We start from the raw sequence: 60,001 nt of genomic DNA, 5'->3' as shown, positions 1-60,001 counted from the left end.
TTACTGCTGGGCGAAACGAATTTCACGGTGTAACCATGATTGCTTCAAGAGCTTCGTCCAAGCTCTTCATCATTCACCCGTGGATATGCTGTGAATTTTTTTCCTTCGGCCTTTTCCAGTTGAAATTCTCAATTACTAGCTCTTCCTCGGTTGCTCTCTCGGCCACACTTTTACCCACTGGGGAAATCCCTGGACACTCTTTTTAAGACTACTGATCGCAGCGCCACAAGCGGATTCCCTGTTTGTTCTTCACTTTTCGAAGCTCCTTCCGAGCACTCCCATGTTCTAGTACACTCTAGTCGCAAGGAATGCGAATCGTGACAGGTCTCGGCTTGACTTCTGGCCGTTTGGCCGTACCTTGGAAACAGACGAATGAAGACAACGTCACCATCTCTGCGCGGCTACAGCAAACGAGCGTACATTGTAACATACCTTGTTTGAACAACGGAGCTGTTTTATCCGCAGTATACGCCGATAAGCGTCATTGCACAAATCTAAATGAAATACGAGCATTATTTGCGAATGAATGAGTTTGATAATACAGGCCGACGACTCTAAAGGTTCGAAGTGGACGGCTCTCGCTTCAACAGGCGTCGCCATCTTGTCCTACGTACGGACTCCCTGGCGCGCGTTAGCGTTATACGCTATATTCCGGAAGCAGCGTACGTACTTAGAGCTCGGGCTACGTTTACGTTATGCGTACGCGCAGTTTTGGAGCACGCAATGATAACGGTAACGCTAAATCCTTGCGTTTGCTGTTTCTGCTAAACTAAAACTCCCTAATATTAATATCGAATACGGGGCACAACTCTAGACTAAATTAAATTGTACTTAAAACATAAAACAGCTTTATTGCAACTTGACTCTGTATCACATGTCGGGGCAGTCAACATTGAAGAGGCAAACTTCACGGGATGTTTTTTAGGGTTGTCAATCAGTCACGTTCTTGAAAACTAAAGCATGAAGCAAGTAAGGCAATGCGACAACATCCGTGTAAATACGGTGTCCACACTGAAAGCGCACAGACCGCTTACGTTGACGTAGTCGATGCAGGAGTCGTTGAGCAATCCCTGCCTGAGATTCATTTCGACGATGGAGACGATCATGCTCTCGCTGGATGAGGCCCCGATCTCTGTGCTGCAGCCGTCGGTGGTTGCCGCCCTGCGGTCGCGGAACTGCGTCGCCGTCACGATGGCCGATGAGAGAGTTCGGTGGCGTTGTTGAGCGACCCGTTGCCGAACCTCGTCCCACAGTTCTGGTTCAGCGACACTGGTCAGGACAAAGGCTTTACTCAGCTGAATAACTGCCCGTAAGAGAAGTGTTTTAATGTGGTAGCGTTAAAGAGCTCCTTTCGCAGAAATAATGGTGTCGGCAACGTTGGTGCCGAGCAAAACAATCCGTTGTCCGTGAGCGAAAATTCGAGATGGATTCAAGTAAAGAAATAATGAAAAACCTTATCTTCGAGTGCGAATCGGACCCAGGACTTCTTTGTGGCAGGCAGGTGGTCTACCCCAAGGCCACGCCCGTGCTCGAAGGTAATTCGAAAAAACATGGCTGATTCCTCCGTCATAGGAATCGGTATAGCACGAAAGTGAAACGTGTCTTCACAGAAGTAGTGCTTATTGTGTATGATATGAGAGCTTGTACGATGTCTATTCGTGTTTGGCAGCTACAGACAGCACCGTTTTGACGTCGATTCACCCATGTTGACGGCATGTCTCTATCGCGACGACTAACGCCCATGATCGTGATTAAACCGTTGTGGTAACTGACGTTGTGAACATATATTTGGACACAGTGAATCGTGAATCCCGCGTAAGGATGATATCAACAATCTCATAATCAACACTGGTACCCGGTATGCACTTCTTCAAAGCGTCGTCAATTAAGGAGAGAAACGGCGCGATGTGCGCTTTCTAGCAATGGGTGACCGACGCCTGCGCTCATGCATACACTGCCACACACTACGCTTCAGCAACACGATAGGTAGGGGTTCGTAGCCTGAGCCGCAAACGCGTGCGTCCCGCTGGCCTCTGTCTCTCAGGTGCTAGTCTCGCTCCACCAAGGCACGATATTCGCGCGTCGAAATCGTGTCCTTTCTGCAACGCGTATTGCAGCAGTTTTGTTAGTCGGTGCTCTCGCAATCGAAGCAGTCGACGGCGGAGAAAACCCGTTGGTGCATGTGGAAGCTGCACTACTCCGATGAGCCGACGCACGCTAACACGAAGCGAAAGGCAAAGAACGTAACCAACATAACTGCGTCAAGGGTGCCTCGGCGACGCCAGCGCGGCCAGTATACCTCGCTGGTATCGAGACGCTTTAACCACGGCCGCCTGGATCGGGCGCGCTGCCCCGCCACGGTGGTCTAGTGGTTATGGCGCTCGACTGCTGACCCGAAAGTCGCGGGATCGAATCCCGGCCGCGGCGGCTGCATTTTCGGTGGAGGCGAAAATGTTTGAGGCCCGTGTACTTAGATTTAGGTGCACGTTAAAGAACCCCAGGTGGTCAAAATTTCCGGAGCCCTCCACTACGGCGTCTCTCATAATCATATCTTGGTTTTGGGACGTTAAACCCCAGATATTATTATTATTATCGGGGCGCGCAGCGGTGTTGCCGATGATCCAGTGCGGCCGTGGTTTAACCATGACCTCCGCTATCGCGCGCAATCTCAGAGTAAGCGCTAGTAAGTGTCGATCGTGAAGCATTACTTCTTTTCACCTCTCACAGACGGCGGCACCGCCCGCTCCGCCCCGCCTCCCGACACCGCCAACAGAGAGCATCGTGCGAAAGAGAATGATGAAAGATATAAGGCGTCGTTCGCGCTGTGCCAGCTCTGCCGAGTTAGCTTAGTCGGTAGGGCGTCGGGTGCTTGCCGTCGCGGCCGCAAGGTCGTGGGTTTGATTCCCAGCGGGGGACCTTTTTCTTGGTTTTTTTTCTTTCTCGCCCGTTGGCGTCTATTTTACCAACGTCATATCCGTGACGGATGTACTTGGTCGACCCCGGCATAAAACACTTTCACGTTAAAAAGAAAAACACTATTACAATTTCATGTGCTGCGAGGAGTGTCAACCTCATTAAAGAGACGCCCTATTTCAGCGAGGTTAAAGATGCTGCCACTGGGTAGTCGAGTTGCCTGAGAACATGCGAGCCAAACATTATAGCGCAGCAAAATAAATTATCAGTCAGCTGCAAATATTCTCTGTACAAGTCATGTCAAATTACTGCGCCGTATTGTCGCGAGGTAGTGACGTCGACGAAGGTAGCAGTCGGCGTGTTAGACTAAACTCTTTATTGGCGGAACTTGTGGCCGGGAAACGGAAAGTCAAACTACAGCAATACACACCGTACACTGATAGCGGCGAACAGAGCGTCGGCCGTCGATAAATTGATCATCACTGGAACGCGCCGGCTTTTAACATCATACATTGAACTTTCCAGCGTCATCGCTGGTGCTTGTACAAGATCTGTAATAAACTTGGCTATTCGCGTTCTGCGCGTGTTCTTAACGGAATCATCTCAAAGAGACACGAAGCTTTTCAAGAATTGTGGCGTGGTCTGTGAAAGCGCGGGTAACAGCCACATCCGAACGCATCAAAATAAGTTAATAAACGGGTGTGGCAATATACCCAAAGTCCGCGGCCGTTGGTTGATTTGGGCATCGTGAGCTGCATAGTTACCGTAGCCGCCGCGAAACGCCGCCACCTGCCCGCGCGCACGTTCGCGATCACACTGAAAGTAAGCCGCGCGCTCAAAGAAAAAAATGAAAAGAAGTGCTCAAGGCTGTGTTCAGATATGAACGTCGGTGCATGTCAGCGGGACCCCTTTAATTTTGAAAAAAATATATTAAGGGCGAGGACCTTAGGGTCGTTTTCGGCGTGTCATGTCGTCGTCACGGTCTATCATAAACGGGTATGCTCCTAAAAATTGGGCAAACCCTACTACTCGCCACCGATCCATAGTGTGCATATTACGAGTTAAAGGTTCGTCGTTACCGCCTAAAACCTCATGTTTGGCTTAGCACGGTGTCAGATCCCCGACGAAATTCACCAAGGCGTTCAAGTTTATATCTGAAACCAGAGACACAAACGTGGATCTCTACGGTAAAGTCGTCTATTTGAAACGCGACTTCTTGAAAGATATCAGCAAAGTGATGGTGCTTTACTCGCCACCGGTCCACTAAAAATGAAGAAGGCAACAGTTAGCCCAACAAATAGCCGACGACGTTAGCGGAGCTGAAACGCCCTTCCCTACATGCCATAGGGAACTGAAACCGGGCATGTAGGGAAGAAGAATAAGAAGCACATTAGGGTAAGCTGCATGCCGACGCAGTTTTCCGACGACGTTAATGGAGCCGAAACACCCTTCCCTACATGCCCGGTTTCAGGCTTGGCACCACTAGTGCTTCATCAAAGAAACCTCTCTCAAAACAATGTGGCGAAGTACCTCTGTCAGGGCCTTCTTCTGTCTCCCATTGCCCATTAACAGCCCATAACAATGGGAAACACCGGCGCACACTGCACGATTCTCCTCTCCCCAGGTTTTACTTTAGTGGAGCTGACACAGCCTTGCCTACATCCTTCGCCCTTCTCTAGTTTTTTTGCTGTCCAAGTCCCTAGGGCCACGAAACCAATCGCGAAAAAAAGATTTTGCCTTAGTAAAAAAAAAAATCGAAAATCTACACTGAGCCAGAACCGTTTTTTTCTCGAATTGCGCGAAAAGGGATGTCGACGAGATCCTGCAAAATAGCTATTGTAGCTGTGAGTCTCAAAGTTTTTCTTGACATACTGTGTTAACGTACGTTTACTAAATGTTGTTATTTTGCAGTTTCGTTCATATATTTTAGGGAAAAAATCGCAAGTACGGCACATTGCTCATAATGCTCTAATTACAGTTTTTTTCCGCGTCTTTATTAGTCGGAAATTCCAAAATTTTCGAGTTTTCCGCACATTGGGTTCGCAATTCTGCCAAATATGCTTGCCGAGAATGACGTCAAACGCAAAGCAAAATGTATAATGAAGGCATATATCTAAAAATGCAATATTTTGAAATTCAATTTAAAACGGCCACCTTTTATTTTCTTTAAACTCCCCAGAACTAAAGCCAAGCGCGTGTTCTCACTTAATCTATAAAAACACGTGGCATTACTTTTGTGCGATCGGAGTTATAAAATCACCAAAGTAGCCAAACTGACGTCCATGCGCAACCACTTAAATGAGCGAGTATGTTGCTATAGCTGCCATTGTCTTGATTTTAGGTCTTCAGTGTTCTCTTGTCTTCACGAAACAGCAAATTGATTTTAAACAGACGAAGAGTTCCTTTAAGTGCAAGTTTGTACATATGCGCGACCTATACTACTTGTCGTAATATAGGTCGCGGCGAAAGCAATCATCGGAAAAACTTCGTCTAGATGCACACTCTAGTCGGGTTTTCGCATGCAACAGTTTCGTCAGCCCTAATGCACCCAAGACGCGAGACAGGCTTTGAAGGAAGACCGAGTTTCACGCAGAAAGTATCCTGAAGACGGCCCCGCGATCTCCGCCTTCTTGCGCCTGGCCGAAGACGTCCGACAATGACGTTTCACCTTCACCGCCATCTTCAGAGGAGAAATTTCTGCTGAGTAATGAATAAGTTTAGCTCCTCAGGCAGCGTTTTGCTCGGAACAAAATTTTTTGACAGACACAACGCATCTTCACATTTTACGGCGATCTGTTTCAGAGGCTGAAGCAGTTTTCAAGATGGAGAGAGCTTCTTCTGGCATAAAGCTCATCAACAAGGCATTATCCCATCTTTCATACTCCGAAGTTCCGGTTAAACTAATCTTATAGCTCATAGCTATTTTGTCGTTTTTCGTTAACACGATAATAATAATAATATTGTCACGTGGTCGTGACGTCGACGAAGACAGCAGTCAGCACGTCCGAGATGAAACTGTTTATTTGGCCGCCGAGAAACGGAAAGGTAATTTACAGCAATACACACTGTATTCACTGATAGCGGCGAACAGAGCGTCGACCGTCGATCAACTGACAAGCAGTCAAGCGCGTCGGCTTTTATACAGGCGCCATCGAACTTTCCAGCGATATCGCTGTTGGCGGCGTTATCTCTCGACAAAGCTGGAACATTCTCGTGCGGCGCGCAATCTTAACAGATTGTTCCAAAACAATCGCGAAGCTTCCTACACATCACGGCGAGGCCTGCGCAGCGCGTTGCCCACAGTCTTTGTGGGTGAAGCTTCAACTCATGAAAACTAAGATGCGCGGCAATGCCCCCCTCTGAAAAGCATCGTCCCGATGCTTAAAACAGAATATGAACACATGCAATACTAAAGAAAACTAATAAAGAAGCAAACATTAGAGTCCTCAGGTGCGCTAACGAGCATAGTACGGTTTAAGGCGCACCACATGCACGACCTCGGGTCGAGCTCGGCGCCTCTGAGAGTTCGTGATGCCGTCGGGGACAACCTCGTAGTCGAGTGCGCCGAGACGTCGAAGTACCCTGTACGGTCCGAAGTATCGTCGAAGAAGCTTCTCGCTCAGTCCGCGTCGTCGTATTGGCGTCCAGACCCAGACACGGTCGCCGGGCTGGTACTCGACGAAGCGTCGTCGAAGATTGTAGCGACGGCTGTCGGTGTGCTGCTGGGTCTTGATGCGCAGGCGGGCCAGCTGTCGAGCTTCTTCGGCACGTTGTAAGTAAGCGGCGGCGTCGACATTTTCTTCGTCGGTGACGTTGGGTAGCATGGCGTCGAGCGTCGTCGCCGGGCTCCTTCCGTAGACCAACTTGTACGGCGTCATCTGCGTCGTTTCTTGGACGGCCGTGTTGTAAGCGAAGGTCACGTACGGAAGGACGGCGTCCCACGTCTTGTGCTCAACGTCGACGTACATGGCGAGCATGTCGGCGATGGTCTTATTTAGACGCTCGGTGAGGCCATTGGTCTGCGGGTGGTAGGCGGTGGTGCGGCGGTGGCTCGTCTCGCTGTACTTCAAGATCGCCTGAGTTAGGTCCGCAGTAAAGGCGGTACCTCTGTCTGTGATAAGGACCTCTGGGGCGCCATGACGCAAGACGATGTTCTCCACGAAGAACTTGGCTACCTCGGCGGCACTGCCTTTGGGCAAGGCCTTTGTCTCGGCGTAGCGGGTGAGGTAGTCAGTCGCTACGACGATCCACTTGTTGCCGGAAGTCGACGTCGGGAACGGCCCCAGTAGGTCCATCCCGATTTGCTGGAACGGCCGGTGCGGTGGTTCGATTGGCTGCAGAAGTCCCGCTGGCTTAGCGGCGGTGTCTTCCGTCGCTGGCAATCTCGGCAAGTCTTGACGTAGTGGGTGACGTCGGCAGCAAGGCGTGGCCAGTAGTATTTTTCCTGTATTCTGGCGAGCGTGCGGAAACACCGAGGTGTCCAGCCGTCGGGTCGTCGTGTAGGGCCTGGAGGACTTCTGGTCGCAATGATGAGGGCACGACAAGAAGGTAGTCCGTTCGCAGTGGCGAGAAGTTCTTTTTCAGGAGAACGCCGTTCCGTAAGAAAAACGACGGCAGTCCTCGCTTGAACACCTTCGGAACAACGGCGGTCTTGCACTCCAGGTACTCCATAAGGCCCCTCAGTTCCGCGTCGGCTCGTTGCCTTTCGGCGAAGTCGTCGGCACTTATAGTTCCGAGGAAGCAGTCATCGTCGTCGTCTTGCGGCGGCGCGTCGACGGGGGCACGAGAGAGGCAGTCGGCGTCAGAGTGTTTTCGTCCGGACTTGTACACGACGGTAATGTCGAATTCTTGAAGCCTCAGACTCCATCGTGCGAGACGACCTGAAGGGTCCTTCAAGTTAGCTAGCCAACATAAGGCGTGATGGTCACTGACAACTTTGAAGGGCCTGCCATAGAGGTAGGGGCGAAACTTACGTAGCCCAGATGATGGCAAGGCATTCTCTTTCTGTTGTGGAATAATTGGCTTCTGCCTTGGATAGTGACCGGCTAGCATAACTGATTACCCTTTCAAGCCCGTCAGTCTTTTGCACAAGGACGGCACCGAGTCCTACGCTGCTTGCGTCGGTGTGTATTTCCGTATCGGCGCAATCGTCGAAATGCGCAAGTATGGGTGGCGTCTGCAGGCGTCGTTTAAGTTCCTCAAATGCTTGCACTTGCTCCGTTTCCCACCTGAATTCCACGTTAGTCTTCGTAAGAAGCGTCAGTGGTTCGGCGATGCGTGAAAAGTTTTTGACGAAGCGTCTGTAATAGGCGCATAAGCCGAGAAATCGGCGCACGGCCTTCTTGTCGGTGGGAGGCGCGAAGTCGGCGATGGCAGCTGTTTTCCGCGGGTCTGGGCACACTCCAGACTTGCTGATCACATGACCCAGAAACAAGAGCTCGTTGTACGCGAATCGGCACTTTTCTGGCTTCAGGGTCAGTCCAGAGCCTTGATTGCTTGAAGTACTGCCTCAAGCGCCGGAGATGCTCGTCGAAGGTCGAGGAAAACACGACGACGTCGTCCAAATACACAAGGCACGTCTGCCACTTCAATCCGGCCAGCACGGTGTCCATGACGCGCTGGAACGTCGCAGGTGCCGAGCAAAGACCGAAAGGCATGACCTTGAACTCAAAGAGGCCGTCGGGTGTTATAAAAGCGGTCTTTTCTCGGTCTCTTTCGTCTACTTCGATCTGCCAATAGCCGGTCTTGAGGTCCATCGACGAAAAGTACGTCGCGTTGTGAAGTCGATCCAGGGTGTCGTCTATCCGTGGGAGGGGTACACGTCCTTCTTCGTGATTTTGTTCAGGCGCCGATAATCAACGCAGAAGCGCAGTGTCCCGTCCTTCTTCTTCACTAACACCACGGTGACGCCCACGGACTCTTGGACGGCTGGATGATGTTGTCGCGTAGCATCTCGTCGACTTGTTTCTTTATCGCGTCGCGCTCTCGAGTCGAAACTCTGTAGGGGCTCTGACGGAGGGGCCTTGCACTTTCCTCCGTTATAATTCGGTGTTTCGCCACCGGACTTTGTCGAATTCGTGATGACGACGAGAAGCAGTCCTTGTATTGCAGGAGCAGGGTTTTCAGCTGGTCTTGCTTGACCTTCGGAAGGCTCCGGTTGACGTCGAAATCTGGTTCGGGACCTCGATTCGTTGAAGCAGGTTCGGCAGCATCGAAGAGGGCGAAAGCATTGCTGGCGGCCACACATTCGTCGATGTAGGCGACCGTCGTACCAATGTTGAGGTGCCTATATTCGTGGCTGAAATTTGTCAGCACTACCTTTGCTTTACCGTCACGCAGTTCGGCTATACCTCTTGCGACGCAAATTTGACGGTTCAAGAGTAGTTGCTGATCGCCCTCGATGACGCCTTCAAGGTTCGCAGGTTTTTCGGTGCCGACGGAAATAATGACGCTGGAGCGCGGCGGAACGGTCACCTGCTCTTCTATCACGTTCAATGCATGGTTCCCTGGCGTCGCGTGGGGCGGGAGCGCTTTGTCTGAGGTTAGCGTTATCGACTCAGACCTCAGGTCGATGACGGCGCCGTGGCTTAGGAAGTCCATTCCAAGTATCACATCCCTAGAGCAATTTTGTAGGATTACAAAGCTCGCAGGATAAGTCCGGTTATTGATGGTGACTCTCGCCGTGCAGACACCAATCGGCGTTATCAGGTGGCCTCCAGCTGTCCGGATTTCGGTCCACTCCAAGCGGTCTTTACTTTCTTCAGCTTGGTGGCGAACGGTCCACTGAGGACAGAATAGTCGGCTCCGGTGTCGACGAGAGCTGTGACGCTGTGGCCGTCGATAAGAACGTCGAGGTCGCTAGTTCGTCGTCTCGCGTTGCAGTTAGGTCGTGGCGTGGGGTCACGGCTGCGTCGGTGTGTTCCGCTGCTTCCATTTTGCGTCGTCGGGTCTTCTTCAGTCCGCGAGATTTCGTCGTCAGGTCTGTCTGGTTCGCGTCGTGTTCTGAAGGTTTCGTCGCGGCGTCGTCGTCGGCGGCGGAGGATCTTCGGTAGTTCGTCGTACAGCAACCGCACCTCCATCGGTTGCTGCCCTTAGTTTTCCGGATACGGGCTAGGCGACCGGCCCCGGTTTGGGCCAGTGTACGGCCGGCGGTGCGGTGACATGTAGCGGCCGGGCGACGGCGAGCGGGAAGGTCGTCGTTCTTGCCACTGTGTTCCGGTGAGGTAGTCGTCGATGTCGCGCGGCCGTTCGCCTGGCTGCGGGCGCGGCGCGTTGATGGCGAATCCGCGTAGTCCCATCTGTCGGTACTGGCAGCGGCGGTACGTGTGGCCGGCCTCTCCGCAGTGGTAGCAGAGCGGGCGGTTGTCGGGGGCACGCCAGACATCGGTCTTCCTCGGGGTTTGCGCTGGCCGACAGGTGGTCGGTAGGGCGTCGGTGGCGGCGGCGTCTGGCGACGGTACTGCGGCGGTGTGGCGTCTTGGCGGGGGCGTGGAGGAGGAGCATGACGGCGGGCTGCAGCAGCATAGCTAATAGCTTGCGGCTGCGGCTCTGCTAGCTGAGGCGCGCCGAGTGAATGCTGGATCTCCTGGCGCACGACGTCGGCGATGGACTCTACTTGAGGTTGCGACGAAGGTAGAATTTTTCGCAACTCCTCTTGCACGATTGCTCGAATCGTCTCACGCAGGTTGGCGGGTCCTAGGGCTTGAACGTCGGCGTAGCTTGTAGCCAGAAGCTGCGGTTGTATTGCCGCGTTCGCATCTCAAGCGTTTTCTCGATCGTGGAAGCCTCCGATGCAAATTCAGGACCGTCTTCGGCGGGTTCCTTATCAATCCAGCGAAGAGTTCCTGTTTGACACCCCGCATGAGGAACCTCACTTTCTTCTCTTCGGGCATACTTGGGTCGGCGTGTCGAAACAGGCGATTCATCTTCCGTGTAGATGGCAATATTTTCGTTGGGCAGCTGCACACGGGTCTCCAGCATAGCCGCGGCCCGTTCCTTGCGGACCACGCTCGTGAACGTGCTTAGGAACGTTGTCCGAAAGAGATCCCATGTTTGTAGGGCGGATTCTCGGTTCTCGAACCACGTCCTCGCGGCGTCTTCTAGGTAGAAGTATACGTGGCGCAGCTTGTCCTCGCAGTTCCAGTTATTAAATGTTGAGACCCTTTCGAAGGTCTCGAGCCAGGTCTCGGGGTCTTCACATGGCGAACCACGGAACGTCGGCGGCTCCCTGGGTGGCTGCATCACGACCGTTGTAGGTGGCAGGGGGTCTGTCATCGTCTCGGCGGTCGATGTGACGGTCTTCGGCTGCCTGGCGTTTTCGGGAAGGAGTCCGTATTCTGGTTGTAGTCCCTTCTGCCGGCGGCTGGTTCGAGGATCCGGCTTGTCCTTAGAGTCGTCTTCTTCGCGGCTTGGGCTTGGGTCAGCGCTCCGCGGTGGCGTCCGGATCATGAAGCAGCACCTCCCCAGATGTCACGTGGTCGTGACGTCGACGAAGACAGCAGTCAGCACGTCCGAGATGAAACTGTTTATTTGGCCGAACTTGTGGCCGAGAAACGGAAAGGTAATTTATAGCAATACACACTGTATTCACTGATAGCGGCGAACAGAGCGTCGACCGTCGATCAACTGACAAGCAGTCAAGCGCGTCGGCTTTTATACAGGCGCCATCGAACTTTCCAGCGATATCGCTGTTGGCGGCGTTATCTCTCGACAAAGCTGGAACATTCTCGTGCGGCGCGCAATCTTAACAGATTGTTCCAAAACAATCGCGAAGCTTCCTACACATCACGGCGAGGCCTGCGCAGCGCGTTGCCCACAGTCTTTGTGGGTGAAGCTTCAACTCATGAAATATAAGACTCGCGGCAATATCTGGGGTATGAGGGATGCCGTAGTGGGGGCTCCGGAAATTTCGACCACCTGAGGTTATTTAGCATGCACCTAAATCTAAGTACACGGGCCTCATGCATTTTCGCCTCCATCGAAATGCAGCCGCCGCGGTTCGTCAACCCGGGAAAACATGTGTGGGGCCTAGAAATTGCAGTAGTACAGGCGGTGCTTTTGCAGCCTCAGCGCACTGGAGAGCACGAAAAAAGAATAATAATAAATAAATAAAATAAACAACTCAGTACGCTTCAGAAAGGTTGAAGTCGCAACACCGCCTCAGCTTACACGTCCGTGAGTCGTGCCGTCGAGTGCACGGCAGTCCTCTACTGAGCAGCCTATATATGTAGTATGCATGCGCTTCTTGTACTCCCCTGAGATTTATGGCTGAGTTGCAAAGCTCAAAGCGAGCGTTTAGCGCTATCGGAACAAGCGCAAGGAAAGATAAAAATGCAGTAAGCTCTTTTAATGAAGCCATTAGACGATTACTTGGAAAAGTGTTGTAGGGCAGAAGCGTAGAATCACGTCAGGCGCCAAAACATGTGAATTGTGCAACGAGTGGTTGGTTTAAAGGCCCACCAATTACAAAGCACACCGGCATAATTAGTTATCATTATCAACGTATGCAGCAGCGCAGCTACGGACGTGTAGCGGGTACTTAACCAACTCGAGAAAGCAAATTTTATGTCGTAGTGGGTACTTCGCAACTGTAGTTACGTAGGCACTCTAGGATAGTCTGAAATGGCCAGTTTACAGGCGCACACACACTCCTTTGCCTGCGGCAAAGTTTGGGTGTTCACCGAGAAGCAACGCCAGGCGAGCGATTGAGAAGGCACAGGGTCCGATTACGCTATTGCGTTCTACCCTTGAAGGCGAAGCTCAAGCGTCCTCCTAGTTTTAATTCCCACCGGGAGGGTGGGCGTACAGGAAGCTATACATTTGTTATATTTGCTATATTTGTAATCACTTTCTCATTGGCCAAAAGTCACTACTGAGAACACGCTTAAAATTGTTCTTAAGGCTTCTCACGCTTAATATTTACCAATCACCACTTCACAAGCCCAACTGCTCCGGAAGTATTCACTTCTACTCAGTTACTGGGTCGGCAGAGGCCAGTGATATGTAGGTCACACGCTCAATTCACACGCGGACCAAAGAAAGTGCCCTAAATGCTCATCGCAAAGGATCTAACAGCTGCCGTCATTTTCTACGTCGTTGACCTCATACCCTCCAAGCGATCGCCTTCCGCACCTTCGCCTATCACGACGACAAATGAAAGCTTCGCAAAGGGGGTCGTGTTGCGCCCTTTACGCTGCGTTAAGTCATGTGGGGCCTCGTAACGCCCTGAAAAGACAGCGTTCAAAAGGCAAAGGTTGGTCGCAGTGCCAAGCAACGGCGTTATGAAAGACGACACACGGGAAGATGTTACTTGACGCAACCAAACTTTGGCATTAAAGACCAACAAGCCCGCCTTGACACTCTTGTTCAGTTGAAAGGCAAGGACGCATCGTTTTACACAAACTCCTGCACACTCCACGACAATATCACGATATCATCCTTCTAATCGTTGGAGAAATTCGCACGGAAACTCCTAGGAGCCATAGTTCAACAGTGCGATTTAATGAGTATCTGTGGCTTCAGTGTCCTCAATTTTCGTGCCTTTGGCATGATTTACAGTTCTCATGTATTATTCTTTTGCTACATTATGCGGGAAAGCAACCAGCTAAACCCTTGCGCAGTCAAGGAATCTTTGGATGGTCTTTCGTGGATGGTGAAACGTTGTTCACGGGCCCCGCCACGGTGGTCTAGTGGTTATGGCGCTCGACTGCTGACCTGAAAGTCGCAGGATCGAATCCCGGCCGCGGCGGCTGCATTTCGATGGAGGCGAAAAAGTTTGAGGCCCGTGTCCTTAGATTTAGGTGCACGTTAAAGAACCCCAGGTGTTCGAAATTTCCGGCCCTCCACTACGGCGTCTCTCATAATCATATCGTGGTTTGGGACGTTAAACCCCAGATATATTATTATTAACAGTTGTTCATGGTGTCTTCGCTTCCTTCGTTTGTGTGCATCCTTTTGCAGCATTCTGGGCTTCATTTCGTCACGCTGCGCTTATTTATTTATTTATTTATTTATTTTTTTTTTATTTATTATTATGTGGTACCCACAGCGCCAGAGACATTGTGGATACCGAATAGAGTGTTGCTGATTTCACGTGATCTGTCCTTCTCTTTTGTTTTTTCGTGGCTTTATGTATATTTGTTTCTGCTTGTATTCCTTGCCCAAATGCTGGGTCATCAAACCGAAAACATTAGCTTACTGTGACTAAATCAAAATAAACTCTAGCGTTTTCTTGAACTCTATCTGCTACAGCTCTGAGGAAAAAACTGATTCTGCAGTGTTTGCATGAGACTTCCTTGATGTAACCAACGCGTGACACGATCAGAGTAAAGAGATTGTTCAGTGGAGCAAAGAATTTAAAAATATTCGTGAGCATCTCACTGAAATTCTGTCCGGACGGAGTAAAGATATTTGTAAATACTCCGGAGGTGCCACGCAAGAACTCCGGATAGCCGGAGTGAAGAACAGCGAAAAATACTCCAGAGGCGCCACGCAATAACTCCAGCCAGCCGGAGTAAAAGCTTTACTCCGGAAGTCTGGAGTATAATAACTGTCATTAGGTGAGTCGCTATAGGACAAGCGTTTTATTCCCACCTGGGAGTTTTTCTAATTTACAGTGTAAGCATGGCGATAAAAACATTAGCACGCACTGGTAGAATCTGGGAGCTTGCACATTAATTTCCTACCTAAAACAGCCGGGAAATGCTTCGTACTGCGGGCATCTGTCACGACAGCCATCCATGTACATGGCGGTAGCAGACGATAGCAGATCCGGCTCGCGTTCGTGCGGGCTCTCTCGGCCGGCCGTTACTTGCGGGTAACGTTAGTTTGGAAAAAAAGGTCTATTTGGTAGTGAAATGCAGCCGGAGATACAACAATGCAGTAATTATAAGGCCGCCGCCAGTATATAGACGTACTTTTGTAGAATGTGCTAAGGGCATTTCAATACGAAAAGGAAAAGTCGCCTAAGACCCAAATCCTGTCGTACACCGGATGGTATTCTGTAGATGTCCCCTACGTAGAATATTCATTTCAGGTCGCGCCGATTGGATGAAGCTCGAGAGCCAGCGCACTAGCGCATTTGTCAGCGCCGGCTGTCGGCCTTGTCCTATCAGCATGAATCGAAAAGGACGCCTTACATTCTCGTGTTCTTTAGGGACAGCATCCTTAGTCTGAGGCAAACGCATACCACGCTGCGATGGTATTTTGTTACCGGAGGTGTGCGCACGAAAGGAAACTGTCCAGTTTAGTGCATGCTGATTCGATGCGGACACCAGACTTCAAGTAGCGATTCATAGTAGCATAAGATCCGCACATAACGGGACCCAGGGGATCTTACCCATCTTGTAGATCGTCGGATTCTTCGGATATAGTTGTCCGTGCTCGGGGTGGGCACTAAAATAACTGCGACGAACTGCAGCAGAAGATGCCCTGGAGGAATCATGGCGTCCTTACCTTCTTCTTCGCCCAAATGTCACCATGATAATGATGATCTTGGTGAGCTTCCACGCAACCACATGAGGTTCCGAAGACGGCCGTTTGGGGGTGAACAGAGAGATAAAATATGCACAGATTGATAGTCTGCTGAACGGCAGAGTGCATAGGAGTAACAAATCTCGTATAAATATATTCTGGATTCTGTATCACCAAACGAAGATGAGTCGATTACACCAAATACCAGCCCCTAAAAAAAAAGATATCGTTACAACTGTCCTGCATGCTTCAGGTCGTTTAGTGTCGTAATTAAATATCTTTCTGTAGTGCGATTATTTTTTAATATTAAACTTCTGTCATTATTCCTCCTGTTGTGCCTCCTATTTTTTACCAATAATGGGTACGCATGTCTCATGTTCGGATGCTAAAAATAGCTGTTGCACTAGAGGCATGTGTGATTCTGTGCAGTTGTACCTTTTTAGTCAATTTATTCCGTAGTGAATAGTGGCGCCAATACGAAAAAAAATTTCCCCTGCTCACACCAGGGATCACTAGCAAGGCGATAGATTTTGCTGCTTATGAGTGAAGCTAAACAGATGAAAAACATCGTTTTTGTGCTTCACGCGATATTCCTCTAAGTGGTTTAAAAGATTTTTTAAATTTGTTTCGAAAGAACACGCGCACAGTATACAGAATTCTGGCACAATTATATTCGAATTACCCGTCGTGATAGCTTAGCGAGTAAGGTGTCGCGCGGCTAAGGTCGAGAAGGCTAGTTCCACTGCTGGCCACGGCGGCCGCATTGCAGCCGAACTCCAAGAGCAGCCGTGCGCTTACATTTTTGTGCATATTAAAAAAAAAAAACCCTATGTTCCAAAATTAATCCGGGGTCCCCCATTACGGTGTGCCTCATAATTATATGACGATTTGGCCCGGAAAGCCCAAAAAGGTAACAGCCTTGAAATTGTTGAGAGCGTTGAACGACCACTAAGTGGGCGCTCACCGCGAAAAACAATGTCATTACCGCTGTAAATGAGTGCCGCATGCCGTATTCTTCGAGGTTCTTCGAAGCAGTCCGCACGCAGGCGAAGGTCGCTCGAGCAGCACGTGTCAGTGTCTCCAGACGCAATGGATAGCTTTGAGAGCTTAGGGATTACAGTATTCCTGGAGTAACCGGCTGCAAACAGGAACACGCTATCCTTCAAGACCATATTACTTGGCTTTTTCCCAAGGCACTTCTCCCACCTGTTTACATTCATGATATCATAACCGAACTGCTGCCTTAATGCATTGAACTGATGTCATCCTTAGGCAAAGACTTCATTAGGAATGTTTCTTCATCGTGGTAACGTCTCCGCAACATCAACACTTATATATCTCTTTGCAACTTGAATGAAGAACTGACGATGCCCAGTGAGGACCGCTAACACACCAAACATGAAGTGCACAAACGCGGTTGCGTTGGCTCCGCAAAAAATTTACTTCACGATAACTTCTCGCAACAGGTATTTGCAACACTTATCCTTTCCTTGGCCTATTAAATGCAAACCTGAAAGGTCATAAGATGGCCCTGGCAGATCCAATTTCACAACGACACAAAAATTGCGGGCAGTTTGCACTAAGTCGCGCAAAGCTGGCAAAACGAAGCACGGGCCGTCGCCCCTCATACTCCCCGTCCACCGACACGTCTAGCTTCGAGATGTGCGGCTTCCTTCTCGGCAGTACGCAGCCATGCTATGCACTATAGAGCGGAAGTTGCGCGCGATGTCTCCGTCGGTGGCAGTGGCTTAGCTACAGCGCATGCGCGGCTTGGCCAGGTGGTGCGGTATCCGATCGCTAGGACAACGCGATGCTTACTTCCTCTTTCTTTGTGTCTTTTAACCGAAAGTGTTTTATTCCGGGGTCCACCGAGACTTTCAGTGACGTATTTCCGTCACGGAAATGACGTGAAAAAATGTGCACAATCAGATGGCAAAGAAAAAAAGGTACCGTCAGCGGGCATCGAACCCACGACCGCTCGGTCCACAACAACAGATGCCGGGCACGCTACCCACTGCGCCACGGTCTTTTTTTTTCTTTATTGCCTCCCCACTGCGCCACGGTCACAGACTCTGGAGGCTTTACGAACGCGCCTTTTATATCTACACTCTCCCGGTCGGCTGGGTGGTGTTGACCTCTGGGAGTGGTAAGGTAAAGTAATTCGTCATTGCTGTGGCCTCCGCGACTAGCATCTGCAAGCGTTACGCGTCCGTCCCATTCGGCGCGTTTTCAATAGAAGTTGAATTTTGTCAATGCCTTAACACACCGCGAGGTGGCGACCTTTCCTCAAGCGTCGTAAAAGCGTCGGCCTCGCTCAGCATCACGCTAATACAAACCAAAAATAGTCTGCGACGCGCGCCTGCCTCACCTGGCTGTAACACCGCGTTCCATGCTCACGCGCTCACCCCGAGAAAAATCGCAGCCGGGCTACCGGGCGGCACGACGCGCTTTGCGTTTCCCTGTAGTCCGGCCGTGGTGTTCAATCACATTTTAACATGCCGCGGGATGGCGACCAAGTTCTACGTCCAATATGCGACGTTCTTCTGGCTATCACACCTCGTTCTCTGATTACGCTTTCAGCGTTAACTACTACAGCTACCACAAGGGCTTGTTTAATCATTTAACATGGACGTCAGTCGTCGGGATGGAGATGAACCACCAATCATCAAAGTGGGCACATCCACGTTAAACGGTGCTATAGCTGCCAGACGTCAATATACATGGTGCAAACTCTCATATCACTTTACAGTAAACATTCAGTTACTTCTGTAAGGGCACGCTTTACTTTCGTGTTATTCCGATTCCTATGACGGAGGGATCAACCGCGTTTTTTTTTTCTCTCTCTCTCTGCTTCTTTCTCTCTCTTTCGTTGATGTTATCTCTGTATTTTTCTTTCTGCATTTCTTTCTCTCTATTTCTCTTTCTTTTTCTTTCTGTGCTACGCTTACTATTTCCCCCTCTTCCTTTCCCTCCTCCTTTCCCTCCTCCTCTCCATTACATGTCTCGTCCTCACGCTCACTTCCCTTTCCCACCTCCTTGCTGCCTTCTACTATACAAGACTATGCTATGCTCTGCTAGCGTGCCTCGATAGCCGAGTGGTTAGGACGCTCGCCTTCGGCTCGAGAGTACGCGGATTCAAATCCCGCCTCGTGAACTTTTCGGGAGCAGAGTCACGTGGTGGCGCTCGCGTCGTCTCGACAAACGCGTGAACGTCTACGGCCCAAGACGACATCGTTTTCCACGGTTTGTTTTTCTTTCTTGGCTCTTAGCAACTATCCTGTGCCGCGTACTCCAATGCGTGCGGTGTCCTTTTGCACAAATTCTGATGCCGTTGTAGTGTTGTTATCGAATTTTCTTAGAATAACAGAGAGCTGAGCTAGTTGGTAAGTATTCATTCTAAAAAGACAGGGCGTGCAAACACGGACCAAGAAAGAAGTCAGGACACCACAAACGCCGACGGCGTTTGTGGTGTCCCTGACTTCTTTCTTGTGTCCGTGTTTGCACGCCCTGTCTTTTTAGAACGAATTTTCTCTCGCGTTATGCGTCGTTATGAAGTCTGAAGAATGCAAGAAAAGGGGTTGGTTTGCGTCTCGTGGCTTTCACACAGCGGCGATTTGAAGGACTTCGTCGATGCAATATTGAATTACATGCAATCAGGATTTAACAGAACAAGCATTCACTTAACAGAAGCTGTCTTGGCGTACGTCTCCTTTTCTTTTATTCAATGGGTTTTCAAAATCATAATTGGACTATTAGCACAAGTTCTTTCTAAGCTGTCCTTTTCCATCCCATACATTACCTATGTCTCTGTATTGCATTTTTCGGGTCTGCTTATGGCAATATGTCTTTAGCGTGCTGGCAACGTAAGCTCTCTGCTTAATCCTTACTTTTAGCGGTATGCATTATTTCTGCTACTGTTTAGACTTATATTCTACTTGAGTTTACTGAAGGAAAGAAGTGGAAATTTTAAGGACTCGTTTTTCTTTGTTATACACAATATTAATAAGAACTAACAGACAATAATGCCAAAGAAAGTATATGGGACGTTAATAGTAGTAAATGTAATGTAAATGTGAAGAAAGAAAAGTGGACGAAACGATAGCTCGCCGCGGTCAGGGACCGAACTTGCGACCTTCGAATAACGCGTCCGATGCTCTGCCAACTGAGCTACCGCGGCGGCCATCCCCCCGTCCACTTTATGGGGTATATATGTGTACTTAAACGTGGGAGCGTCAGTCAGCGCCGCCAGTAGCCATGACGGGGAGTGTGGAACACTCTTTTAAAGACGATAGTCTTTCTTGGGGAACTTAAACGCAGAAATTTTGGTCTGTCATTCTGTCTGTCTGTCTTTCTGTTTGTCGGCACGTCACTCGATTCAGCCACCCGGTCAAAGTTGAACCACTTGCCCAAGGGCCAGTTATCTTGAACGGCTGACTAGGTTCATACTTTTGTACATTGTTGATCAAAAAAATCGCAGCATATCCACGGAGTGAATGATGATGAGTGGGCGAAGCTGCGGAGGTTCATCGGTAAACCGTGAATCTTCCGTGAATTCTGCCCAGTACATCATCACCGACGTGAGATCGGGCGCGTTTATACGAAAGGTTCGATGATAGTTATGACGACTTGCAGCTCACTTTAATTTTACATGTACGCTCTGAATTTTCATTGTTTAATCACGCACAGGAGAAATCGCACACACGCACTACCTTGGAGGTCAAAATCCAGTGCCTATATATACGGGGTGGTCAGTGAACGGTTGTGCAGCGCGAGCGGTCGGTTTTTTCAATCAAGCCACTGCCGCGACGCTGCCTGCGTCGGCGCCGCTGCGCCGCGAGGCAAGATAGGGGTGGGGGGACCGTAGGAGAGGAGAAAGAGGGGGAAGCGTAGGAGAGGAGAGGGCGATACATATCACGTACTGTACGGGAGATCCGTTTACGCCGGACAACGGAGACGTGACAAGGTTAGAGTAAGAGGAGCTACGCACCTAAAAGCAAACATTACGCATATCTGAGGCGCAACATCACTAGATAAGTATTAGGTGGTGTGTTCATTTAATAGAAAATACATAGATACGTAATTCTAGAGACCCTAGTTTCTGAAGCTGCGCTGAAAATGCGACTGCGCTGAAACTTGCCTTCCTCCGTGCCCTCTGCACGAGCTCATTGTTGTGTTTCGGCAAGTTTGCGGCGCGACGACAGCGCCGCGCCAGCCGCGCTGCGGCTCTGTCGGAAAGCTCTGAACCTTAGGCGCGGCCGACTCAGCCCCTTTCACGGTAGCGGTAGCGCACGTGCGCACGCGTTCTTCTCTCGGTGCGGGTAACTGGGAGGCCGTCAGCTGGGTACGTTGAACCGAGAGGCTTGCTGTGCGAAGCTGCGCATTTCCGCGATGGCAGAAGCGACCCCGCGGAAGCGCGAGCGAGGTCCGAAGTATTGCAGTTTACTGGCCTGCCACAACAGTGCACACAACACCAAGGCACACGATTCACGTGCTAAACTGTATCGATTCCCGGGCGTGGCGCACGAGAAATAAAGGCGGCAAGCGTGGATAGCTGACAGCGCTGTCCCGCCTCCTATTTTGGCTGTCTGAGTTCATCGCTTTCATTCGTTCCGACTACCTGAATCGGTATGTAACGCGGCGCATGCACGCAGCGACTACAGTAATGATTACTCGCTGTCTTCTCGCATTGTTAAAGTCCAGTTACGGTTGTAGGTGAAGCAACTTTGTGTTTTCATTCCCCGTGTTCGTGAGACCTACCAGTCGTTGTTAAACGTTCACATTCGAGTTATACCGTTAGCGTTGCGCGGTTGGTTGAATTCAACTGAACTCGGCACATTGTCAGAAGTTCGGCGCCTGCATTTCACGCGTCGGGAAGGCTGCTTTATCACGCCGGAACGGACGTCTGTGCATTTTCAGCAAGCTTTGACATCGTTCTGCTGGTTTGCTTTGTTTGTGTCACTTTATTAGGGTGATATATATTTAAGCCGCTAAATATAACTGGCACTTAATACATGCTTTGCAATTGCAACCTTGAAGTGACCACCTTCTGACTTTGTGCGATTTTCTAGCCGCGTTCGCGCAACAGGTTTTATACGCCTGTCAAGTCGATATCATAAAAAGAGACTGCAAGCATGACGCGATAGCCGAAAAAACGAGGCGAGCAGTTCATCTTGCTTCACAGTGGTTAAAGCTCAGCTAGCTGCCTCGCGTCTTAATCGGTGGGTGATTCTCCAGCGGCACGGAGGACTTGACTCTAACCTTCTCAGGAAGCAGTGCCATGGCCGTATAATCTTTTTTTCGCGCGCCGCAAACGTTTGTTCACGAAAGTACATGGCTGCTACTGTGAGCATGCCATATCAAATAACAATCATATGATTCGTAGTCCACGCCGCAGAACACCGATAGCGTGTACGGCTTCATTTCGGAGTGCATGTGGACCATTATTTATCTTTAACATGGCAGAATGACACTTACCTCGAGGTATACGTCCTACACGGTGTAATCGCGACTTGGGAAATGCATTTCGCTTTGAGTCGGGCGTCGTTGTCGTCGATCGTCTGCTCTTCACCGTTAACGTGATTGACGAGCCTTTCTCGTTTTATCAAGTTCGCTTTTCGGAAGTGGCAGTCAAGCTTGAAAATCCCGTTGAAGCCACACTGCAAGCGGTACATTGTGAGGCGCCGCAAGTGCACCGCGAGAGCTCTGCACGTGCACAGAAGCGAGCAGCAACGCGGTGGAGAGAAGGGAAAACGCGTGCTGCTTACACCCCAGTTTCTCTTTTTCTGCCAGAGATGGCGCTGCCTGTCAAGAGCAGCAGCGCCGCTAAGCGTTGCTTGGGAAGCCTATTGCACTGTACGAATGCCATGGGGCGCCGCTCTGGCATTCCTGCTTTACCCAGGCGACGTGTAAATAAAAGAGTGTGTGGAGAGTACTCGTTGAGTGCGGACGTTTCTTCTTCTTCGGCGCCTCGCGCCAAACCGCGTGTTCGGGCTGGCTGGAGTCCCCTCCGGTCGCTTGGTCACCGCCGGTCTTCGCCTGCTGCGCCGGGACTATCAGCCCGCAACACAGCACTGATGTTTCCCGACGTATTGCGAGATGGCGTCCATATCTCAAGCAGCGCCTCTTCTATCGTCTTTAGACGGCATTTGCAGCGAAGCACGCAGATACGCGGCCAATTTTTTTCCGCCTGTTGGCGTCACGTAGCACGTGAACTTATTACGGGCTGGCAGCTGACCAATAATCCCTCGCATACTACCTGAAAGCATCAAGTCTGCCAGAACGAGACCCTCGCTATGAATGAAGGGAAGAAGTGGAAATTTTAAGGGCTCGTTCTTCTTTGTTATACACATATTAATGAGAACTAACAGACAATTAGCCAAAGAAAGTATAGGGGACGTTAATAGTAGTAAATGTAATGTAAACGTGAAGAAAGAAAAGTGGACGAAAAGACAGCTCGCCGCGGGCAGGGACCGAACCTGCGACCTTCGACTAACGCCTTGACATAACAGTTTACTCTTACGTCAAGGCGACGTTGAGAACAAATATATATTAAACTGCGCGTGCTTGGAGTATACAGTAACAAAAGGTATGCTTACTGCTTAGTAAAATAGCGAAATTGTGTTTTCATGATAATAATGTAAATTATTGGGAGCCATCTCAAAGATGTTAGCAAAGGGATTGGAGAACATTGTCCCACAAAGTGCTCCGTTTTTCTAATGAGCGTCTCAACGAGTCGGTTTACGCTATTTTACATAGGCACTAAAGTTTCTGTGGTCTCACCTTTAATGCCTAATTGTCATGGCTATTAGGGGTTACCCGCCGCGGTGGTCTAGTGGTTACGGTCATGGGCGTCCGAAGGGGGGTGCAAGGGGGGGCAGCTGCCCCTCCCTGGAATTTCAGATATTTTTCTATGCGGTAGCAATGAGCTACACAGCTTGATTAGCACACTCAGGTCCCGGCCTTCTCTATTTCCAACCAATTTCGCATGTTGCACACTATTGATTAATCTTGCAGGTCATGTCACGGCAGTGAAAAAAAAGCTGTCAATGCTGGATTCCCCCCCCCCTTGCACCCCCCTGCAATAAGTTCTGCGGACGCCCTTGGTTACGGTGCTTGACTGCTAACCCATAGGTCACGGCGGCCGCAGTTTCATGCCCGTGTGCATATATAAGTTTTATAGCACCACGTGTTCGAAATTTCCGTAGTCCTCCACTATGGCGTCTATCACTATCATACCGTGGTTCTGTGGGACGTTAAACTCAACAATTATTATTAGCTCTTAGGAGTTCCGCTTATATCGCGTTCCTATACTTATTCGATGTGTTTGATCCAGAACCGCTTTTCAATTTTATTTAGTTATATTTGTTTTCCTTTCTTAGTCTTCTCTAAATATTTTTACTGTTAATAATCACCAGGTAATCGGAGCTGAAGTGGCAACAGCGGCGGTGCCCGGCGGCACTTCGGGCAACTATAGAACACGTCTGACACATTTTCTGGGCTGCAGATGTTCTCTCATAAAAAAGAAATTGTTAGAAGATCGCGCATTAATGAGTACGTCGCTAACGAACGATTTACGCCAGCAGATAAGTAGAATATTGTCACGTGGTCGTGACGTCGACGAAGACAGCAGTCGGCGTTTGCAGAATGAAACTGTTTATTTGGCCGAACTTGTGGCCGGAAAATGAGAACTAGAGCTACAGCAATACACGCTGTACAATGATAGCGGCAAACAGGGCGTCGTCCGTCGATCAACTGACAAGCATTCAAGCGCGTCGGCTTTTATACAGGCGCTATCGAACTTTCCAGCGATATCGCTGGTGGCGGCGTTATCTCTCGACAAAGCTGGAACATTCTCGTGCGGCGCGCAATCTTAACAGATTGTTCCAAAACAATCGCGAAGCTTCCTACACATCACGGCGAGGCCTGCGCAGCGCGTTGCCCACAGTCTTTGTGGGTGAAGCTTACACTCATGAAATACAACACTCGCGGCAATGCCCCCCTCTGAAAAAGCATCGTCCCGATGCTTAAAAACAGAACATGAATACATGCAATACTAAAGAAAACTAATAAAGAAAGCAAACATTAGAGTCCTCAGGTGCGCTAACGAGCATAGTACGGTTTAAGGCGCACCACATGCACGACCTCGGGTCGAGCTCGGCGCCTCTGGGAGTTCGTGATGCCGTCGGGGACAACCTCGTAGTCGAGTGCGCCGAGACGTCGAAGTACCCTGTACGGTCCGAAGTATCGTCGACGAAGCTTCTCGCTCAGTCCGCGTCGTCGTATTGGCGTCCAGACCCAGACACGGTCGCCGGGCTGGTACTCGACGAAGCGTCGTCGAAGATTGTAGCGACGGCTGTCGGTGTGCTGCTGGGTCTTGATGCGCAGGCGGGCCAGCTGTCGAGCTTCTTCGGCACGTTGTAAGTAAGCGGCGGCGTCGACATTTTCTTCGTTGGTGACGTTGGGTAACATGGCGTCGAGCGTCGTCGCCGGGCTCCTTCCGTAGACCAACTTGTACGGCGTCATGTGCGTCGTTTCTTGGACGGCCGTGTTGTAAGCGAAGGTCACGTACGGAAGGACGGCGTCCCACGTCTTGTGCTCAACGTCGACGTACATGGCGAGCATGTCGGCGATGGTCTTATTTAGACGCTCGGTGAGGCCATTGGTCTGCGGGTGGTAGGCGGTGGTCCGGCGGTGGCTCGTCTCGCTGTACTTCAAGATCGCCTGAGTTAGGTCCGCAGTAAAGGCGGTACCTCTGTCTGTGATAAGGACCTCTGGGGCGCCATGACGCAAGACGATGTTCTCCACGAAGAACTTGGCTACCTCGGCGGCACTGCCTTTGGGCAAGGCCTTTGTCTCGGCGTAGCGGGTGAGGTAGTCAGTCGCTACGACGATCCACTTGTTGCCGGAAGTCGACGTCGGGAACGGCCCCAGTAGGTCCATCCCGATTTGCTGGAACGGCCGGTGCGGTGGTTCGATTGGCTGCAGAAGTCCCGCTGGCTTAGTCGGCGTTGTCTTCCGTCGCTGGCAATCTCGGCAAGTCTTGACGTAGTGGGCGACGTCGGCTGAAAGGCGTGGCCAGTAGTATTTTTCTTGTATTCTGGCGAGCGTGCGGGAAACACCGAGGTGTCCAGCCGTCGGGTCGTCGTGTAGGGCCTGGAGGACTTCTGGTCGCAGTGATGAGGGCACGACAAGAAGGTAGTCCGTTCGCAGTGGCGAGAAGTTCTTTTTCAGGAGAACGCCGTTCCGTAAGAAAAACGACGGCAGTCCTCGCTTGAATATCCTCGGAACAACGGCGGTCTTGCACTCGAGGTACTCAATAAGGCCCCCCAGTTCCGCGTCGGCCCGTTGCCTTTCGGCGAAGTCGTCGGCACTTATACTTCCGAGGAAGCAGTCATCGTCGTCGTCTTGCGGCGGCGCGTCGACGGGGGCACGAGACAGGCAATCGGCGTCAGAGTGTTTTCGTCCGGACTTGTACACGATGGTAATGTCGAATTCTTGAAGCCTCAGACTCCATCGTGCGAGACGACCTGAAGGGTCCTTCAAGTTAGCTAGCCAACATAAGGCGTGATGGTCACTGACAACTTTGAAGGGCCTGCCATAGAGGTAGGGGCGAAACTTTGATGTAGCCCAGAGGATGGCAAGGCATTCCTTTTCTGTTGTGGAATAGTTTGCTTCTGCCTTGGATAGTGACCGGCTAGCATAACTGATAACCCTTTCAAGCCCGTCAGTCTTTTGTACAAGGACGGCACCGAGTCCTACGCTGCTTGCGTCGGTGTGTATTTCCGTATCGGCGCAATCGTCGAAATGCGCAAGTATGGGTGGCGTCTGCAGGCGTCGTTTAAGTTCTTGAAAGGCTTGCACTTGCGCCGTTTCCCACCTGAATTCCACGTTATTCTTCGTGAGAAGCGTCAGTGGTTCGGCGATACGTGAAAAGTTTTTGACGAAGCGTCTGTAATAGGCGCATAAGCCGAGAAATCGGCACACGGCCTTCTTGTCGGTGGGTGGCGCGAAGTCGGCGATGGCAGCTGTTTTCCGCGGGTCTGGGCGCACTCCAGACTTGCTGATCACATGACCCAGAAACAAGAGCTCTTCGTACGCGAATCGGCACTTTTCTGGCTTCAGGGTCAGTCCAGAGGCCTTGATTGCTTGAAGTACTGCCTCAAGCCGCCGGAGATGCTCGTCGAAGGTCGAGGAAAACACGACGACGTCATCCAAATACACAAGGCACGTCTGCCACTTCAATCCGGCCAGTACGGTGTCCATGACACGCTGGAACGTCGCAGGTGCCGAGCAAAGACCGAAAGGCATGACCTTGAACTCAAAGAGGCCGTCGGGTGTTATAAAGGCAGTCTTTTCTCGGTCTCTCTCGTCGACTTCGATTTGCCAGTAGCCGGTCTTGAGGTCCATCGACGAAAAGTACGTCGCGTTGTGAAGTCGATCCAGGGTGTCGTCTATTCGTGGGAGGGGGCACACGTCCTTCTTCGTGATTTTGTTCAGGCGCCGATAATCAACGCAGAAGCGCAGTGTCCCGTCCTTCTTCTTCACTAACACCACGGGTGACGCCCACGGACTCTTGGACGGCTGGATGATGTTGTCGCGTAGCATCTCGTCGACTTGTTTCTTTATCGCCTCGCGCTCTCGAGTCGAAACTCTGTAGGGGCTCTGACGGAGGGGCCTTGCACTTTCCTCCGTTATAATTCGGTGTTTCGCCACCGGACTTTGTCGAATTCGTGATGACGACGAGAAGCAGTCTTTGTATTGCAGAAGCAGGGTTTTCAGCTGGTTTTGCTTGACCTTCGGGAGGCTCCGGTTGACGTTGAAATCTGGTTCGGGACCTCGATTCGTTGAAGCAGGTTCGGCAGCATCGAAGAGGGCGAAAGCATTGCTGGCGGCCACACATTCGTCGATGCAGGCGACCGTCGTACCAATGTTGAGGTGCCTATATTCGTGGCTGAAATTTGTCAGCACTACCTTTGCTTTACCGTCACGCAGTTCGGCTATACCTCTTGCGACGCAAATTTGACGGTTCAAGAGTAGTTGCTGATCGCCCTCGATGACGCCTTCAAGGTTCGCAGGTTTTTCGGTACCGACGGAAATAATGACGCTGGAGCGCGGCGGAACGGTCACCTGCTCTTCTATCACGTTCAATGCATGGTTCCCTGGCGTCGCGTGGGGCGGGAACGCTTTGTCTGAGGTTAGCGTTATCGACTCAGACCTCAGGTCGATGACGGCGCCGTGGTCGCTTAGGAAGTCCATTCCAAGTATCACATCCCTAGAGCAATTTTGTAGGATTACAAAGCTCGCAGGATAAGTCCGGTTATTGATGGTGACTCTCGCCGTGCAGACACCAATCGGCGTTATCAGGTGGCCTCCAGCTGTCCGGATTTCGGGTCCACTCCAAGCGGTCTTTACTTTCTTCAGCTTGGTGGCGAACGGTCCACTGAAGACAGAATAGTCGGCTCCGGTGTCGACGAGAGCTGTGACGCTGTGGCCGTCGATAAGAACGTCGAGGTCGCTAGTTCGTCGTCTCGCGTTGCAGTTAGGTCGTGGCGTGGGGTCACGGCTGCGTCGGTGTGTTCCGCTGCTTCCATTTTGCGTCGTCGGGTCTTCAGTCCGCGAGATTTCGTCGTCAGGGGTCTGTCTGGTTCGCGTCGTGTTCTGAAGGTTTCGTCGCAGCGTCGTCGTCGGCGGCGGAGGATCTTCGGTAGTTCGTCGTACAGCAACCGCACCTCCATCGGTTGCTGCCCTTAGTTTTCCAGATACGGGCTAGGCGACCGGCCCCGGTTTGGGCCAGTGTACGGCCGGCGGTGCGGTGACATGTAGCGGCCGGGCGACGGCGAGCGGGAAGGTCGTCGTTCTTGCCACTGTGTTCCGGTGAGGTAGTCGTTGATGTCGCGCGGTCGTTCGCCTGGCTGCGGGCGCGGCGCGTTGATAGCGAATCCGCGTAGTCCCATCTGTCGGTACTGGCAGCGGCGGTACGTGTGGCCGGCCTCTCCGCAGTGGTAGCAGAGCCGGCGGTTGTCGGGGGCACGCCAGACATCGGTCTTCCTCGGGGTGTTGCGCTCGCCGACAGGTGGTCGGTAGGGCGTCGGTGGCGGCGGCGGCGTCTGGCGACGGTACTGCGGCGGTGTGGCGTCTTGGCGGGGGCGTGGAGGAGGAGCATGACGGCGGACTGCAGCAGCATAGCTAATAGCTTGCGGCTGCGGCTCTGCTAGCTGAGGCGCGCTGAGTGAATACTGGATCTCCTGGCGCACGACGTCGGCGATGGACTCTACTTGAGGTTGCGACTGAGGTAGAACTTTTCGCAACTCCTCTTGCACGATTGCTCGAATCGTCTCACGCAGGTCGGCGGGTCCTAGGGCTTGAACGTCGGCGTAGCTTGTAGCCAAGAAGCTGCGGTTGTATTGCCGCGTTCGCATCTCAAGCGTTTTCCTCGATCGTGGAAGCCTCAGATGCAATTCAGCGACCGTCTTCGGCGGGTTCCTTATCAATCCAGCGAAGAGTTCCTGTTTGACACCCCGCATGAGGAACCTCACTTTCTTCTCTTCGGGCATAATTGGGTCGGCGTGTCGAAACAGGTGATTCATCTCTTCCGTGTAGATGGCAATATTTTCGTTGGGTAGCTGCACACGGGTCTCCAGCATAGCCGCGGCCCGTTCCTTGCGGACCACGCTCGTGAACGTGCTTAGGAATGTCGTCCGAAAGAGATCCCATGTTTGTAGGGCGGATTCTCGAATCTCGAACCACGTCCTCGCGGCGTCTTCTAGGTAGAAGTATACGTGGCGCAGCTTGTCCTCGCAGTTCCAATTATTAAATGTTGAGACCCTTTCGAAGGTCTCGAGCCAAGTCTCGGGGTCTTCACCTGGCGAACCACGGAACGTCGGCGGCTCCCTGGGTGGCTGCATCACGATCGCCGTAGGGGGCACTGCGTCAGTCATCGTCTCAGCGGTCGATGTGACGGTCTTCGGCTGCCTGGCGTTTTCGGGAAGGAGCCCGTACTCTGGTTGTAGTCCCTTCTGCCGGCGGCTGGTTCGAGGATCCGGTTTGTCCTTAGAGTCGTCTTCTTCGCGGCTTGGGCTTGGGTCAGCGCTCCGCGGTGGCGTCCGGATCATGAAGCAGCACCTCCACCAGATGTCACGTGGTCGTGACGTCGACGAAGACAGCAGTCGGCGTTTGCAGAATGAAACTGTTTATTTGGCCGAACTTGTGGCCGGAAAATTAGAACTAGAACTACAGCAATACACGCTGTACAATGATAGCGGCGAACAGGGCGTCGTCCGTCGATCAACTGACAAGCAGTCAAGCGCGTCGGCTTTTATACAGGCGCTATCGAACTTTCCAGCGATATCGCTGGTGGCGGCGTTATCTCTCGACAAAGCTGGAACATTCTCGTGCGGCGCGCAATCCTAACAGATTGTTCCAAAACAATCGCGAAGCTTCCTACACATCACGGCGAGGCCTGCGCAGCGCGTTGCCCACAGTCTTTGTGGGTGAAGCTTACACTCATGAAATACAACACTCGCGGCAATATAAAACTAATTGCAGTGTTATGTTCTCTACGTAAACAAGATGCGGCGCAAAGAATGTCGCTACCAGCGTTCTCGCTGATGTACACCTATCCGGTGATCGGGTATTGCGAAAACCCTGATACGTTACGGGTAAGGTAGAACTTAACAACGTTATTGTACCATTGTGCGGAGGCATCTTATTGAAGATGGCAGCCCGCTGGTTGGTCGGCAAGCAGAGCATCAACTCCACCCAATTACAAAAGTGGCAAGCAAAAACCGTTATCAGCGAAGTGTATATAGAGCTGTCATGGTAAGCAGCTAAAGCAACCCCAATAAGTTGTTTTAGAACAAAATTAATATACCTACAGCAAGAAATAAAAAACTTTGGAGATACTAAGAGACATTCCAATCAAATGAAACAAAATTGGTCGCTGTGAATAAACTTTCAAGCGAACATTTTTGTGCATCGGCGTTTAGTGCCACATTACCGTGTATACAGATATATAACAACACATTTCTGAATGTCTCGAAGTATCTTAAGATACAATTGGAATGTATCGTATCGGATACAATCAGCGTTTGTCGTACCTTGTATCTGTATCTCAGTACTTCTTGCCTGAGTATCTTGTATCGTATCGCAATACAATTTCAAAGTATATTTTGCCCAGCGCTGACTATACTATACTATGCTATTACTACACTACGCATGGTTATGCTTGCTATCTTTTTTTGTCACCTTTTTATTCTGTGTATCTGTCTCTTTCTATGCCCTATTTGTTCTATGTCTTTCTATCTTCTTCCAGCTTTCTTCCCTTTATTTCTTTTTTCTCTTCTCTTTCTGTCTTTCTTTCTTTCTGTAGTCGTTCTCTCGCCCTTCTATCTTTTATCCCTTCCTTTCTGCTTCTCTCTCTGTACGAAGTCTCCTCTCCTCCTCACCCTCACCTCCCTTTCCCACCCACTTGCTATACTATACTATACAAGGCTTTGTCTAGTTAACCTCCCTGCCTTTCCTACATTCCTTCTCTCTCTCTCTCTACAAGGCTATGCTATGCTCTGCTGGCGTGCCTGGATAGCCGAGTGATTACGACGCTAGCCATCGGATCGTGGGGATGCGGGTTCGAGTCCCGTCCCGCCAAGAAATTTTTAAAAGCGACGCTGCTCTTAGTTGAGGCTTTCATGTCCGCCACCGGGGCAACGCTGATCATAAAAGGGTATGTGCCACAGAAATTGGGTAAATCCCACTACTCGCCACTGGTCCACTAAAATGAAGAAGAACAAAACTCGTCATCAAACGGGTATGTGCCCTGTGCGGCCTATCAGAAAACTCTCATCGTCATAAACGGGTATTTCCCACAGAAATTGCGTAAATCCCACTACTCGCCACTGGTCCACTAAAATGAGGAACAACAAAACTCGTCATCAAACGGGTATGTGGCCACTGTGCGGCCTATCAGAAAACTCTCATCGTCATAAACGGGTATTTGCCACAGAAATTGGGTAAATCCCACTACTCGCCACTGGTCCACTAAAATGAAGAAGAACAAAACTCGTCATCAAACGGGTATGTGCCACTGTGCGCCCTATCAGAAAACTCTCATCGCCATAAACGGGTATCACTACTCGCCACTGGTCCACTAAAATGAAGAAGAACAAAACTCGTCATCCAAACGGGTATGTGCCACTGTGCGGCCTATCAGAAAACTCTCATCGTCATAAACGGGTATTTCCCACAGAAATTGGGTAAATCCCACTACTCACCACTGGTCCACTAAAACTGAAGGAGCTATAGTTGAAGCTTCTTTGTAAACCTGTGTGTTAGAGTGGTATGGTCCAGATACAAAAAAAAGCTATACTACCCACCTCAAGGCTTAACAATGAGTGTTTAATAAAGACCAGTTCAGTGTAACATATCAGAAAGACTTTCAAACCGTAGAAATGCGACAGCCTTGCGAAGGGAAGGCCACCAGCTGCGCTGTTTCATCAGTGTCCGTGAAGTGGAGCTGGTTGGATTTTTTATTTAAATGCGAAGCTGTGAAGGCAGACGTAGTTTGTGCGGCCTATGCTCTGTGGCCTGTCCTGTGTGGCCTATCAGGTATATGTCACAGAAATTGGGTCAATTCCACTAATCAACCACTGGTCAGCTAAAAATGAAGAAGATAGCATTTCATTCGTGCATTCCTTCATTCGAGGCATTCGTGCTCATACCATATCCCCATAGTTTTATTATCACAACCACTTGCAATTCATTCTCTGTACATGTACGTCACTCTCATGATTTTAATACCTTCTGTTTTACCCTGCCTTTAGCGCGCGGATTCTAGTGCCCGTATCCAGCCACCATTGCTCAAATTTGTTGTCCTGTCCTGGCGCTCTCTGGCCCCCAAATGACCTTTGTGCCATACACAACATATATCTGTCAACATACATCAACAGTTAGCCCAACAAATGGGTATGTGCCACAAAAATCTGCGCGGCCTATCAGAAAGCTATCATTATCATAAACGGGTATATGCCACAGAAGTTGGGTAAATACCACTATTCACCACTGGTCCAATAAAAAGGACGAACGCAACAGTTTAGCCCAACACTAGGGACGACAACAGTTAGCCCAACAAACGGGCATGTCCCATATAAATTTGTGCTCCCTATCAGATAACTATCATCATAAACGCTTATGTGCCACAGTATTGGGTAAATCCCACTACTCACCACTAGTACACTAAAAAGGAAGAAGGCAACTATTATAATACTACGGAAACGGCAAAGGCAATGGCGGCTGCGAGAAAAACTCGAAGCGATGGAAGGCCTACGCCAAACCATTACCTGCCCATTAGATATATGAGAGGTGCGAATGCTTGTGTTCAGCGCGGGTTCTGTCTCTAGAGTTTGGACATCCCTGTCGTGTCTGTGACTGTCTGTGGTTTAACTCGAACCTCTCTGCGCTGAGAATCACGTAGGACAACCGCCACCGCCGGTGTCCGTAACCGCTATCGCGTGAAATAAGAAAAAAAACGAAATAAGAAAAAAATTCCAGGATGGAACGGAGTTCAAACCTTTGTCCTCTGCGTTTGACCCAGTATTCTACCTCCGAGCCATGCGGTCCTTGAATATGCTTTGCAAAAAGACGCTATACAGGCCTCATGTCAGGAAGAAATCACGTTAACCTATGTAATGTAGCGTGGTATAAGAGTAAAATGAGAACCAGGCGTCACACAATGCGAAATGCGCAACGAGCGGGTTGTTGAATGCTCCCAACCCATTACAAAGGGCTCTGACATAATTCTTCATCGTCATCAGTCACAGCATCAACAAAGTGCACATATTTGTTTTGCAGGTGTTTAGCGGTACCACGGTTCTCCGCAGAATGTCGAAAAATGCATAGTGGCTGCTTCCCTACTTCACAAAAATTATGATGATTTATAGCGTAGTGGGTTGCTCGCAAGAGCACTTCTATTGGTTGCCAAGGAAGCCCATGAGGCCCCCATGATCCTTTCCTCGGGTTCTCAGTAAGCTCATTTCCCTCTCTCTTTCTCACGTTAACGTATGTTATATAGTGTGGTGGGAGAGTGAAATAAGAACGGGGCTTCACGTAATGCGAATTACGTAATTAGTGCGTCGTTTTATGCTTTTAACCCATTGCGATGGGCTCAGCCATGATTCTTCATCGTCATCAGCCGTCGCACGAACAAAGTGCACATAATTCCTTGCAGATGGTAGCTCGCTTCTCTGCAGAGTGACGAATAATAGCGTCGTGAGTGCTTCCCAACTTCACAAAAATTAGGATTTGTGGCGTAGTTGGTACGTGCTAGTGTACTTGCCCCAAGAGAGTTTATAACGGGCTCTTCCAGCTCTCGCTGTGACTGTGCTGCGCCTTCCGCGCAGGCCTGTCGTTTTTTCTTCTTTTCTCTTCTCTCTTTCTTTCTCTCTGACTCATTCTCTCGCCCATCAGAGTTATTGCATTCCACGCCGGACAAATCGGCGCACCTGTTCGGAGAGCGAAGCAGAAAAGGAAGAAAAGGATGGCGATAAAGAAGAGGACGAAGAGATCACGTGTCGGTTTCTGATGATTATTATTTTCTACCTACGACACACGGCAAAACTCAACAGCTATGCTGTAAAAACTTCGGGCGGGTATGTGCCACAGGAACTGGGCAAGCCCCACTTACAAGTACAGCAGGTGCGAGGGAATCCGATGACGGTGGAAAGAGCACCGAACGAAGGAGAGTGATGGAGAATGGTGGGGAAGGAGTTTGGGGCCTGGCGTGGGAGAGAGCAAAGCCTAGTAAAGCGAGGAGTGCTGATGGAAGGAGGCGAGAGGCACGCGTTAAGCGAAAACTCGGCTCCTTCCATCAGCACTCCTCGCTTTACTAGGCTTTGCCTCTCCCATGCCAGGCCCCATTAAGCGAAAACTCGGCTCCTTCCATCAGCACTCCTCGCTTTACTAGGCTTTGCCTCTCCCATGCCAGGCCCCATTAAGCGAAAACTCGGCTCCTTCCATCAGCGCTCCTCGCTTTACTAGGCTTTGCTCTCTCCCTTGCCAGGCCCCATAGGCCTCCCAAGCTCGGCCAGGGGGCGCTGCGTCGCACGCGTTTCGCCGCCTTTCTTGCGAAAACCGGTCGCTCCTGTCCCCACACCAGCCTTTTGACTGCGCTGTCTCCGCACGTTCAGGCACCCTGCACGCGCTGTTCTCTGCTCGCCGTGCACGTGCAGCTTCAAGTGTCGCTTGCTCTGAAGGTTTAGAAAGATCCCAGAGATGGAAAAAACGTTTTAACGGTGGGAATCTTACCGAGGAGGACGGTTGATCAACCACCTTTTCGGGACCGAGCAGGTCGTCAAGGGCGATGCTGTTTGTGCGAGCGCTACGTGCGTGCAGATGCTGAACGGGCACATTCTTTGACATGAGTAGGGAGGTGACTGCGCGAGTTCTGTAATTATGTTACCGGTATAAAACGCACATTCGTTGCGGCAAGTCTTGTATACTCGGAGCTGTCAGCAACCATCCAGCACGCTTTCGCGATGCGTTTCTATTGATACTTTTCAATTGCTTAGATGCCAAGTTTGTCGTGCGGCTTTAATTTATTATGAGCTCAGTGTGAAGAGCATAAATTTACATCTGCCCTGTTGAGTCACTGGCTGCATCGCAATTGCGCAGTGTTCAGATTTCGTGGGAGTTTCATTTTGCCGAGTTTGCATCGATGGTAACAACGTCGGATCGCAAGTTTATGTCGCCTTGGATTTTTTAGAGCTCCCTTTGACAGCATAATGATATACGGAAACAAAAATAAATAGATATTTCATGCCACTTCGACGATGCATGTTTCTTGCAGAGGCGTGTTTCATTTCGAATAATATCGACGTCTGATCACGCACCGGTTCGCTTATTCGAATGTCGCTTTGGTTGTTTCGACAGCTCGCTTGGTCAGCATCATACTACACAGGGGCGTAGCCAAGGGGGGGGGGGGGTTCAAACCCTCCCCAAAAATTTTCAATTTTGCTTGCGTATATGTACACGCACACATACAAACCACGCACAAACACACATAAGTATGGTTGGACCCCCCCCCCTCCCCCGAAAAAATTTCTCGCTACGCCCCTGATACTATACAATACCCACTGGGATCGCGCATGTTTATGATTATGCCGAGATTTGTGCCCAATAATAAGCGCATCTGAATTCGCGAAGCCATCGAAAATTTAATAGCCACCTTGGTTCTTTTTTCAGCTCGTTTCCAAAGCGGCATGCAAGGCTTTTTATTACGTGCCGAACGCATGACATTAATACGAGGCACGCCGTGGTGGATTAATTCGGATTAATTTCGGCCACCTGGGTTTCTTTAACGTGTACGTATATCTAAGTACGCCGGTGTTAGTGCATTTCGCTCCCATCGAAATGCAGCTGCTGTATGCGTGAATCGAACCCATGACCACGATTTTAGCAGCGCAACACTTCAGCCTTCTAAGCAATCACGCGTGTCGCATGCAAGGCCAATATAACGCTCAGTGCAAACATACAGCTTAATTGTGTTTACAGGGAGCCGCGACGGGAAATGTACCGCAATCAGCTGAATTAAAACATTAGTACTCACGGTACGTTATTTAAACTGTGGTGTAATAAGCCCAAATGCTCCGCTGCTGTAACATTACAAATGGTTGACTCGGAAAGCCAGCGCGCAATCTCGAAACGTACAGCGGCTGTCTATTTATTGTAACTTCGGTTCAAACGCACTTCCCTTTCAAATGAGCACGATCATCGCGTTTCTCCCCGTTAATAGTTCGTAATACTGTGTACGACAAAAACTGCTTCAGGTGACAAGACCGCGAAAGCATCGCGGCGAACTGCCATAATCCACTCTTAACGCCTCTGCTCCTCGGACTGCTTGCATTGGAAACGGTAGAAGATGACAGGAAGTTTTCGGCTCTTGGACATTTTTAACTTTTGTGACAGTTCACAATGCAGCAGGACTGCGTGCCTGCTTTCGAGTACGACGAAGGAACGGCACCCATAGCGTGAAAAATGCGAGATAAAAGCCCGGGGAGCACGTTCTCCGCGCGCGCGATGGGAAAACCAAGCAAGAGCGACCCGTCCCAGCTACCGGAGTTTTGCCCTCTCTCCGCTGGGGCGGCGGACGGCGCTGCGCAAACTTGAGCGTTGGAGGCCTATTAAGCGAAAACTCGGCTCCTTCCATCAGCAGTCCTCGTTTTACTAGGCTTTGCTCTCTCCCACGCCAGGCCCCATTAAGCGAAAGCTCGGCTCGCCGAATAGAGAGGATCGAAAGGCGGAGGGGAGGGGATGAGAACGGAGAGGAGAAAGAAATAAAATGAAACAAAATTTCTTCGCGAGGAGAAACTCCACCGGTCGTGCACAAAAACTATCAACATGAACGCAATAACTCGGCCGGAACGCGATCTCCTCATTCTCTTCATCTTCTGCTTCGCCCCCCAAACACGTGCGCCGATTTGTCTGCCGTGGGATGCAATAACTCGTCGGATGAGCGAGAGAACGAGTACAGAGAAAGAGAGAGACAGAAAGAAACAGTAAGAGATAAATATAGATTATAATGGAAACGCTGGTCTAAAAGCAGTGCTTGCGTAGGAACAGTAGCAGCAAGAACTGGACGGGCGCGGGCAGCGTTGCAGCTGTAGCGGTGTAATGGGTCTCCGTCTCCAGCGCCTAATGGGTCGCCCTCTTCGGCACCTTTACTGAAAGAACGCCGCTCGTGCTGGGCGTATGCACTCTGCGTTGACTGTCGCCATTGCGCATCATCGCCTAGTGCTGTTAAATGGACATCTTTACAAATTGGTGGAGAGTTCTGTGCCCTCACAACAATGTCGGTCCCCATTCGATGCCCCTGACGATTCGATCGCGTACCCTGCCATCTACCATGCCTCAAGACGCCGCCCAGCAAACGCCTCCTCCTGCACCGACCTCATGCTTCGGTGTCCGTCGTATCCGCGACCCATCTGTCTTCACTGACACGGATGGTACCGACGTGGAGGACTGGCTCGCGATTTACGAGCGCCTGAGTGTCCCCAATAAATGGGACGAGGCAGAAAAACTGACCAACTTGGTTTTCTACCTCGTGAGTGTGGCAGGCCTGTAGTACAACCACGCATCAGATTTTACGACGCGGTCCGACTTCAAGACCGTCATTGTCAGCGTGTTTGGCCACCCTGCCATTCGTAAGCTCCAAGCCGAACGGCGTTTACGTGAACGAGCTCAGCAGGCGGTGAATCCTTCACGCTACATCGAAGACATGCTCGACTTTTGCCAGAAAGCCGACGCCACCGTGTCGGAATCTGAGGATATGAGGCACATTATGAAAGGCATCGACGACGATGCCTTCACCGTGCTGCTCGCCAAAAATCCCAGTACAGTGGCAGAGGCCATAACGCTCTGCCAAAGCTACGAGGAGCTGCGCTGGCAGCGGTCGATGACCCGTCGCTCACCATCACGCGACGCCGAACTAGCGGCCTCTTGACCATATCTGACCACTCCGCGTTGCTCGCAGAGGTGAAGTCATTCGTGCTGGAGGAAATCGCGCGCCAGTTCTGTCTGCTGTGCTTTCCTCACCCGCAGTACGTTCAACGACTATCAACCACACTTCTGCCTCCCCTCCGCCGAGCGACTGGGCAGGAAATCGCTGAGGTCATGCCTGAGTACCACCAGCACCATCCGGCTCCATCACCATTGAGTTACGCTCAAGTTGTCGCAAGGACGTCCCCAGCAGTCCCTGCCCCACACAGTTACGCCGAAGCCGCCGCTAGACCTCAATCCTTCGGAGCGGGTGTGCCAGCTACCCTACGCCGACGTCATTCATAGGACACGACTGCAAACCACCATGCAGTCATATCCATAGGCGTATCTACCGGGAGGGGGGGGGGCAAGGGGGGCGCCAGCCCCCCCACTGAGAAATATTAGGGGGGCGGAGCTGCACTGCACGGGCTTGGGCCTACCCGAAAACCCGGGCCGGGTAAAGTTGTACTCACGGCGGGCCCGGGCCGGGCTCGGGTCTGAAGCTCCGGGCTTAGGGCTGGGCCCGGGTTTGAGGTGGCGGGCTCGGGTCGGGCCGGGCTTGGACTTTGCTCAATTCTTAAAGGGACACTAAAATGATGCAATGAATCGGTTAAGACTGATAAAGTGCACTCTGAGAACTCGAATGTAATGAGTTTCACCATCATAAGGAGAAAATCAAGGGCAAAGTTCCATTTTTAAATCTCCGCGCGTGACGTCACGGATTTCAAACTGTATTGGTCGTATTTTGGGGACATTGGGTCAACGAAACTCCTTCAACCTTGGTATGTTAAGTCTATGGCCCTCTCAGAGGTCAATGTACTTAATTTTCACCGATTACGAACTAGTACATCCCAGTAAACGCCGTCAGAATGTATGACGTCACGGTATTTGTCGCACGATTTTTAAGGTGGCATCGGCACCCGCATTTTCTTTTTGCGCGTTTTTTTCGCTTACCAAAACTCTTGTCGCAGCAAGCGTGGTGATTATGGAATTTTAAGAGCAATGTACTGATAACAGAATAAATGCTTTTTTTGTGTCCCTTCAAGTGTTTTCCTCATACGTTGCGCGTAAATATACGTTTCACATTTTACCTCAATAAAACGATTCATTTTTTATGTGGGGCAAGCTATTTCGAGAAGTTTTATGAGCGACAGGTACTGATCCTTTGCTTCTTGCATATGGGGCTGCTTTATTTATCTGGAACGGGCGAGCTAAAAAAAAATAGACCAGGCGCCCTATATAACATCTCGCTATTCCGTGCTTTATTTGCATTCGTTATTATTTTATATTCCAAATGTTCTTCTGTAATCGCAGTAATAAATGTAATATAAAAATTTATCCCTTCAACTTATCGCAAGTGCGATCACGGAGCTCCAAGGCGGGGAAACGTTCTTGCAAGTTCCAGCCCTCCACTATACCGAAGAGACTGCGTGTAGTCTCATTGCATAAAATCCCTATAAGGGCATTCTTCTTCCGTGGCTCCATCTAGGCTCCCAGAGGTCATGTGACGCGAGATGTACATGCACAGCCTGCTTTGTGTGCCCACATTGTTAACATTTGACGTTCGTCTTGTGACGAACGTCAATGAACTAAATAATATCAATTGTTGGTGTCAAAAAAATAAGTTGCTTATGAACCCAAAAAAGACAAAATATATGGTTTTTTGTTCGCACAGTAAACCTCGATCGAATATTGTTCCGGTGTACATAGGATCCCACCCCATACCAGCATCTAACGAATGTTCATTTCTAGGTGTTCAACTTGATTCATTTTTGAAATTCAACATTCACATCAACTTCTTAAAAAAGAAAATTGCATACAGCGTCAGGGGTCCTCTTAAAGGCAAGGCACGTGCTTATAACGTTCATGTTACCTCCATCTACACCGAGTTAAATCTGCTCACTATAAATAAGCTTATTTCCTACAATCACGGCATCATCATTTATCGCATGCTTAAGAATCCACAATTACTTTTTGTCATTGGTCGAAACAGTCTTGCTAATCCAAATAATACTAGGTTATCTTCATAAAATAACATTTTACTTCCGAAGTCACGAAGCAACTACGGAAAACTAACTGTTGCTTTTGCAAGCGTCAAACTATGGAATGATCTACAGTTCATTTAAATCTTCACCGACACAGTCATCATACCAACGATCATTAAAGGTTATATTGTATCTTTGTAAATGCTACCGATTCTGTATCTTTTGTTAACTTTTGATCTGTTTTTCATTATTTCTTTGTAAACTCTATCGTTTCAGTGTATTTTTTCTCGTTCGTGTTATGCAATGAAATGTTGTGCTGCCGCATGCTTCTTTATCATTGTAAGTATTATGGAACTTTCGTATATATTTCTGTCTTCAACCGACGCATATTTAGTTTTGTTCTGTAATCAATTACAAGAGGTCCCGCTGCAGTTTTTAACTGTAGGACCTCTTTCTGTATACTTTCTTTTGTTGTGTAAAACCTTGAGAGCAGTAAACTTGAACTTGAACTCGTCTTGTTCCGCTATAGCAGGGGTCTCAAACATCGCCTCAGCTAAGGGCCACATTCACGAAAATTTTCTTCCGCAAGGGCCAGGACAGTGACGAAGGTAGGGGGGAGGGGGGGGGGGGGGGGAATAGGTTCTACCAATGTCAGCTAACGTTGCCATTTTAAATACCTTTTTATTATTTCATATATGGGTCATTTCTGAAGGGTATTTGGCGGCAAGTTTTCACTAGCATATCGATACCTATTTCCGAAATGACTAAAATCCGGGCGCCAATTCTGCAATATAGAGTTTTGTTTCACGGTTATGTATAAACACATGGTGGCTGCGGGTGGTGCCCCACGAAAAAAAAAATGATTTACACCTGTCATGCCTTTGTAGCTCAAGAACTTACTTATAAATAAAAAAAAATTGGACGAAGACAGCCATGTGCGGCCCCGTGTTTGAGACCCCTGCACTATATGGTGCGATAGCTACATGATACTGCCACAACAGCGTTGAAATGTGCAGGAATAGCAGAAGTCCATTAAACATGTATATTCATGTTTAAAGGCAAATTGTATTAGCTTGAAGAAATACCTGGCTTGAAATAAGAATCACGAATTCCATGCCGGGGAATGTCCCCTTACCTCGAATCTTATGCATCCAATAAGTAAGCGTCGTGAGGCTTATTCGAACCTTTATTACCAAACTGGAATGAACCCCGAAAATAGAGCGCAATCACTTCGTCCACCTACTGCCAGTCCTGCCAGTGTAGTCTTACCAGCGTAGGCCATCTTCTACCGGTACAACATCGTAAGGCATACACCATTATAATATGGAAAAAAGAGCCCTGGCAAGCCGTGCATAACAAACACTGCTGAGAAGCATAGGCGTGCGCACAGGAGGGGGGGGGGGCAGGGGGGGCCGCCCCCCTTAATCACTTAAGAGGGGGGCGCGAAATCTGCCCCGTACATTTACACTTCGTCACCAAAGAGGGGGGGGGGCGCAAAATCTGCCCCATACATTGACTTATTAGGAGGGGGGGGCGCTGCGACGAACCTTCGCCCCCCCCCCCCTCATAGGGCGCAGCATAGGCGTGCGCCCCCCTGCACACGCCTATGCTGAGAAGCGCAAGAAGCCCTCAGAGGCATTTATACATTACATTGAAGAGTGGCACAAAGTTCAGGAACGAAAGAAATGAAGGGATGAGCTGGGCAGCTATGTTTATTCTGCAGAGGTTCAAAAACACATCCTAAATTTGCTCCAGTGGTGGAAGTTAACTACGGCTGCCGACGCCTTGACATTTCTCAAGGCACATGTTCGCCCCTGCGACTAGCGCAAGCAGTGCAAGAAACTTTAGCGCGCAGGAGATGTGATGCAGCGGCGCATGATGTGCTTATATAGTGGAATCTCTTCATAATTTGATTTATTACAATAATATGCGAACAAATAAACTATAAAATATGCCACAAAACTTATAGACTCTACATAATAGCAGTGGCGTGATAAGAAAAGAATGCTATGACAAATAGTTTCTTTTTTTTCATTCGGCTTCTTATACGTATTTACGAAGTGTACGTGATGCGCGCGGTTCGTTATATTTTTTATGTAGATTAGTGTATTTACAACAATTGTAATAAATTTGGCTTTTTTCCTCTATTTCTTTCGATCTGGCAAGGTGCTACTATGATGAAGATAGGTGCTATATACGTATTCAGAAGGCTTGGTTTTGTCGTTACAGCACGTTTTAAGGGGACACCAAAGGGAAAAATGATTTTTGTCGTATTAGCAAATTAATCTTTCACAATTCCAAAATCACCACGCCTGCCGCGAGAAGACGCATGGGAAGCGAGAAAACGCGCAAAAAGAAATTACAGCTGGTGAAACCACATTGAAATTCCCGCATCAAACGCGTCATAGATTTTGACGGCGTCTGCTAGGTCCTGCGCAGTTCCTAATCGGTAAAACTGAAGTGTATGGTCTTCCGGGGGGGGGGGGGGGGGCGCGGCCCCCGGGTGCATAGAGTTAGCATGCGAAGCTTCAGGAAATTGACAAGCCAAAATTGCCAAAATACGAAAAATACGCTTTGAAATCCGCGTTGTCACGCGTGGAGATATTGCCGCGAAATTTCAAAACGAAACGTTGACCTTGATTTTCTCCTTTATTAATGCATCTGTGTTGGTGAGACTAACGACATTCGATTTCTCTGAGTACAATTTATCAGTCTAAGTCGATTCATTGTTTCAATTTCGTGTGCATTTAATTTTACTAGAGAGCGCATAAAAAACAAAGCTCTGTTTACCCCTCTGTTTATTGTGCTCCTTATCGAAACAGGACTCATGCTGCAAATCACTTTTCTTCCAACAATATCCGCTACGAAACGCTCGGGATGATCCCGATTGTATCCTAGAAAATTAGGCACAGTATACCACTGCCGAACAAACGTTCATCGTACCCAGTATGGTCCTCTTAACTGTTTCCACGGTGAGCCAGCCCCTTTTTACAAGAAAATACCGTAGGTTAAAGCAGAGCCTTCAAGCTCTGGTTGAAGTATACTTGCCAGCGAAGCTTCGCCAAGCATGCTAGTATTTGCCACTTAAAACACCTTATGGCTATTCTATGTTCGGGCAACACCACCTTGATTATGGCTCGGGCCCCTGTCGGGCCGATGTGGGTCTGGCGGGCCGGCCGTGCCGGGTATGCGAAAGATTTTTCTCGGGTTCGGGCCGGGCCCGGGTTCTCGCTTTCAGTCGCGGGCCGGGCTCGGGCGGGTAAATTTGAACAAGTCCCGGCCCGGCAGAGAAGCAAGGCCCGTGCAGTGCTCTAGGCGAGCCCCCCCCCCCCCCCCGCTTTCGACAGTGGTCAGTCATTGTCGGCTGCAGACTGGGAAAACTAACAAGTGAGGCAAAGTTTTACTTGAACGCAGCAATAACGTAATTATGTAATAAAATTTGTCCTGCGATTTCTGCTGTGCGACTGTCCTCCGTGTGTCATGACCACGCACTGTAGGCTGTCTGCGGTTGCGAGCTGCCTATTCACGCTTTCGCGTCTTGCGCTCGTCATTGCAGAGGAGGCATCACTCAGCTGGGCTCTATATAACACTACAGCAACTCTCATGGTTTTATTTTGTTCTGCCTGGCTGAAATTTAGTTATTTTGGCGACGCAAATACGGACCGAACCAGCAAACGTTTTATAGCCCGATCAAACGCTCTCCTTTTTCAGGAAATTTCGTTTCTTTCTTTGAAAACGAATAACATCGCCACTGCCCATATCCAAGCTGCTGGAATTGATGAGTGTACAGAAGTGTCGAGTATTTTAGTTGTGCCTAGCCAGAGAGCTAAAAAAGATTCTCACTTTAGTCTCCGATTAGCCTGCTTCCCTTGCTTCATATGGTAGCCTGCAGCGGTCGCCGCGGCTTGTAACGAGGCAGTGGACTCGAGCACATTGAGAAGCCCAGCTTTCAAGTTTGCCCCCTAACCTGATCCACCTCACCAAGGAGATTAGCAGGTCCGCGGTTTTCTGACTAAGAAGGCTGCCCACCTGCAAAGGATTGTGTCTGTTCCTTAAATGTTGATTTCTCTCTCTACCTCTCTGTCAGCAACCATGAGTCACAGAGAGTTGTATACGCGCAAAAACAGCTCAGCATCGTTATACTTCAAATGAAAGTATATATTATACACATATCAATCCATCTCAACCCGCTGCTATGAGTAGCCGGCGGTCAGCCTTCTGGAAATACTTCGGGAACTTTAACTTACGTTTGCGCTAAACTCGATCCAGATTAGTTTGTACCATACAGTAGCGATGATTGTTGATCTTGATCAGAAATTCGATTAGGATTGACTCTGATCGCGATGAGAAGTGCCCGTGTGACGACGCCGGTACAAGAGATACTAATCTAGTTTCTTATTGGTGAATGAAAGAATCAGGCGCAAAAAGACGAACACAAGAAGTAACACAAGAAGTGACAGTCCTCTTTTGCGCCTGATTCTTTCGTTAAACATGCACCAACTAGCCAGCAAAAGTTCTACTAGAATACCTTTCTTATATCGGTGAACGGACAGTGCTCTTATGCAGGCGTGACTAAGACGAGCCATTTAGGGCCGCGGCCTGCTAGATAACGGCTCACTTTCGCTATCACTTTCCAAAGATCAAGGGGCTTTAGTTGTATGTAAAGCCCCTTGATCTTGGGAAAGTACCGCTATTCATTGTACTCGCCGCCGCGCGCGCGTCCTCCTCTCTCCCTCCTCGCCCATTTCGCGTCCTCCCGTTCTCCACGGCTTTTTCTGCGCGACGATTGGTCTCCTTCGCAGGCCCGAGCACACGTACGCGTTGCAGCGCGTCAACGCCGCCCTCCCTCTCCATAGGGAGAGGGCGCGACACCGCGTCAAAAAGTCACGCGTTGACGCGCTGCAACGCGTACGTGTGTTCGGGCCTTTAGAGAGAGGGGGTCTTGCGTTTTGCTGGTATTTTTCTTTTTCGCTCGCGCCATTTTTCGCCGCGTCTCCGCGTAGCGAACGTTGCGCGCGCTTTGTTTTTTTTTTGCGCTGTGTGTCGCGCTATGCCGTGTTGTTGGGCCTATAACTGTAAAAACCAGCATACAAATGGTTATGCACTTTTTTGATACGCAAGGTAAGCGTGATGGCGTGCGCAAGAACCAGTGGCTGCACAACATCGGCCGATATAACTTTGTTTCGACAAAGAGCAGTGTTCTTTGCGAGTAAGGCGCCTTTCTTATCGCTAGTGTCAAAGCATTGCCGATGCTGCGTTTTAAATGTTCTTCTGCCTACTCATAAACGTCCTTTTTTTTTCTCGGCTATTTTTGCTTTACATAGAAATGGGATTGTTCTCAATAGCTGAATATTCTGCTGAGACTCCATCACTTCGCATGTCGGCAACTGTTATTCAGTCTGAAATGCACAACTGTATACGTGCTTAACGTAAAGGCGCTGCAGATGTCCCTATTAAGCTGTATACTTTGAATAGACCTTCGGAAACAGCGCTCGTTGCGCCACGGGACACCACGTCTACCAATTAATGCTCACTGCATATAGACTGTTATTTTCTAAGTGGTTTTTGGGCTGTATCCGACTGTAGAGCTCATAAAAATATTGGCTTGACTGTGAGTGCGCAGCCATTCTCAATTACACGATATCCGAATGGAATATTCTTCGCAAAAAGTGGCTCGGCTCAAAAAAAACGTGCTACCTCTCCTGCAGTGTCACTTCCGAGAAAACAGCCGCTGTTTGTAAAGAACAAGCTGATAGTGCGAGATATCGCCTTCCGTCCACCTTTTGTCGCAGTGAAACTTCTGTGTCATGTGTAAAACGGTGTATATTTGTGCAGTGATATATGTTACTACTTTTCTGTTTTCTTGACATCGTCTTTTTCGAAACATTACTACTCCATAACATACTATGCACTAGCAGATTCTGTGCTGAATATGATACGATGCTCTTTTTGGTTACGTATCAACCAACGAGTTGCGCGTGCACAAAAATAAGATATCCTGCTGATATTGCACTCTGATTTTGGCTCTGATAATTTTTTTTTGCCGAATAAAAATCACAATTGCAATTCTGCTGCTGCATATTGTAACGGCATTTTCGTGTGAACTATCTAATACGTTATTACAGGCGTTTACTCATCCTCAAGGTACGGGATGTCTCCTCTCACAGGTAAACCGAGTGCTAGTTACTTTGCACCAACGTCAGAATACTATTCTGAAAAATCTTTCTCTGGCGCTTTTGTTATTGCGTAACCCCGCCACGGTGGTCTACTGGTTATGGCGCTCGACTGCTGACCCGAAGGTTGCGGGATCGAATCCCGGTCGCGGCGGCTGCATTTTCGATGGAGGCGAAAATGTTTGAGGCCCGTGTACTTAGATTTAGGTGCACGTTAAAGAACCCCAGGTTGTCGATGTCGTAACTTGTGTTGTATCGGTTCGAACAGAGAACGAGACGGAGACACAGAGTAACAGGACTCCCGGTTTTATTGAGGCTCTCAAACCGTTTAATCCCACAGTCGAAATTTCCGGAGTCCTCCACTACGGCGTCCCTCATAATCATATCGTGGTTTTGGGACCCCATGGAGATATTAGTATGATGTTATTGCGGTAGGTGAGTTACTGTTGGCGCCGCTTAATCGTACTGACACTGCGCAAGCGTCTTGTTCAGTTTGCAGACCACCGCGCAAACCTATACTTTCACGTCAACATATAGATGGACAATGTACTATTATCCACGAATCATTTCAAGATGCGACGCTGCAAGTACCTGTGTTGCACATACGCGCACAGGAAAGAGACAAAAGTCCAGACACAGGCGAACATGACGCAGGCTAAATTATACCAGATGCAAACGTAACATGTTATCATATGGCAGAAAAACGTATGCATGATGGGCCTCCATAAAGCTCCTTTCAAATTAGCATGCCCCACTTACACGGCTTTCGGAAGAATTAATCTTTTGATAAGTGTTCATTTCAGTGTACTCGATCTTGTTATCACCATTTTTCACTTTATTTTCCACAGGAAGCTGTTTGAAAAGAGGTCAGCACGCACCAAGGATATATTTATATTGTTTACTTTATGCAGTTTCATTTCGCGTTTTTGCGCCTGTGAGATCGTCGCACTACAGTGTAGTCGCACCTTTCACGTGCACCTCACCGTCAAAATGGCGTCTTCGTCTTCAGGTGAGCGCTCGTCACCATCCAGCTTTTTCGACGACTCGCCGAAGGAGTGTGTGACGAATTTCACTAGCAGATGGTTGTCTAAGCCTGTGACGGCTGCTCGAATAATCAAACGGCCGTCACAGGCGATACGGAAGGTTCACAAACCAAACTAAATTCGAAACGCGCGCCGAACCGGACTACTCGGCGGAGGAGTACATATGCAGTAGCTCCGCCCCCGTAGCCTTTCCTTCATTGCCAACAAGTTGTCCGCGAATCGGAAGCGAAACCAAACTTAGTTATTAGTTAAAACGCTTTCAGGATTCAGATTAATTTATGTGTGGGTTAGAGGTCTAAAACTTTCATTCGTGAAAAAAACTTTAACAATTTGCTTTATTGGGCTGGTTGGTGCCCCATGGTAGACGAAGAATAAAAACAGTGCTAAACACGGGACGAGAAGAGGACACAGCACCGTGTATGTGTCCCTTTTCGTGCCGTGTTTAGCGCTGTTTTTATTCTTCGTCTACGATTCATGAAAACATTGTGAAAAACGTGAAAATTTTCTATCAGTAACAATTATATAGTAACAATCCATCGTCATTGAGAACACGTTTTATCACAACATGGCCGCTGGCCCAATCGCCGAGCGAAATCAAGGTTTGCGTTTTGTTCAACTAATTTCAACTTTAGTAAGCTTGTGGTCAGCAGTTTAATTGTGTGGAGATTATTTGTACTGTGTGTCGAGGTTCAAGTGGTCTTGTCTTGCTAACCTTTTGAGTAATATGCGCTGTTTGCTGTCGGCATGTGGTCCGTGTAATCGTCGGGAATACGTTTAGGTGATCGGTTAAATTTAATTACTGAATCGTTATTTAAGTGACTAGAATGCATCAGTAAAAGGGGCTGAACCCATGGCACAATGTTCCAGTAGTTGCCATGCTGAATTTAAGTGTGAAGTAACTTTAGTTGACGTTTGCCGGCACTGGGTAGCTGCGAAAAAAAGTACTGACACCTGAGTTTACGTGACACTGGCTTCGCACACGGTGTATTTGATCGCTATTGAGATCGACCTGTAGCGCATTTGCCTATCACCATTGAATTTATTTCTCAGCCTGTAAAAAGGAGCCAGTTGCGGCAAAGAAATCCGATTGCGTCCGAAAGTGCCTTCGCGTCATTTGCAATTAAAACACGGTTTAGCACCTCCGACTTTTGCCTTCGCGTGCCGATGTTCGTGCCGTGCACTCGAAATGATGCAGTTACTGGTGAATCCACTGCGCGTTGAAAACGAGCTTCACGCGCGCGCTGGGTTTGAATGTCCAATCAAGACAGAATTTCAGGCTTGAAGTGAAAGAAAAGGTAGGAGGGAAAGCCCGCATCTTTCTTCCCCCTTCGCGCTCAACCTCCACTTGTGAGAGAATGCTAAAGAAGGTCTTATCGAGATGCTCCAGCGCGTGTTCCTCGCATCGCATGTGCATCTTTTGTCGTGTAACTGGTGCTTTGCAAGTGTTGCACTTTTTAATGTCGGGACACTTTCTTTATTAACGTAGCAGCGCTGCAGGACATGAAATAAGTGCTCACATATTTCCACCAAATTTTAACAGAGTACTGACACAATCTTGAGACATCGCAAAAGGGCTCCATGTTTATAAACGGGTAGGCGCCGTCGACATACTGTGGCGCTTGTAGCGACGTCGCGGCGCGTAGGCTCCGCCCAGCCCAAGCTCGCCACCGCCCTCTATGATCACGTGACAATTGGCACAGCAGCTTTGCAGCTGCTGTGCCAGTTGTCACGTGGTCTCAGAAGTGCACATACAAAAGCTATGTTGACGTGCAACTCTACCTCTGATAACCTCAACAACATTAGGTATCTTTACGCCACAAATGTGGCTGATTCGCGAAATGCCATTGACGTTCCTGTAGTCTAGGTCACACGTGTATTTTAATTTGTTACCTAATGCAAGAATGGACTTCCTAGCCCCGCAAGACGCTATTTGCTACGGTATGAAAATGCGCGGAGTAAAAATACAAACAGGTCCATAATCGTTACGGTAAATAGTACAAAAACAAATTTGCCGGGTTAGTTACTCATTCAAACTTAAAGGGCGATATTGGTGACACTTTAACTGGCGATTCAGCATCGTAACATATTAAACAATTGCTACATGCCATGGACAAGGCTGCTATATATCTGTCAGGTTCGCCATGCCGAACCTGACAGAAATGTAGATATGCTCATGGGTTGCGGCTCCGCCCGTACGCTGAAATCGAGACCGCGAAGGCCTATAGCCCGTAAACAGACTCAGAACATTTCACACTTGCAGTTTGTCTGTGGAGTCTGACAGACATGGAAATGTCTTAATGCGTATCGCAGCCAGAACAGCAGTGTCCAATCCGCTTGTGTTGCATTTGACATCGCAGCCGCACACAACATGAAAAGTACAGCCGAAGTCGTGCTTTAATTCGCTGCTGCATTAATGAACCTAGCCACACCTTTAGTACATGCGAATACTACAAAATCATTTTGAGCCCTCTGACTTCCACATTTTTCAGTCGTGATGAATTTTCCGCATATTACAATGCTATCCACACCGCTTACATATATGCTCTGAGGTAAGCATGCTTGCAATGGCTCCACACAAGGCTTATGCCAAAAAATGCTATGCGAGACTTTACAATGACACACTTTGGACAAACCTAACCGTTTTCATTATAAAACGAGCTGCGCAAACCACTCAATTTTTGTCACATCACCGATGAACCGGCGTCGCAGACGAGTTCTCATGTTTAACAGCTGCGGCCAATTTCTTGCGACGGTCTTCGTAACAAGAAAGCGGACAGTGCCTTCCTGCATAAGTAGCCGCAACGCATCTCGTCAGTACACCGTTTTTTTCTTCATTGCACGACGGTAAGCAGTGCACGAACCAGCGAAAATGTGGCAGCAACACGGCAGGCACTGCGTCTTTTGCCTACCGCGCGAAACTAAATGCCCGACGACAGCGCCACTGCATTTTCATGACTATGTCCGGTGCAATTCGTCTATACATAGTGTGCACGTGCGTCATGCAGCGCCCTTTCGTCACTTCCAGAATGCACCGCTGACATGCCTGGGTACCTAATGACGCGGTCGCCGACCGCTGCTGTGTTGTTTCCTCGTGCTTGCGCCCGCTCAGTTCGGCCTCACGATGCAAGCTTGTGCAATTATCAACTGCTGGTGAAGCAAGTCAATTTTGCAGCCCACAAACAGGGAGCAAAGCGTCGGGGTGTTCTCTTTGCCGAAAGTTATTATCCGACATTGTGAACACACATTGCGACTTCCTGAAAACCACCGGCGTGTTTGGCTGGCGCAGATTAAAAGCAATGACTTGAAGAGCCTTGATAATTTCGCGTCTTCAGACGCAACTTCAATATGTGTGAGTGTTATCCAAGCACTTCCATGTAAACAAGATAGCTTATACCATGATTACCTACAAACTTCGCCATGACCACTGCGTGCCTCCTTCACACGCTGACGCGTGTGAAGCAGGCTGCTGAAACCATGATGACTAACGCGGGGGTTGGGGGGCTGCATTGAAACAAACAGTGAAAATGGATGTGAAACAAACAAACTTAATTCACTGGCGGTCTGAAGTATAGTGCAATTAAGTCCCCTAGGTTAACATTCCGATCAGTCAGGTAAACTCTCCGTTCATGATTAAACTCGGTACAACGGACACATATACAAACGAATACACGAGGACTCTCCATTCTTTCTAACCTTTGATGAAATCCTTAAAACAGTCTCCATCATTTTCGGAGGCTCCACTGTACATTAGCGCACAACAACAGAATAAAATGCAACGGAAAAAAGGGGCACGAATATACCAGACAGAAAAAGTGATAGGCATTACCGGTACGTACCGCGCGAAGTCTCTACCTTGCACTCACATAATCTTTTTCCCGGCTGTTTCCACAAAATGCCGATCAAAGCCTTAGCATCAAAACATATGGAAAGTCTCAATTTTGCGCTGCATGAACTACTTTGTAGCGTGGACAGTATCTGTAAACTTACCTAGCTCAGCAGGATGACTCGTTTTCGATGGGAGCTGTTTTGCTCCACTTATCCACTCGTAAAATATTGTGGCCTGGAGGTACTTTGGGTATGACTTGTCCTTGGGCCACATAATTTGTAGTGAAAACAGGTAATGTGCCCACGTAGGTCGGGGCAGGCAAGAAGCAGGAGTCTGTGGTGACATCTCTGCTGATGAAAATCCGGACAGGTCGACGTGTCACACATCTTGATCCTATAGTCTCGTATCGAGCGAACATTCGAGGTCTTCCTGGTCCAATGAGCTCATCGGAGTACGACAACAAAAAACCGCGCTGTTTGATGTTCAAAATTGCGCACAGCAACAGCTGACAACCCCTCAACACCTCGTGCTGCAACACGTGTACTGAAGCAGGTAGCCAGGGATGGCAGGAGAGGGCGACAGCGGCGGAAATGACGTCACATGAACAGTGTTAACGCTCTCCACATACCAGGTTAGGCAACACGTATACAATATTTGACGTTGGTTTTAAAATTTTGTCGTTGAACATCTGCAAGCCAGCCCCATCGCAATGGACGTTATCCTGACAAGTCAACACAGTTCCACTGAGTTTGCGAATTCTGCGTCCTGCATGCAGTCTAAATCACAGCTGTCGGGGTCACTGGACGACAACTCACTCATCGTTGTTTGTGTGCACCACGAGCAGATGACCAATCTGTGCGAGTTGCTTTCTTCCCATGACATCACGCTTCGATGACACGTCATGGAGAAGCTGCCCCCTCGACATCGAACCGAAAATGTTTTTTTAAGGTAGCAGTATTACAAACAGATTCCGTGTATTCCCAGGCACCAAATACTTGTTTAGGGTTCTCGACACCAGTGTTCTTATTTAGAACAACAATGCAAAAATATTTAAATTCATGTCATACCCCTTTAAGCGGGGCGGGAAATTCAAATGTACCGAGAGCCCGCACAGCTAACTTTCATCCGGATATCATTGTGTGTATGCAGTTAGATGCTTTTACAGTGCCTGGCTGCTGGTTACTTTTTAATTAACATGCCGATATGTTGCCATTTTTCTGCTTCATGCACGATCACGCGCCAAAGATAGAATGAGAAGCTTGTTGTAAAGTACACGAAATGTATATAAGGCATATGCACAGCGCCAATTTCTTCATAATACTAGGCCATGACAGTTCACCGGTGTCCACCAGTCAGCAACAGTTTAGCTTTGTCTCGAGCAGTGCAGAAGAGTGACCGGGCAAAAAGTGTTTCATCAATGTCTTGTGCACTACCCGAGTCCAACGATGGCACGAACGCGTTATTTGACATTCGGCTAGCAGTCTTGGAACTTCCATGTGCAGAATGACACGGGCACCATAAGTGTCCTTCACTTACCAAGTGATGGCCGAGCAACGGTATCACTGAAGCCCATTTAGGCAAGTCTTCGTTAGGCCTTCACTGTTCGTGTCCCGTACATTGTCAATGATATTTCAAGAATATGTTGGCAGTGGGTGCATACCTTTTCAGATGCCACCATCTATGTGGGAGGCCTGGATGAGAAGGTGTCGGACACGATCCTGTGGGAGCTGTTTGTCCAGGCGGGACCAGTCGGTGAGTTGCTTTGCTCTAGAACAATAAAAGGGTGGATACGTGTGCTGGTCTAGTTTAGGGTCATCAGCAATGGCATTCAGCCACTGAAGGCATCTTGAGGCAGAGGCCCTGCCTGCCTGGCATGCATGCTCGCTGTCAGGTTCCCCAAGATGCAAGGTGTTGCACAAGTACCCTGCATGCACCCGAACTCCTACGACGTTTCTGGATTGCAAAATCTTACCTGTGCCCCCAATCAGTGTCTTCATCCTACAGGACCAAATCATGCCGAGTTGGTCATGCCCTGTTGCACTTCCATTTGTGTTGGCTTCGATGTAAACTAACCACACCTGCTCTCTAATAACCACTACCATGACCACTGAGAACATCAATCAAGGCAGTACTGCTGATTGAAAAATGATATTTCATAGTGCTTGAAGTAGTGTTCTCCCTCCTAAACAAAGTTTTAGAATTTTATTCATGAAAAGTGGTTATAAATAGTATGTGCGTACATCCAAGCTCTCCCAATTTGCCCAAGAGACTCCCAAAGCTTGAGCAACCCTCCCACAATTCTCCCAAAAGAACAGCCCTTACCCCACTGCGTAAAAAAAATAATAACAGCGGACCACCTCGGTTCCAGAATTTTTAACCTTGGTCTATTGTCGTGGAAGGCTTGTCACTTGCGCCGCTGTGCATTAGTGTCATGCGGAAATGTGTACTAACATTAGGAAGGGGCAACAAGATGTCATGGGACACTGTGCATTTCATCCTTCACACTTATGCATGCACCGTAAAATTATGACTACTAGTATGATTTTCGCAATGTGCGTGTTCGGGCTAGTTGGTAATCCATGATTTCTTCTTTAGTGGAAAAAACTTTCTAAACAACTTGTATGATCACTGGCTTCTAAAAACATCACTGGCAGAACTGTCTGGGATGCTGCTGCTGCCCAAGAAACAATAAATAAAAACGCACACCAGTTTTATTTGTTGAGAAAGGGTATGACTTGGCGCCTCCACCCCATGCAGCGGGCGTGTCCTTAAAGGGCCAGTAAACAGGCACCGACTTTCTTTTACACCCCCCAAACATGCTCACCAATTCGTATAGTAGACCGCGGCGATCACATTTTCCGAATATTACAGCGCTGTGCGCTGCGCAACCCTCCATTTCGAAAACAATTCCCGCACCTCTTTCCTTCGCCTGACCAATCCCCCTCGAACGCACAGTGACGCAAACTTGCCCTGGGGACGTACCACTCAAGCTCGTCGAATAGTCTAAACCAGGTCTCAACAAGTTACCGTCAATTCCTGTTCCCACCCATCGCTACGAAACTGCACCTTGTTTCTTGGCCCTGCGTTGATCTGGTTTGGCTACGCAGTTGTTGGGTTGTCACGTGTATATTCCTCGCACTGCATAGCACCTGCACGCACTTCACCTTCGACATGAGCAACACGTGGAGGAAGCGTTGTTCAGTTGTCGGCTGCAAATTGAGCGCAGAGAGGGGGAATCTCCGGTAGCTCGGATGGGTTGCGCTTGCTTGGTTTTCCACTGCACTCATTGCAATCTGGAAGCTTCCCAGACATTTGGGCGCGGTTTACAAAAGGCAGTGGCTATACGTGTAATGAATCGGTTACATAGAAAAACAAAAAGGAGTGCACGTGGCATTGCCCCCCTCTGAAAAAGCATCGTCTCGATGCTTAAAACAGAACATGGAAAGGGAAAAAATATGCATACACAAGGAAAACAATGATAAAGAAAGCGAAACGTAGAGTCCTCAGGTTCGCTAATGCATATAAAATGGTTTAAGGCGCACGACATGGATGACTTCAGGTCGTGTGCGGCGCCGCTGAGAGTTTGTAATGCCGTCTGGGATGACCTCGTAGTCCAGAGTGCCAAGACGTTGAAGTACCTTGTATGGGCCGAAGTATCGCCAACGAAGTTTTTCACTTAGTCCACGTCGGCGTATAGGTCCGGACCTAGACGCGGTTGCCGGGCTGGTATTCCACGAAGCGTCGCTGAAGATTGTAACGGCGGCTGTCAGTCATCTGCTTCTTGATGCGTAGGCGGGCAAGGTGTCGGAGTGGTCTTCATCCAGGTGGTCCTCGTCACTGACGGTTGGCAGCATGACATCAAGCGTAGTCGAGGGGCTCCTTCCGTAAACTGGCTTGAATGGCGTCATGTGCGTTGTTTCTTGCACTGCCATATTTTAAGCGAATGTTATGTATGGAAGGATGGCGTCCCATGTCTTGTTTTCGACATCAACGTACATGGCCAGCATGTCAGCGATGGTCTTATTTAGACGCTCGGTGAGGTCATTGGTCTGTGAGGGTAGGCGGGGTACAGTGGTGGCTTGTCTGGCTGTATCCCAAGATCGCCTTCATTAAGTCAGCAGTAAAGGCCGTGCCTCTGTCGGTGATGAGGACTTCTGGGGCGCCATGACAAACGACAATGTTCTGAACGAAGAACTTGGCTACCTCGGCGACACTTCCTTTAGGCAGGGCCCTGGTTTCGGCATAGCGGGTGAGGTAGTCCATGGCTACGATGATCTACTTGTCGGTTGACGTCGACGTTGGAAATTCCCCAGCAAATCCTTCCCGATCTGCTGGAAGGGTCTACGAGGTCAATGGATGGCTGAAGAAATCCCACTTGCCTTGTCGACAGTGTCTTGCGTCGCTGACAGTCCCGGCATATCCTCACATAACGAGATGTCAGCGGTTAGGCGTGGCCAGTAGTACTTTTCTTGTATCCTTGTGAGTGGGCGAGAAAAACCGAGGTGCCTAGCCGTCAGGTCGTCGTGCAGGGTCTGCAGAATTTCTGGTTGCAGTGTTGAAGGTACAACAGCAAAGTAGTTGGCTCGGGCCGGCGAGAAGTTTTTCTTTTCGAGGATGTCGTTCTGCAAGAAAAACGACGCCAATCCTTGCCTGGAAACCTTGGGTACAACGGTGGTCTTGCCTTTCAAGTACTCTGCCAGGCATCTCAGTTCCGGGTCGGTTTGCTGTTTTTCGGCGAAGTCATTGGCACTTATGGGTCCCAAGAAGCTGTCTTGACGGCAATGGTGACGCTTAATGATGGCAAAAATGGCGGCAACGGTGACGCTAAAAATCCGTCGAGAGCGTACATATAATTGCTATCGCAATAAAAAGAAACTTTAATTATGGCAGCTTCGCACTAGTGGTGCCAAGCCTGAAGGAAGAGTCTCTTTATTTTGTCCTTTCTTTGTTCTATTTCTTTCTCTTTCTCTTTGCGCTCTTCCTGTCTTTCTTTCTCTTGCCTTTCCCTCTCTGTCTATTTATTGCTTCTTTCTTTCTGTCTTTCTTTCTGCTTCTGTCTCTCTATTTCTATCTTCCTTTCTTTCAGTCTTGCTCTCTGTTTTCTCTATCTCTTTTTCGTTTCTTATCGTTTTCTTCTCTCTCTCTGTCTTTTTCTGCCTTTTTATTTTTTTATGTATTTATTCCCGTTCTTTCTCTTTCTATTGCTACCTTTCTTTCTCTATTTTCCTCTCTTTCCTACTCTCTCCCTTTCACGTGCTCCACTTCGCCGAGCAGAGTTTTCGTTTGACGCTCGTACCTGCTATACTTGGTTGTGGGGCTTGCCCCAATTTCTGTCGCTCGTACTCACCTGATGAGTTTTGGTTTTGCACGACGGAGCACAAGTTGCTGATAGCTTAAACAGCTTCGCTGTTAAAAAATGAGGAGCCATTCCACTGTGTAAGCTGGACCCAGCGAAGCCTTTTAGTGCCTGCCAGTTTGGTATGTAAGGCCAAGTTGTTAACGGCCGGTTAACGCACATTACGCATTATTTTTTTGCACTGCTCTCTAGAGGGCACTAGGGAATGCCCTAGCCGTATACAGCTTCGCTGTAAAAGGAAAACGAAGTTTGTTAAATCATGTGTAGGGGGGGGGGGGTCCCGTTGAACACACTTTCGGACACTTTTGTGGATGCTTGGCTTAAAGCATTCTCGATCTTCCAGGTAACCTACGCATGAGCGAGCGATAGTCTGGAAGAGTGCGAGAATGCTCTTGCTACAGCACAGACAGGGCCTCAGAAGGAGGGGAGGGAGTGTCGGAAGAAGTTGGCTTTCTGAGCTCAGCTAAGTGACGTCATGTTGCGCCCAGCGATGCAATCTATCGAAGAGAAAAAGAACCAGGCCTTTGCCTTTGAGTCGCTTTAGGGGAATGCATTGGCGATAGTGTGAAACTTTAGCATTGAAACACTGTTGTATGTTGCGGCATTTGTCTACCACTTCTGCTGATAATTACGTAGATGTATTTAGGGTTTATGTCATAAAGTACAGTTTCCAGTATCCAGTATTTTGTTTATTTGGCAATTTTGAAAAAAACGTCGCTGAATAGGTCATTCGAGAACACTCAAGTGCATGACGCCATTATTTTTGCATTATTAAGTGAAATACAGAGGGCTCCCGGGATGATTTTCTCCGTGAGATTTGCAATGAATTGAAATATTTCTAGGTCTTCATAAGAACCCTATAATAATTATTCAGGTCTTTGAATGTAAATGCAGCATGCTTCTCCAGTGTACTTCAGGATGTGAAATTAGCTGCTCCAGCATGCTCCAAGATGCAAAATTAGCTGCTCCAAAGTTCTCCAAGATGGAACTTTTTGCTGCTCCAGAGTGCTCCAAAATGAAAATTTTGCTGCTCCAAAAATTGCTCCAAATCAGAAGTCCTCGGTAGCATCGCTGGGTAAACTGCGTGAGTGTATCTATCGCTAATCATGAGGGTGTAGACTGTACCGCACGCTCCGCTGCTGGCATTTAATTCGGCACCGATAGTACGTGTAATGTGCGTCCAACTCGCCCAATCCACGCTACTTGTCTGCAATAACACGCTGGTCAGTGAATTTATCGATTTTATTTCGTCGGTAAATGTTGTACACTGGTCCACCTGACGATGAGCGAAGGTGAATTTTCATTCGACTCAAGTGCTGTTTATACAACACTAAGTTTTTTGAATAAGCCCTAAAATTGATTGCGCTCCTCTTCCAAAGCAGCGTAGACTCTCGTTAACTCTCTTGGTGAGACTTTTACGCTTTCACATTAGACATGTCAACGCCACCCAGCCCACTGAGTTATGCCACTAACTCAGGGACATAATCCCGAGCGCGATGGCTGTGGGTAGCTAGAAGATACATTAAACGTAAATGTTTCTCAACCTTCTGTGAGGCCGGCAGCCACTTAAAGAACTATTGCTAGAAGAAAATACAGTTAGTAGTCGAAGAGTGTCGTGCGACACGAGCGAACTATAATGAAAATGCAGCTGCTCTAGCCAGAGCCTAGCAGACAACAAAAGGCAAATCCCCCTGCTTGCGTCACAGAGCGCCGTTCGCAGCGCCGCCATCGGTAGCATGCGAGGCGAATTGCCTCTTCATTGCCTTGGACTGAGCCATGGTGCCATCCTTCAGGACCCTTTTTAGTCGGGGGAAGAAAACGATATCTGACGGAGGGATATTGGGCTCTAGGACGGCTGGGGAAGCTGTGTGATGCCATGATTGGTCAGGAAAGGAAGTCCATGACAGCAAAGGCAGTGTAGTTCAGTGCATCGGAGCCTCCATGATGCAGCGATTGCTCAACGGATGCAGCCAAATTGGAATCCGCCTTAGTGGATTCCAATTCTTTTAAATAAGGGCATTTTCTTTAAAGGGACCCTGCAACACTTTTCCAAGTATCCATAGATTTGGCTTCACTAAAGGAGTTTATTGCCTCATGAATCGACCATCGCAAAATTTTTAGAATCCGTCAAGTACGAGCGGAGTTAGTCAAGTATGAGCGGAGTTACGGAGATTTGTTGTACGCTGTAATTGCTTTCTCTCTTCACTCGTCCTGACGAACACACTGGAAGCTAAGCAGGGAGGGATGGCATGGGGGAAAGAAGTCACAACATCACACACACGTCATTACCTTGAGCACTTTTTTTTTATGCGCGGCCTACTTTCAGTGTGATGGTGAGCAGGCACGTGGTGGTTTCTCATGGTGGCTGCAGTAATTATATGCAGCCCACAGTGCTCAAATCAGATCAGCCAATGGCTGTGAATTTGGGTATATGGCATCATTTGTAGAAAGAAGAGAAAACGATTTAAAATTTATTGTCAATTCCAGGTCGCATGCTGCACTATAGTGGTTGGCTAGCGTGTTCTCAGGAGCCTCGACTACCAATCGGCAGCGTTTTCTGACCATACTGAGAAAGTGTTACAGTGCCTGGGGGTTCAGCGGGGGTGGATACCGGGTCGTTAGGCATGTCAGCATTAATGGAGATACCCCACTTCGGACACCATATTCAGAGGAACGAGGTGGACTGCTGGCAAGTGGAAACCAAAAACTTTATCCCCTGTCTCCAAATCCCCTTATATACATGACATTTAGTGCATGGTACATAAGCCCCCTTATGGCCACATGCTTCAAGGCATACTGGTAGGGACCTCTACAATTTTGACCATGTACAGTGGACTCCTCTGTGCTGATTGATGATGAAATATTGTTCCCCTTCTAATCTGTTGAATACTGCATTGACCTTTTGCATTTGTGTGGTATGCAGTAAACGTGCACATGCCCAAGGACCGGGTGACTGGCCACCACCAGGGTTACGGCTTTGTGGAGTTTCTAGGAGAGGAGGACGCTGACTATGCCATCAAGATCATGAACATGATCAAGTTATACGGAAAGCCCATCCGCGTCAACAAGGTATGCATTTCCAAAGCATGCAACTCGTCTAGTCGATCTTCGACGAGTACTTTGCGATGAAATCAGGGATGCCAAGTCAAGCCCTGCTTCACGGAGATTGTTACAAGTTTCCCCACAACAATGCATAGTGTGCATTTCTGGCCAATCACCAATTATGGCACTGAGTGCACACGGGTGTGTAATTTCATCTTGAGATGTTCTCATGACTGTTAGATTGGTCTATAGACAATTGAAAATGCAGAAAAAAAATTAGACAGCCAATCTGCCAAACAGCATGCTGCCATGCCATATTTTGCATATTGCTTGATCTATGTTCACTATACGGCAGAATAGGCTCCACAGTTAAAAATAAAGAACTGGGAATTCAACTAAAACCATGAAGTTGGCAACATGCTTTGCATTCTTATAGAGCCAGCAAACAGGCTCAGTCTTTTTTTTACACCCCCCAAACAAGCTCGGCAATTCGGACAGTAAACCGCGGCGATCACCTTTTCCAAATATACAGCGCTGCGCAGACCCTCCATTTCGCAAAACAATTTGCGCGCCTCTTTCCTTCGCCTGACCAATCCCCCACGTATGTGCAGTGACACAAACTTGCCTATGGGCAACTTGACATACCGCTGAGCTCTTCGATTGGTCTGAAC

At 49.0% G+C, this 60,001-nt stretch overlaps 1 protein-coding gene across 1 annotated transcript; it reads left to right on the top strand.

Moving 5' to 3' along the window:
- Nucleotides 1-47,619: 47,619 nt before the first annotated feature.
- On the top strand, nt 47,620-59,357 carry LOC119378320 (splicing factor 3B subunit 4-like; the record flags this gene model as incomplete). The annotated part of the gene is made up of 3 exons (XM_037647494.2): nt 47,620-47,705; nt 52,601-52,684; nt 59,212-59,357. Coding segments are annotated over exons 1-3 (264 nt in total), but the record flags the coding sequence as incomplete, so codon positions are not given.
- Nucleotides 59,358-60,001: the final 644 nt, after the last annotated feature.

The sequence above is a fragment of the Rhipicephalus sanguineus genome, unplaced genomic scaffold, assembly GCF_013339695.2.
Source record: "Rhipicephalus sanguineus isolate Rsan-2018 unplaced genomic scaffold, BIME_Rsan_1.4 Seq780, whole genome shotgun sequence".
NCBI lineage: Eukaryota > Metazoa > Arthropoda > Arachnida > Ixodida > Ixodidae > Rhipicephalus > Rhipicephalus sanguineus.
Note: the sequence above shows the minus strand (reverse complement) of the source record. Positions and strands in the feature narration are given on the sequence as shown.